At 38.6% G+C, this 72,089-nt stretch overlaps 2 protein-coding genes across 2 annotated transcripts in view; both read right to left on the bottom strand.

The window, feature by feature from the left end:
* Gcg (glucagon) overlaps positions 1-3,043 on the bottom strand; it is an 8,362-nt gene extending 5,319 nt beyond the window's left edge. The window contains exon 1 of the mRNA XM_051166684.1: positions 2,758-3,043. The gene's annotated coding sequence lies outside the window, so the exon portion shown is untranslated. The remainder of the gene's footprint in view (positions 1-2,757) is intronic.
* A 17,501-nt stretch (positions 3,044-20,544) lies between these two features.
* Positions 20,545-70,584, bottom strand: Fap (fibroblast activation protein alpha). The gene is made up of 21 exons (XM_051167100.1): positions 70,534-70,584; positions 66,841-66,918; positions 66,014-66,134; positions 64,707-64,861; positions 61,945-62,048; positions 57,966-58,101; positions 56,133-56,177; positions 51,813-51,917; positions 51,642-51,712; positions 49,358-49,411; positions 47,490-47,614; positions 44,004-44,051; positions 38,795-38,893; positions 38,282-38,351; positions 37,356-37,550; positions 32,353-32,407; positions 24,117-24,216; positions 22,979-23,043; positions 22,409-22,481; positions 22,067-22,140; positions 20,545-20,699 (listed from the first exon to the last, which is right to left on the bottom strand). The coding sequence occupies exons 1-21, from the start codon at positions 70,582-70,584 to the stop codon at positions 20,595-20,597; spliced, it is 1,929 nt and encodes a 642-aa protein (XP_051023057.1). The 3' UTR covers positions 20,545-20,594.
* Between the last annotated feature and the right edge of the window lie 1,505 nt (positions 70,585-72,089).

Below are 72,089 nucleotides of genomic sequence, written 5' to 3'. Positions count from 1 at the left end.
TTAAAATACCCTCTGTAGATGATACACTGCATATGGTTAGCCTGAGTGGCACCTTATCCATAACACCGCCCCCTTCACTACCAGTCTGGCTTTCAATTAATCGTCCTTCACTTCCAAGCATTTACATTATACTGCATTTCAACCATCTTAAAGCCGCCTCGGGCTACAACTTGGCATACCAGCTGTCGGTTCAGATGTATTATTCATTTATATTTTAAATAGTGTAACTTGGTCTAGACTTTGTAATTATAAAGCGGCCAACAGATTTGAGGTATTTTAGGGTGCTTTGACCTGTTCTAAATTAAAGGAAAAAAATCATTTTAAAGACAAGCAATTTGCAATAAGAACTAATGCTCCTGGCAACTTGAACCATCACAACTAAGAAATTAAAGATTAGTATCCTAAGGAAAATTAGTGCTTGCTTTTGAAGTCACAGAAGTCCCTAGGTTGTCTGGTAATTAGACCCAGTCTAGGAAATGACATTTCTTCTTAATGACACTGTAGGTTTATCTGCAGCATACACCTGGTTTCTTGTCTGTTTGTCAAAGATAGATACCTTGTGAAACCATAGAGACCAGGGGAGTGATGCTGAGGATGGAGACCCACATGCATGTAGCCCTTGGCAGAATGAGCTCCTCTGTAGCATGAATTGAAACCTTGAGTCCACCATGTGCCAACGGTTTCTCTCAGCCGCTTCCCAACTCTAATGTTTTATTTTTGAGAATTGGGAATTTCAGCCCAAGTTTCATTATGTTTCTCCACAAATAAATTAAATGGGTATTTTTAGCAAATGACATTTGGTTTGGAATAAGGATTTTTGACAAATATTATCATTTTAAAGCATCAATCTTTTCTTTAACATCTTAGCCATATTTACTATCTGTCTTTGGCAGTAAAACAGGCACTGTCCTACCTGGAGCAGTAATTTTCTGAAATAACAAGTACTCACAGATGAATTGACCAATCAGACAAAGCAGCGTACTAGGAATTATGCATTGATCCCCCTTGAACACCAGCATTAATGACTCATTTGACACATTTCTATGCTTCCGTTTAATCAGTTGGCAAATGACTGCAAATGTCATATTTCCAGGTTATGTCTTTGGTTATATCGCTCACTTGTAATAGCTATCATATTATATTTTCGAAGAGTTAAAGCAAGCGTTTCCTCTTAGGATTATAAAACAGTTGAAAGCCTCTTGTAAAAGTCTGAACAATGCTAACTCAGTCCTAAATAAACCCTTCAACACAAAGTCTCTGAAGGCTTTGTGGTGTCCCCGGTCATGTTTATAAGGGCCAGACTTAGAAGAGGCAACACTGTGAGAGCATATGTCTTCTAGTGCAGCCCAATAACTCCCTTTCCTTTACTCACTTTTTGAAAGTTAACAAAATTGTGAGAAAAAAAATAATTAATCCATTGCTTTAATGCTACTGTTGAGGATTAAATATATTACCTTAGCATCAGATTATTAATCAGTAAGGAATTGGCGGTTACTTCTCTCCTCTTTTTTTGCTAGTGTTAAGAAAAAGAATGATATTTTTTGAAACCAAAGAAAAATACTATAAATTTCCAATGAAAATGAAAAGGTGGCCATAGTCACAGCGCTACTCCTGGTGTAGAAAGTCTGAGAAAAATTCTCTTAGATGTAGGAAAGGAGAGATAATATTATTTTTCTAAAATATATTGGTGTTGGAGGGCACATAAACACTTCCTGCTTCCTTATCTCCTTTTAATGAGCCCCCGCAGACCAGATGCTGCGACCCTTTAGTACAGTTCTTCAAGTTGTGGTGATCGACAACCATAAAATTATTTTTGCTGCAACTTCATAACTGTAATTTTGCTACTATTATGAATCTCAGTGTAAGTAGCTAATATGTAACAGCTGTGAAAGGATAGGCTGACCCCCAAAGAGGTCACGACCCACAGGTTGAGAGCAACTGCCCTAGAATTTATGGGAACACACACACACTGTTGACTCTGCTGTTGCATCTGTGAATTGGAGCCTTTTATTTACTGAAGTTAAATAGGTATTCCAGAAAATTTGATTTTTTTCTTTCCAAAGAGATGTACAAAATTTCACTCCAGATATAGCTACTTTAGATTACAACTATTAGTCCTCAGTATATGATAAATAACTTAAAATATACTGCAAATAGTTTTAACACATATGAAGACATCTCCAGTTATCAATGATGTTTTTGATTCAAGGATGTTAGCTTTTATTTACAGAGAGTTGATGTATAGGCCTTGGTACTTGAAATGTTTATTAGAAATCTGGACATCTGAAAGAGGATTTTAAATATCTTCCTTTAGAAAACAAGAGCTGTTAAAAATAGAGCTTTTAATTAATAAAGAAAAACTGCTGTTAGAGTCTTTGTAATGGACACTTTTCTCGTGAAATTAGAAAGCCCCTTCTGTTCAAAGTAGCATGTACATCTATCAAGTCAAAGGAAAAATATTTATTTTTCAGAATGTTTACTTATTTGAACATGCTGTTCACATTATACCAATGCAAGTCTTTGTTTTCTTTCTATTTCATAACTGCTGTATATTATTTCTCTAAGCAATTTTCAAATTTGTTATGCTAAAGTAGGTCGAAATCTAGTCAATAGCATTTTAATCTAGATTGTAGTCTTCATATTTTTACCAATAAAGTAAAAGATGAAAAAAACCAATATTTTAATTCATAATACTTAACAATACGCAACTGCCCAGCGCTGTCGACACAGTCCCCTGCCACCCAGTGTGCCTCTTACCTTGTGAGACTGAGCTGAGAGCAGGTGCAGATACAGGGAGCCCACGTGGGAACTTTGGGTGTGTTCTGTGCCCAAGCTCTGCCCTTCTGCACCGGGGCGCTCTTCTTTTATATATGCTCCAGGCTGTTCAGCCTCGCAGATATTATGCTGACAATATAAATTTCTCATCTGTAAATAATTGGGTTTTGTTCAAATGATTTCACTCGCCCACTCACTTTGCTCATCTGCATTCTATGCTGATACTGGGTTGAGACCTCAGAGACCCGGAAACTTTTTGTTTACTCTTGTGCCTTTCTGTTTGGGGATGGAAAGGGCAATTTCGAAATCCACCCTCCAGTCTCGGTCAGGCATGAAAAACCACTTCACTTCTCCGAAGTGAATGCTGACGTCAAATGAGCCTAACCTCCTTTGAGGGTCCTGTCCCTTGATTTTCTATTTGGCCACCATGAGTTCCTGAATAGCTGATTGATCATTCATCTAGGCAAACAAATCATTCACTCACCCAAGTGCACACATATCAATAAGCCACTCACCCACATGGTGTGGAACAAATCTGTGTTCTTTGTGTGGGGAGTTTTTAGAACATCAATTAAAATGTAATGTGCGCCATATTAATGAGACATAGGAGAACTCAAAGTGAGAACAGCCATGGTGAGTGATGATGATAGCCAAGGGTCTGGTATTTCTTTTTCATCTCGTGATAAAGTTTTAAATCTAGTTTTAAGTGAGAAGGGCTGGGGCACTAGAATACAAGAGAAAGCCATGTGAAGAAAATTACTGAGATGCATGCTGTTGCGTTTTCTAACTTCCAGCACGTATATCGGTCCTTACTAATTACAGTACATAGCAGATACAATTCCAATCATTTCAACAGAAAGACGTAGAAGACGGGAAACCACCAAGGCATCCTAACAGACAACATGAGCCTCCTGTGGTCCTATGTAGATTTTCTTGCTACTGTCACCAACAGGCTGTGTGACCTTGGTCAAGCCGCACACTCTCCTTGTGACTCTATTGCTGATTTGTGAGAAAAGAGCAGAGGTTAAACATTTGTTTAAAATGAAACTCATATTCTATTTCCCAACTAAATCTCAGTGTCCAAATGTATCCACTCCATGATACAATTGATAACTTATGTGGAACTTGGAGGAACATGAGGAGTACCCTGAATGAATTGAATTATTCAATATGTACATTAAACTAACTGGTGGACATAAAAACACATTAAGAAATAGGTATCAGTGTCCATGCCAGTTGGGAGACCTTACTGAGGGGTTTTAAGCTAGTCGCTATTGATGATATAAAGCCCTTGTACTCAGAGAGAGGTCCAAAAACATGTATTTGAGAGACCCTTTTAAAAACGGACAGTCTCTCATGGGATGAGATAGCAAATGAGATGTAATATGAATTATTTTATTTTCCAATTTAAAAAAAAAGCTGAAAAAAAAAAAAAAAAAAAAAGGACAGTCTCATGCCTCAGATCTGTTTTAAAGAATCAGCATTTTCTCAAGCCCTGAGGAAATCGATGAACAGGTTAAGCTGGAAAGCACAGTGATATAAATTATCCATGTAAACCTTCTCATGGGTGCTGCTGGTGTCTTGACTCAAGGACAGCTCTTGGCAGAACCAGCAGATGGGGTGAAAGAGCAGAGACAGGTGTCCAGCTTCAGGTCTGGCAGAAGTGACCCGAATGCACTGATAAGCTTGAAGGTGTTGGACTGCTCAGGGCAGGATTAAATTGCTCTTTACGGCTACAACCGGCAGGAGTGTAACAGCCACATCTTTATTAAATGTTTTGCCGTCTTCTGATCCTTTTATCCCATTGTCCATTTTCCTCTCTTGTTTCTCATCTCCTACTTTTCTCCCTCCCTCTTTTTCCTTTTTAGATACTACCAGTTTGTGAAGCATCCCTAAGCAGGGGGTTGTGCACGTGATATCTAAGATGTCTAAAAGCCATAAACGTAACTCCAGAGTCACGGTAAAACCTTTTCTCAGCATCTCACCGCACAGCACTTCTCTCCACCTTACCTGCCTTCTGCAACGTTGGAAGTAACCATCCCCATTTTTTTTTCCAGGAAAATTTCTCTAACTCTACATCCAGCCTACCACTCATGGCTCTTGAAGGCAAGGACACCATAAAGATAACTCTTATAATAATCCAGGAGTTTTCTGTATCGCACACTTCTCTTCCCCCCAATGCTAGGAGGAGCAAATCAGCTTCTTAATCAGCATGTGTTATGAGACAATATAGGTGCTGAGATAACATCAGCCTCTACTTGGTCTCTAGCTCCCATCACCGCAGCTGCTCAGTTAGTTAGACATGAGGCAGAAAAAGTGGTAAGAATATGTCTATAGGATTAATATTTAAGCTTGTCTTGAAGCAGAGAAGTCATGTGTTGTTCTGTTGGGGATAGCATGGGATGCCTTTGGTTGACAGTAGTATTCAGCACTGATAGATATCATTTGCCTTCCTGAAATGTTGATTTTACTTATTTGTAATCAAATAAATACTTATATTATGAAATATAATAAAACAAGGTAAAACAAGGTACATAGCCTGCAAAGTTCGTTCTGGGGTTTAGGATAAAGGACAACTTCCATGTGTTGTCAATGGATGCACCTATTCAGGACCACCTGCTTAGAAGGTTCAATGCCTGCCTTAGTCCTTCTGTCTTCCTGTCTTGAGATTCCACATTTGTAATTTGCACTCATTATGTAGCTGGTCCTGCTGAGGACTTCACTTTGGCTGGATGTCATGTAGGGTGTGATGTTGCTGTACATTGATTTTTGTCTGCTCTTGAGGATATTGAGACTAAAAATGTCTGGGAACAGTTCCTAGTGCATTCTTGCAGAAAGTCTACAGGAAGGAGGGTTATAATGTATTGTGTACAGAGTACTTTGTATTATGACCCCTTTTGGAGGACACATCATTAATGTTTGTTTATCAGTATAGAAGAACTCCAAGATAAGTTGTTAATTGGAAAAAAAGACAGAAACATTGACTAGCCATATATCAGACTACTTTTTTTGTGTGTGTGTTAGAATGAGAACAAATACATGTTTACTCACAAATGTATTTAAATTGAAAGAACACACAAACAACTGACAAAAGTTTATATAGCTGTAGGTCATAGTGTGGAGCCCTGAGGTAGAGTACAAAGAAATCTCCTTAACACACATCTGTTAGGATTCTCTGACTATCTGGTTCAAACTGTTCTACAAAACAGCAGCAAAATTCAACCTAAAAGGAATAATAACACATCCACCTTAGGAAGAGGAAGGCTTGTAGTAAGTGTTCAAAAAAGTGTTATATATCATAGTTATAATTATTATATTCATTGACAAGAGAAAGAATTGACAAATTGTGACATAGAATTATATATAATACAATAGAATTTCAAAAACAAGACACCAACAATGTATACTGACATCAATGCAGATAAATTTCCTTGCATAGAAGTTTATGGTAAGAAAAATTTTCTTTTGTTGTTGTCTTTTTTTTTTTTCCAGACAGGACTTCTCTGTGTATCTTTGGCTGTCCTGGACTCACTTTGTAGACCAGGCTGGCCTTGAACTCACAGCGATCTGCCTGCCTCTGCCTCCCGAGTGCTGTCACCATTACCCGACTAGGAAAAAGTTCTTTTTGGGGGGAAGGGGTTCAAGACAGAGTTTCCCTGTGTAGCCTTGGCTGTCCTGGACTCGCTTTGTAGACCAGGCTGGCCTTGAACTCACAGCGATCCACCTGCCTCTGCTTCCCGAGTGCTGGAATTAAAGGCATGCACCACTACACCCAGTGAAAAAAATTCTTTATTGCAATGATTGTCAAAAGATCCAAGCCAAAATGAGTGATTTCAATTTTTGTAAAGTTTACCTAAATATGTAATGTATTACATATACATTTATAGATAATAAAATATATTATATAAAGGTGTATGTACAGGTTAGATGGAAGAATAGATAACATCATAGGCAGCACAGGTATCGATATGTATGTATTACATATACATTTATAGATAATAAAATATATTATATAAAGGTGTATGTACAGGTTAGATGGAAGCATAGATAACATCATAGGCAACACTGCTATCGTTCAGATTGGTGATGAACATATGGTGAGTGTTATGTGAATCTGCTTCCATATCATGACACTTTCCATACCAAACAGTTAAAGTGATGCTTGTTAGATGTGGGGTATTAGCACTAATTCGCCAATTGATTTGGAAATGAAAAGTTTCCCCTTTCAGTTACTGAGTAGAAATGAAGTAAAACAAGTGAAGTTCAGAGGATAGGATGGCAAAGAGCCCCTTATGGCTTAGAATACACTTCTCTATAAGAAGAATTTCATAAAAGTAAGTGTAAACCCTCAACAACAACAATAACAAAAGCAAAATCCCACTTAATGTGTAGTATTTGAGGGAACTGTTTTTGTCAGTTGGTTTTGTTGTTTGTTTGTTTGTTTTTGTTTTTGTTTGGCTTTGAAGATTTAGGAAAAGGTTGAAAGCAGTAAAAAAAAAAAAAAATCAGTTTGTAGAATGTAATGGTCAGATACCCTTCATATCTTCATGAATGACCCGATGGGCTGATGGATGCAGGGACGAAAAGGAAGAGATTAGGAGGTGGGTATTCTAAGTGAGCCAGAGGATGTGAGAATTATCCTTCCTGAGAGAAGTTTAAGAATCAGTTCCTGGCCATCCATCTGGAAAGATTTGAAGGATTCCTGTGCAGGAGGGGAGGCTCCCTGATAAGATGGATGGACAGTTTTCTTGCCCTGCGGCTCTGAGACCCTGTAGGCAACTTACTTATGAGTCTGTTCAGGGGACTGTGTGGCATCGTGGCTTAACAGTCTTTGATTTTATCTTTTGTAAGATCCCTTGTATAATGAGATGTTTAAAATTGTTCTAAGTTTCAGTTGTTATTTTTATTCCTAAAGGGAACAAGAAAGAGAAAGAAAACAAAATCACATTTGTACAAAAGAATCTTATCTCATAATGTATAAGCAGAATATATATTTATGTGTATAAATACATATATATCATTGAATACATGTGCTATGCTACTATTTTTTGCATATTGTAGCTATAAAAAAACAAACCATATGTCATTACATTTATCCAACCTCTTGCTCATCTGGAAAGATTTTCTTCTTCAAGCTTCTAAGAGGCTTTAATGTGAACCAATTAAAACATTGTCATTTTCAAAGTCTCAGAAAGGAAACAACTTCAGCCATTAGGAAACTTAACATTTGAGATATGAATACTAAAAAAAATTCAGGAAATGTAAAATGAAGTCATCAACACTGCCGTCTATTCATTGTGCTTTGTAATCAGCTTTGCCCCAGCCTGGGACTTGTTCGGCAGTGCCAAGTCACGTGTAGTCAGATGGATAGTGAAGATAGACCCAGCTTTCTGGTGCCACTGAAGTGATAAAACGATGCAGGATGTTGTGTAAAGCCATGGAGCCCATTGCTGGGTTTTAAATAGAGCTTTGTTTATTTTAGTTCAATTTATCATTTAGTTGCTTTAATTTTGTTTTCAAAGCTAGAAAATGATTTTGTATGTTTTCATTCTGTAGTAAACAACTGAAGTCATTTGTTCTGTGGTCAAGGTCACATCTGTGGCTGAAGTTCTTCAGTCTGGCCATCCCTTGCTGAAAGGCCCCTTACAAGGGCCCTTCTTTGATGCTGTGCTGCAGGGAACACATAGACCAACCTCTTACTCCCATTTCCATAAGAATCCCTTTCCATTAAAAAAAAAAATCCTTTTCTGTTGATAGATCACTATAGAAAATGACCTGTTGGCTTTTCCGAAAGTCAAAGAGACAGTCTTTTGCTTTTTCATCTATCTGGTCTATAGTCCCCATCATCATCCTTTGCCATAAGTCAGTCAATAAGAAATCAATGACTATGCCTACTACATTTCTGGACCCCTTTGTCATAGCTTCTAGGCATAAAGCATAACAAAATAATGCTGCACTGAATATCTGAATTGTGGCTTGACTTACCAATTTGTATCCAACATTTTATTATCCTCAATAAGTGCATCGTATAGGGCAATTGACATTAATGAAAATGATGAAATAAAAATGATAAATTCAAAAGAAAACTTGAATGAATATCTTGGTACAAAATATAATATTCATTCTAGTCCTAACCTACACCATCAAAACAGCAGAATGAGATAACACTGACCTAGAAAGACACACATGGTATGTACTCACTTATGAGCAGATTTTAGCCATATAGTACAGGAGAAACACACTACAATTCACAGACCCATAGAAGATAACCAACAAGGCGGACTCAAGGGAAGATGATTAAATCTCACAGAAGGGGAAATAGAATAGACAGCAGAAGTGATTGGAGAGAGAGAACAAGGTAGGACAGGGAACACAGAAATACATGAGGGTGGAGATCAGACCTGGGGAAAGTAGGGGATGAGGTAGAGTAGGAGGACAGAGGGCCTACAGAGAGAAAAGAAACCATGAGTGGAGGCATCTCTGTGGGAAGCTGGAGACCTAGGACAATGTAGGCTCCTGGGAGGATATGGGTTTGACTCTAGCTGAGATTCCTAGTAACAGGGGTCATGGAGACTGAAGAGAACACCCTCTATCTAGACAGGACTCCTAGTGTAGGGAGGGGAACAGCAGCAACCCAACTACAAAAGCTTTGATCCAAAATTAAATCTGCCTACAAGATGTGCAAGGATAAAGATAGAGCAGAGATTGAGTGAATGTCCAACCAATGTCTGGCCCAATCTGAGACTTACAACATGGGAGAGAGCCAACCCTTGACACTATTAAGGATACTCTACTATGCTTGCAGACAGGAGCCTAGCATAGCTGTTCTCTGAAAGGTTATACCCAGCAGCATATCCAAACACATGTGGATACTCACAGTCAAACATTGAACCAAGTGCATGGAAGCTTGTGGAAAGGTAAGGGGGGATGGATAGAAGGACCTGGAGGTGACAAGAGCTCCACAAGGAGACCAACAAAGCCAACTAACCAGGGCCCAGAGGGGCTTGAGGAGATTGAAGCACCAACTAAGAACCATGAATAGACTAGAACTAGGCCCTCTGGACAGATGTGGCAGATGGGCAGCTCAGGCTTCCTGTGGGTCCCCTAATAAGGGGAGTGGAAGCTGTCTCTGACAAGGACTTTGTGGCCTGTGTTTTGATCAAGGTCACCTGGTGGGCTGTCTTGCAAGGCCACCAGAGAAGATGAAGCACTCAGTCCTGATGCCATCTAATGAGCAGGAGTGGGTGAGTAGCAGGGTCTCCCCTTTTCTGAGGAATAGAGAGGGGGAATGAGGGATGAGGGAGGATAAGACTGGGGCAAGAGGAGAGAGGGGCTACTATAGAGATACAAAGTAAATTAATTTTAAAAATTGAAAAAAAATTTGTTGACTTTAATTTTTGCTTTCCACCTGAATTAATAAGGACACTCAAATGTAGGCCAGGTCTTTTAAAGGCAATAGGTTGAATAGAATAAAAATTTTTTTTCTGTTGATTAAGGCCAGGATTTTCTTTCAGTTCACGAATGAGAAACAAATCCCTGAGAATAGGAATAGCTGTCATTTATTCTATGCAGCCCTTAAGCCTCTTATAATTCGCTCTAGGTCTGAATCCACTCACAGATGTCAGATAAGCCAAGTTCAAGGCCTCACAATGTTGAACAGTGGTCACTGGGGCATGTGATCAGGCGTTCCTGAGTATACGCAGAGAATTGACCACTGTTGCCATCACAATGCTGTTATCTTTCCAAGAAGTAAACCCAACCTCATCAGCCATCTCTCATCAGCAATTCCCTTTCCCAGCCCTTGAGAACTGCCAATCTATATGATTTACATGTTAGATTATGCTTCACATTTCACACTATTAGAGCCACCCTCATGAAGCCTATGTCTGACACCTTTTGATTTGCACAGTGCCTTTAAAGTTCATCTTTACTGCCGCAGGAGCCACTAACCATTTTTAATGGCTGAATAATACACTAGTGTGTATACAATACAGTGTTTTGGTTGTTCAGTTATCACTTGATGAACATTTTGATTATTTTCACCTTTGGACTATTTTCAATAGTGCCATTTTGAACATTTGTGGACAAGATCTGGCGTGGGTATATCTTTAACTATTTTGTACAAATAACTAGGAACAGATTTTTTTTTTTAGGTCATGTGATTATTCAGTGTTCACCCTTTGAGACACTTCTATTTCCTTTCCCAACTGACAGTGAAGGTTTGTTACATTAATTGATTAATTTTTCTTTCTTCACCAGCTAAAGATTTCTTAGAGGGTATTAGAAATACTTAGGATTGGTATCCCAGTTTCCACCGTATAAACTGAAGACAGCAACAGCTTGGGACAGGGTGAGGTTGGGTAGGTAAACATCTCTTTGGAAGAGTGATCAGGAAACTGAAAGACCAGGATGCAGGGGTTTGAGACCTGCAAGGCTTAAATCATCTGACTGCACACCGGGTATGAAACATGGATGTGGGATAAAAGGAGCCTGGGGTGAAACTTGCTAGTTTCTTCTTTGTTTTACATAGAGGTATAGTTAGAGTAAGTAGAACTTACATCCTAACTTTTTTTTTTTTTTTTTTTTTTTTTTATATATAAAGGTAAGTGTGTTGTTGTCTTTCTGGAAAGAATAATCTATCAAAGAAGTATCTCTAAAGCATTAGAGTACTCAATACCAGGAGCTGTCCAGAACGCACTCTCCCACAACAGACACTCTGCTGTGCTGTTTATAGAGTTAGCATGGAGGTTCTTGTGGATCTCTTATACTGAAGATTGAGATAACACAAAAGCAAGGCTCACCAAAACTTACTGAAGTGAAATTTGCATGCAATTCTACCCCTATAAAGTGACTAGAACTGCGGTGTTTACTACTCTAGCCAACTCCTCTGCTGTCTGCCAACTCACGTCATTCCAAAATAAAAGCTCATCTCCAGTAAGCAGTTTTTCATTTCCTCTTCTCCCAACTCTTTGACATCCTCCAATCTGAATTTTATCCCTTTGTATTTTCCTATTCTGGACATTCTGCATAAGTGGAATATAAAATACCTTTTTATTTGGTTGGTTTCATTTAGTATGTATAACTCCATTCATTCATTCATTCATATTGTGATATGTGAAACTACTTTTATGCATATATATGTATACATACACAGTCTGCTTAGCCCTTCACTACTGGTCTGACAGACTGCTTATGTCTATTGGCTATTATGAAGATCACTGTGGTGTCCATAACCAGTGGTGCCTAATTGGGGTTTTTGATTTGCATTTTTCTAACAGCAAAGTTTGTTGAGGAGAATGGTCATTCAAGACCTTTGCTAATTTTATTTTATTTTATTTTTTTATTAATTTATTCATATTACATCTCGATTGTTAGCCCTTCCCCCGTTTCCTCCCATTCTTCACTCCCTCCTATTTCTCCCCTTCTCCCCTCCACTATGTCTGTGACTGAGGGAGACCTCCTCCCCCTATATATGCTCTCAGAATATCAAGTCTCTTCTTGGGAACTAGCTATCCTTCCTCTGAGTGCCACCAGGTCTCCCCATCCGGGGGACATGGTCAGAAAAGGGGCACCAGAGTTCATGTGAGAGTCAGATCTCATTCTCCACTCAACGGTGGAGAGTATCATGTTCGTCGGCTAGGTCTTGGTAGGGGTTCGAAGCTTACTGCCTATATTCTCCTTGGCTGGTGCCTTAGTTTGAGGAGGACCCCAGGATCCAGATCTGCCTGTCATAAAGTTCTTCTTGTAGGTTTCCAGGACCCTGTGGGTCCTACTATTTCCTCTTTCTTCCATGCTACTCTTGCCTAAATTTTAAAGTTATGTTCATCTTTTGTTATTGAATTATAAGAATTCCTTATGTGTGTGCAAAAATACATATTTAGCTATAAATATATATGAATATATCTATAAAACTTACATAAACACATAAACATGTATACAATAAGTATTCAGATATTTTCCAAAACTGAAGAACATTTTAATATTAAAAATTATATGTTTCTTAGAAGTTACAGTTGTTTATCATATATTCATAGTTTCTATGACTTTACATATTTTCTGGGATATATGACTAAAAGCTAATGTTATCATTGGTTTTTAGAATATTTATTATACATTATAAAATTTTGATAAATTCATAATTATTTTTAAAAATAAACCACACAAAGGTATCTAAACACATCAAGGATCTAATAGAAAAATCTCATACCATGTTTTTCCTAGGACTTGGCTTTTTCATTTTATAAGATATTAAGAAGAGTAATATTTTATGGCTCTTGATACTATATCTTGCAAAAGCAAATAATAAACATTGAAGGTCTTAGGCAACCTGTAGGTACACAGGACTTTTGTTAAAACTAAAACTGATAGCTATTAAGTAACAAGGGAGTCAGACCTGACTTGGAAACCATTTTTCAGGGACTCTTGTGAAGTTTGATTTTTGCCTTGCTAAGAATGTAATCTGAAGAAATGCAGGTTCAGGGTTACATACTTGGTGTTCTTCCTGCTTGGATCCTGTCCTTTGTCAGTCTGAATGTGATTATCATGGTGTACCTGATGTCAGTTTGGGGACTAATCTTAAAGGATATCATGAAAGTGCCCCCACCCTTCCCCTGTGTGTGTGTTTGTGAGACTGCAGTGTGGAAGACATCAGAAAGGACACTATAGGATGGCAGGGAGATTGGAAAGCTGGCATCACTTTGAGTCTAGGCATAATTGGGATTTATATATGGGGTAGCCTGTCCTCTTACACACACAGTTTTGTTGTGCCAGACACAAGTTATACACCTTGCAGTAGTCATTATGTTATAGAGAAGTGTGAAGTTTCATTTGAAGATCAACCCAAGCACGTTTATTGAACAACCACTTAATGGACACTCCACTGACTGTGCTAAATTCTAATAATGGCTGATAAAGAGCACACTGCAATCACTGTACTTATTTAGACACTAGATTCTTATAATGTTATATTTTGTGATAACATCATATGTAACTACTGAATCTGCATAGCTCCTGCTCACCTCTTTCTCAAGCTTCTCCATATATTGAGCATTTGGTTAAAGACAGCAATATGTAACATGAAAGACCTTGCACGTGTAGAGTATCTAACAAGAGCCACAGATAATCACATGACAACATGGGAGTAGTAAGGTGCTTCTGGTCATAGAGTGAGTAGCTGGGTCTGTTATACATACTTTATTTCTCATCACAAATATATATATCTTTATTTCCACATTTACAGTTTCATATCTTACACTGATTCATAGATGTGGAGCTTCAGCTATAGTTCATAGTAGATGATAGAGATACCCACAGGCCATTTAAAACTTACCCTTCTGGTTTCTCTTTTTGCATCTGGGAAGGTCTGGGAAAACCAGGCCCCTGTCTTTGTGCAGCGGGTGTGTAAGACACTAGTTCTCACACTGCTGAATGTCCCCTCATCACACCCCCCACCACTAGTTTGTAGAGACTTCACTGTAGCTGACCATCATTGGTCGCTGGGTAGCTTGCGCATTCTGATTGCCTACACAAGTTCAAAGGTCACCTTTACCTGGGAACTTTATGCCAAGTTGTCTAACAGTTTATCTAATCAAATCTCAGCTGGCATTTGCACAAATTCCGCTAAGGGAGTGTGGATGGTGATGATGGTAGTGATGTGAACACAATCCATTAAAAATATTTTTCTCTCAATGCTGCCTAAGTTGGGGGAACCATTTCCACATGCATTCCTAGGGGATCTATAATTGTCATCTAATGAAGCATTTCCCACTTCATCCCTAAAAATAGAGCATCGGTGAGACCCCCCCCTACTATTCCGTACTGATTTTAAAGCCATTCATCTGCTCCTGTGGCATAGAGAGGGAGTAACTGAGCCTTGGGAAGAGAGAAGATCTACCTAAAACAGAACTAGAGAGCAGTTATTTGGATTCTGACAAGTTGCAGGACAAGCTATCCTCATCTGCCCCCACAGGATCTCAGAAAATTCAGTGATCTTGAGTTGAATCATCGATGACAAAAATATGATCCACAATGTACAATGACTGACAGGCACATTCCGCTGAGCTGCTTCTCATGACTTCACATTATCATCAGAATCTCAAAGAGTGAACCAAAAAAAGTTCTAGCACTTGAACTTGAGATCTATCAAAAGGCAGAGAGAGGAAGGCACGGGCAAAAGTGTTTTATAATGTAAAATAAGCCTTTAGTACTTGAACTGTGTTTATTAAACAAAATATGTATTTAAAATTAGTATTTGTTAAAAGGTAAAGATTTCTACACCCTGATGAGAAATGTGAGAAAATCAGTATTTTTAAATAAAAGCTGTTAGGTTTCTCAATAGTGCTTCAGATAGTTATCTGACGTCTTACAGTCTGAACAGTTTGTGCCAAACGTCCTCAGCCCCTTTGGTGATTCATCAAGAGGCAGCAAGGATCTAAGTTGGGACAACGCAGTAGGCTGTTTCCATTTCTTAATCCAAATTATTTTTGTTTAAAAGGCTGATGTCTTTTCAGTCTCTGATTAAGGATCATATACTCCTTAACCTTGTTATTCTGTGGGCCACATGCTTCTCAGGGAGTTTCTTTATCACTCTTCTTTGAGGGGGCCAGCAAAGGTCTGCTACATGGTGGGTCCCAGGAGGGTGAAACTATGTCTCCTCAGAAGGTTTTATGTAAACACCTAACTTTGTGGGTCCTCTTAGCCACCGCATGTGGGAATCATTCAGAGAGTATCATTGAGCTTTTCCTACTTCATTTCCAGTACAGCTTCAGGTATTTGAAGGGAAAAAAATAACACAGCCATAAGTAAGATAAATTTGATATTTTTGTTATAAATTTGCTATCAAGAAAACAAAGTAGAGGATGTGGCTGAAAGGTCATGTTGGGTAAAAGCAGCATTAAATTTGGTGACCAGAGATATTCTTTGAAAGGTAATGACACCTACGCTGAGACCTAGGTAAGGACAGAACAAGGGTTAAGTTGATAAAATATGTCTTGTGTTCTAAAATAGATATAAGGTTAGTGGACAAAACCATAAAGGAGATCACAATGGGTCTCTATAGTGTGTCGTAGATAACACCAGGAGTGGACTATGCTCACCTGCACAGTTTGTGCCCCTCAAAGGTTGTTATCACGTTAACATCCAACCTCAAAGGTGGCATCAAGCATTAGGCTTTGCAGACAGATAGTTGTTGAGATATAAAAGTGAATTACTCACTCAGGATAAGGGTCAAGGCAGATGAGCCTTCTTGGAGACTTAGAGCCATAATGCTAGCCATTCCTAAAAGGCCATTATTCTAGAAGTAGGTAGAGAGTTTTACACAAATGAGTAAGGATTCTAACTCATATTATAGTGAGATGACAAAGAAAGTATTGAGTTTGGACTTGAGATATTAATTTCTTAGGAGTTCATTTTTTTAAATGATAAAAAGTGTTTTTACATATTAAATAAACATCTAAAAAATCCTTCCTTCTTATAAGCTAGACACAAACAGTAAATATTTTAAGTGTCTAATCAGCTCCATGGAAAGGGAAGTATGATTATGTCTATTTTATTTGTAAAGAAACGGAAACAGGGAATTATGAAAATTAATGAATTAATGGAAAGCACTCCTTTAATTTTCTAATATTAATGTAGGTACAAGATGCTAAGTATCTATTGAAAATTCAGTAATTAGTTTATTTCTTTTAAAATTTTTATTAGTTCTTTAAGAGTTTCATACAATGTATTTTAATAATCACTTCCTTAACATTGGGAAGTAACTTACTGTGAGTGTGATATAAAACATTTATCATCTGTTCAAAGGCAATTTGAAAGGATTGTTCAATAACAACCTAAGTCATGTGTGAGTGGATTTTTAAAAAACACACCGAGCAGCTTAATTCCCTAGTATTTGTTTTATTAAGACATACATTTCCTAAGTTTTCTTTCTAGTGCAGTGAGAAGCATCCCTGTTCTCAGCAATTAATGACTGGCACAGATGACTCTATCTTAGCAGGTCAATGAACAGTAATTATCAAAGTAGGAAGCTGGGCTGTCGGGCCATTGTGCTGAGACCTCAGCTTGACTCTCTCATTCACAGAACACAGGCTTTCCATAACCACAGAGCAAAGGATGCCATGGTGTACCAGCAAATATTTGTCAAAGCACGGGGTGTCAAAGCAGGTTTTTAAAAGAAAGTACTCAGTAATGGAGTATTAATTAGAAGCCAACGAAATGAAATCATACTGCTCCAGCTTGCCAAAGACATTACCTGTGTGTCAAAAGAAGTGTGTGTGACCAGCATGCTGGGATTGCATGCCAATGATCCGAGCAGGTGGTCATTAGAGGATTTTGCTGTAAGCCAGATCATTTTCTCCCTGAATAGCTTGTTGAGGTCCAGCCCTAATTTCTCCCTGAATTAAAAATTATCCCACTCTAAATCGCCAAGGTACCTGTCCATTATGCCGAGGAAGTGTTGCCACAGGTTTTTCCCCCCCTCAGGCTGCAAAAGATTTACTGCACTCACAATCTTTCAGTCTGTCTTATTGGATAAAGTCAGAATATCTGCTTTATTGATTCAGTTTGAAATTCTTGTTAGGTGCCTTCTTTCTTCTTTGTAAACAGCATAATTGAAAGCATTGTTTTGGTAGACTCTTCTAAGAAGATCACATAATCACCATTTAAATTAGCCCTAATTCGTTTTACATTGCTTATTTTACTTTCCCAGAACTATTTTTTTTTTTTAACAATTAGAACATCTGAATTTTAATTACATTACCATCAAGAAGCTCATTAAAGTCACTTAATTGGCAACATTTCCAAAAAAACCTTAGCTGGGTTTAATATATTTTAAAGAGTTACTGTCAAAGTATAATTTCACCATTACAAACAGCTTGGCAACAACATTTGCATAAAGATCTGTCAGCTTCTGAAAAAATGCTTAAATGTTGGGAAAATCAGATTCGTTAAGTCGCCTTTCCTGAAACAGTCTACAAATGGGGAAATTGTCACATATATTCGTCTTTGTAACCCCTGAAGTACACGTACTATGCCAACGTCGGGAGTCAGAAAATGCTCCTTGAAGGAAATAAATAACACACTGTGTCGTCTGAGGTAGATGTATAAAAAAGTAAGATGTCAGTAGAAGTTCCTTTTTCTGTGCTAAGTTTAACCAAAATTTTCATGTGCCCGCTTCTGTTTCCTCACTCTCTCTAAGAAATATTAAATTATCATTTAAAACTTTAAAAACTTTAGAAGTAGTACCAGGGCCAGTGCCACACGGGAGGAAATGAGAATAATTTTAAAAACACTTTAATGTTTTTCTTTCATTGTGTGTGAGGGTTTTGTTTTTCTTTTCGCCACCTATAGTACATAAAATAGTGATTTGCATCTATTGATGAATGAACTGATGAATTTCTCGGTTGTGATCAGTGTATACTTTGGAATATGCACTTTGTAACACTGAGACTTCCTTCTCCAAAATCATCCAAGAATAAAATGCAGGAAAATCGAAATATTAGTATGCTAATTTAAAAAAGAAAATGGGTATAATGCTCTATAAGCATCCATTTAATTTGATATTTCCTACTTTAAATAGCATCCCCTTTGTCCCTTAAAGCCCTTCTAGTCTTCCAAGCCCAAAGGAGACTCTAGTAATGTAGAAAAAAATGTAAACATTAAAGAATTTCCAGTCAAATTGTTGCGTTTCCCTCCTCAGTGTATTGCAATGTCTGGTACACAGCCAGATTCAACAAATGTCTGTTGAATGAACCCCCGCCAGCGAATGAACATATACAGTGAAGGCCTGAGGAGGACCTAGATGTTTATAGCCAGGAAGTCAGGCTCGGTTCCATCAAAAGCAACGCAAAAGAAACCTCGCATGAGTGTGTAGAGGTGTGCATTTAATAAACCATTGGTGAGCTTTCTCTGTTAATATGTTGTGCATCTTAGGCCATGGAGATCGCTCTAGAATATGTCTGTGCCGGAGTGCGTTCTGTTGTCTACTCCTATTCCACACGGCTAGCATGGTTACAGTGCTGTGCTTTAATTTCATTAAATGTTTATTCATTTAAGTTAAGATAGCCACAAATGTTTAGTGGCTTACACTAAACTTTCACAGTGTCTAGAGAGGTGGAGGACTATGGTATATTAGAAGAAATTCAGATCTTATGGAGGCCGATGATTGGAGATAAGGTTGGGAAAATCCGCATGGGAAAGACTGACAAAGGCTCCATGGGCCATGCAGTTGAGTTTAAAGAATCCATGGGGGGATTCAAAGCAGGGAAATGACCTGACTGGGTTTGTCTTTTGGTAGTCAGTTCTGTGAGGACAGGCGCAAAGGTGTGAGGCGCAAAGCCGCTTTCTATTCATGAGTATAAAAACTGCCTTTGCAAAGGCCACGCTAAGGTGAAGTTTATTGACGTAGCAAGATTTCCGATAGTGATCTTGTTTGGAATTCTTAGACGAGTACCACTAGGAAATTCCTAATGACTGTTGTATTCTCCCAAGCAGGGAAACTGTGGGCTCCTCTGGGCTTACGTCAGAGGCTGTGCTGTGGAGAACGGAACTTAAGGGAGACACATTCTTTGCGGTTCAGGACATCCGTCACTTTGTGTGGTGAGACCCAACCTTCTGGATCTGGAAAGGTGCCTTCCCGACTCCCCTGCCTCTGAGGGAGGTGAGACTGCGTGGCCAGAGTAAGAAGTTGGCTTCATAACGGGGTAGTAGAAAGGATTTGGGGTTGAGAAGTGTCTGAAAAAAAAAAAAAAAAGTAAAAACTACTGTGATCTACGGCCTTTAAGCACCCATTCCTTGTTTCAGTGGGTTTTTCCGGCTGTTGAAATGAGAGGAGGGCTTTGAGACCCGTGTAATCAGAAAGGAAGAATTAGGTCTGGGGTGGGGGTGGAGTGCCCAGGAAAAGTCCAGAGCTGGGAAATGCTGAAGTGCTCTCTAGACAGTGGCTTCGTGGATGTTTCCAAGTTTGTTCCCGCGTATCTTCTGAGGTCCTGCTGGGGCTGTTTTTAAATTTTTGTGGTAATCACAGAGTTGGCAAACTGCGCAAAGCTTCTAATTGATGACAGTCATTATAGCTTTCTATTCCTTGAAATGAAGTTTCTAAAGTCAAACTCCGGGGAGACTTAACAGATGCAAAAATTTCTCTTTTGTATATTGTTGTCTTACTTTTGTTAGTTTAATTTAGTAATGGGGGGCAGATTTTTTTTGGCGTTTTGTTTGTTTTGTTCTTCTAATTCTACAGAGATTCAAAGTAACATCACTTCTAGATTAATGTTTGTTTTTTAAAGTCTGACTTTCTTAACACATTTAGAAATGCTGGAGAAAACTTTAGAATGAAAGTTAAACATTTCTGGGAGGGACAGCAGGAAGTGCAGACATTTCGGCCTTGGTTCATCATACGGTCTGAACTGCGCTTTTCTGTACTCTGTGCTGTCTGTCCCAGTATTTGGGGTTCTCATTACAGAAACCCAAAATCTGTCCCCACCTTCTTCTCCTCTGTGGCAACCATGTCTTTCATGTCTTTTTCATGGAGAAGCGTTTCCCACAATAGGACCCTGAGAGTGAAATGAGCACATGCAAAGATCACAGCGTAACCTGAACTTCTGACTTTATTCCCCCTAAAATGAACACATGCTAAAACATTGTGTCCGAAGTGAGAAATGCATCGTTCCCTTTCCTCTTCTTTTACAGAGCACAAGAAAATGTAAACAAGGTTGAGTCCGAACTTCTGAGCCCTCCTAAATTTTTAGCGCCCTTTACAATATTCATGGTCCAAGTCATCCACGTGAAGTTCTCAGTCTGTGCTGTATGCTAATGCCCACATTGATTCAGTCTGGTAAAGAAAAGCATTGCTTCAGGAAGTGGGTCATGTGGGTGTACAAGTGGTTCAGGGAGTGCCGAGAAGATATGCCATGGTTCTGGTCAGAGTACCACTGCAACACAAAGGAAAGAAGTACGCTTTATTTCTGGAGCCACAAGAACACACCTAGCATTGGCTTTCCTCTGCTCTAAAATCATGGTAAGTTTCCTAACCTCCTTAGAAGAGTCTTTTAAGAGCCATTGAATAAATACAATCGTTTGCATGTGAGTATTTGGAACAGAAAAGAGTGGAGTTCTTACTAACACGAGGTGCTGTTTTATGTTCTGTAACTGGAGGCCTTGGGTTCTCCAGGGTGAACTGTTCCAATGGCCAGGAGCCTAGGGATTCCAGTCAAGAGCCTTAGGTCCCAGAACTGATGCATTAGGTCTGTTACTTTGGTTCTCACACACTTGGACTTTGCATTTCAAATGTAGAAGCATTCTATTTAATTTTTTTCTAGGACCATGGTAGCTTAAAAATTCCCTTAAGCTTTGGCTTATAAATTTAAATATCCTTTGTTTGAGAAAAATCCACCATGTAGCATATCACATATAACCATAAGTATCTTTCATAGGGCTTTAAAACATGGTTATAAAAGAAAAGAGAGGGGAGATAACCTAACTTTAAACTTTATTGTTAGAGATTATTGTCTTCATCGCATAAGGGTGTCAGGGGTCATGTTACAATGCTATGTATTTACCGAGCTGAATTTCTTTTAGGCTGTCACAATAAACAAAGGCCATAAAAAAAAATCTCATCTCATTTCTTATAAATTACATTTTTGAAAAAAAAAAACCCAAATTTCTAAAAGCTGAGGACTCCCTTTCTGGAGTCCTGTCCAATACAAGCAATTGAGGGAGAAAATAGATTTGCTGAAGCCAGGGCAAAGTGACTACCAAAGACTGCTTCCATTTTTGGTCTTATTGCCTCCTCTAAGCACATTTCACACATTCTTCTTGCAACCTGGAATGCACATGTGCCAGGCGTGAGTGCACACAGAGAAACTGGTTCTCTAGTTCTGAATGGACCTGCAGGAACCGGGGGAGGTGGGGCACGGAGATTTGGGGAACATTCTGCTGCAACTGCTTCTTGAGGAATCAACAAAACCTTTTAGCTGCTCTGAGAATCCTAGGTTCTGTAGGAACTCTGAACATGCGCTTACATTTATGTACCCAGGACTAGAGAACCATTAAATATTTGGGCTGTTTTATCTTACAAATTACCTTATTTTATATGGGGCCCATAGATGTTTTAACTTACTTTCAGCCCTTCAAGGGCTTCAGAAAAAAGTTCGAGTTCCATTTACTAATACTCTGCTACACACACACACACACACACACACACACACACACACACACACACACACACACACATGCAAGACCCCTTTCTATTAGGTTGGAGGTCAAAGGCCATGAACAAGGGTAAAACAGAATCATGTACCATTGCCTGGAAATCCACTTGTGCGTTAACCAAAGCTTTAGCAATCTGTGCTGAGTTCTGAAAGTGCACATTATCTGCAACAAAGAGAGAGCGAGAGAGTTAAAGTGCTGCTAAATACCAGAAAGCCTAGAGTGACAATGTACTGCCTGGAAATGAACACCGGCAATTATCTAGTCATGCATTTGACATTGTCAGCAGCGAGTGATCACGCTCAAATATGGAAATGTCCCTGACTCTTAGGTAGTGACCCTGAGCACAGGCATAGGAAGATGCTTAATGTTTCTTAAACAAAGTAATGCTGGCTCAGTATTTTTATGTGTAAGAGTCTTGCTTAAACCTCACCATCTGCTGTTCCGTGGATGAGAAGATAGTCTACATTTCTGAAATATTCTGCTCTTGCCATCACAGTTGAATTCTGGAAAAGGAGAAAAATTAACATTTTAGTTGCTGCAAGTTCTAATAGAAAACTAGCTAAATCATTGTGCGATGGACTTCGCACCAATACTGAAATTATGTATTGCTTTGGTTGATAAATATTTAAGAGTCAGAGCAACACATTTTCATCATCATTTGCATTACTTCCATCTGATTCTTAGCTTGAAAAACTGAAAGCTTATGTGTCATATGTTGCACATGAGTGAGACCTTAGGCATAAGTGATGCCCGCTCAAGCTGTGTAGGCGTTGGGGGGTGGGGAGGAGAAATGAGAAAAGGGAGGTTAGGGGAAAGAAGGATTGTGAAAAGATAGACTCCCCCAAAGAGTAAAATTTTCTTTCCAGTAATGCTTTGCAGGTAACAAAAGATCATAAGTCTTGCCTGGGGATCCAGAACGGAACGTGCAAACTTGGAATCACTTAACACATTGGAAAACGAACTAGTGACCTAGATACAATGGGAAACTGGAAATGCTTACTTTATAGTGCTCGAGATTATCATCTTTTGTTGGGAGGCCCATGAATCTCTCTGTGTAGATGGATGCTATAAAAATACACAAGACATAAGAGCGCGTTATTTCCATCTTGTCCATGCCGTTTCACTGTCTTACGTAACTCCTACATCAGTAATTGTGCCCTGCTCGCCCATGTGGAGGCTCTGCAGTGCGCTCTTGTCTCATTTGCTATCCAGGTTGGCCTCAGCGAAGGTGTCCTTTGTGCAGCTCACCTCGGTGAGGCTGGGGAAAGAATGCAGAGACGTTGTGGAAGCATGAATAAGCATGAATGCCTAGGCATTTCCTTTCACTGGCTGCTTTTAAGTGTGTTCACTTACTCTCCTTGGGGAACTGTTGAGATGGGAACGGCTGGCTTCATTATATTTTAAAATAACCTGCAAAACCCACCACCTCTGGTCTCTTCACTAGTGTGTTTCATCTGGGATGAAAATGTGTCTCCCAGACTTACTTGCTACAACACCACACACACATATTCAAATACACAAACACGTACCTTTCTGAATAAAGATACCCTGTAAGGCATGGATGTCTCATTTTTACCCCAGTGTGGAAAAGAGAATATAGAAAAAGCTATTTCTTTTGCAATTATTAGAGTTTCTTTCAAATAAGCATTCTGCATTGAGGTTAATCATCAAAATTGGCATGCACAGGAGTGGATATTTCCAAATTTAAATATAATCACACACACACACACACACACACACACACACACACACACACACAATTTTTCCCCTCTGATTTGTGCCTCCACCCTCCAGCGTAAACGTGAATGCCTCTGCCTTAACTTTGCAAAAGCCATCATTGCTGGAGTTATGTGCCTTCAAATACAGAGTTAGCTCTGATATTAAAGTATTTTTTTTTTCAACAAGGGCTCCAAGTTTCTGAGAGAAAATAAGGTATACAGGGTCTGTGAAGAGTCCTTTCTCTCTTTAATCACGAAAGGTAATAATGACTTATATGAACAACCTCATTTGTAGATTTTATTTTCCCCAGTGATGCTGGGGTGAGCTTTACTGCATAATTTGTTTTCCTAGCAACCTCAAATATAGAGTAATTATGTGCTAAATGTTTTCACAGCAACATTTATGAAATATTTCCATACCGTAATATTCCCAGCTGGAGACTGGAGCAACTGCTATTCCACATTTGAGAAGACCACTTCCAGAGGCAAGGGCCAGGGATGAAACATAACCTCCATAGGACTGTGGAGACATTGTTATTGGTCAGCTCCAGACGCATGCTCAGAAGCGTCTCTGTGGTCTCAGACCACTCATAATAAGACTGAGGGGAGCTGGGGCCAAGTATGAAATTAGTTAAAGGCCCACCATGCACCTTGGTCCCAAGCTCCACTAGTAACTTTATCTCTGATAAATCAGAGAGCAATTAATGACCTGATCATAATAGACTCCCTGAAAACAAGGTAGGTAAAGTTTAAGAGATAAAGATAGCCAGGTGTGGCGGTGCAATCCTTTAATCCCTGCACTTGGGAGGCAGAGGCAGAGGCAGAGGCAGAGGCAGAGGCAGAGGCAGAGGCAGGCAAGTCACTGTGAGTTCAAGGACAGCCTGGTCTACAAAGTGAGTCCAGGACAGCCAGGGCCACACAGAGAAACTGTATCTCAAAAAGACAGACAGACCGGGGGGGGGGGGAGGAAGAAAAGAAGAAGATGAGGAGGAGGAGAGGAGGAGAAGAAGAAGAAGAGAAAGGAAAGAGAGAGAGAGAGGTAGTTAAATGACCAGGTTTCTATAAAAGCACAAAACTCTGTTTTCTTTTAGATCTTTCTTACTAAGTCTTTGTTAGAAAACAAAATAAAACAAACAAACAAACAAACAAGATTCTACTTAAAGAGATGCACAGAGAAAAGGAGTTGTTTCCAAAATGTAAATGTAAGATACTGTCTAACATTCACAAAAGTCTTGCGAGGTAGAATTTGTGCTATGGTTTTCAGCTGTTTTATTAATAGGGCATGGCTGGAGTCATGGAGCCACAGTGACATAGCAGCTAAAAAAAAAATGGAAAAGGCACATTGTTGGTGTTTTTAGGAATGGATGGGGGAAGGTGGGGGGAAGAGGAAAAGAGAAGAGCAGAGAGGGGCAAGGGGGTCCATTCTTAACCCATGAAATATAAGCAGTGGAAAACTAGCTAAGAATCTTGTTGAATTTAGCAAGTAAGTGAAGAATCCTCTAAGTAGCTTGCAGTTTTATGTTTCCATCTCTGGGGAATTTTATTGAGGGCCTTTGGCTGCAAAACACAGAATAAAATAGGCTACTCCAATTATACTGTGGCCTCTTTTTATTATATTTGGAGAAGAACTAAACTAGGTTTTAATAGGGGGAAATATATTTTAAAAGCAGAAGGAACATTTGGGTTTGGAAATCATTTTGGTAAGTGAATTTCTCTATATGATTCAACATTTCACTTATGAAAATAATTTGCTTTAGATAGTGGGACAGCAAGAAAGAACTGTTCTTAGATGGGAAAGGCTTCCTCCCTCTTTAATTTCCACTTCAAACGACAGCAGTCTAAACTTTCATCTTTTGTGAGTTTATTGGAAAGGAGTATTTAGTAAAATAATAACATTTGATATGGCCTCTCCTCACCATATTCCAGAGCAAAGAAGAGCAGGAGGTGGCACTGACATTTCCAAAACACATTAAATTTTCTCAAGCACTTACGTTCAAAACCTTAGACATTATTATTATGTACCAACTCAGGGATTAGGTTATAATACCCCTTTTTAGTATATATTTTTTCCTGTTTTTAGATAGATTACAAATATTGCCTCAGTGATAGCAAAACCATACTGTATCCATAAGACAGCAAGAGAAGCTAAGACTTTAAATCCCCGGGTGGCTTGGAAAAGCTATTCCTATTGTAGAAATGAAGAGGGGGGAGAAAAAGCCCGCATTGACTTTTTCTGCTCTCTCATGAGCAGGGCTCCTAGGCAGAGTGGGAGGGCTGCTGTAAGAAAAGAGCCCACAGAGCAGATTGGCCAAGAGAATTCTAGAATTGTGTCCTTTGCACTTAGATGCCTTGCCATTTTGTTCAAATGAAGGATGCTTTTAAAGTCACTCTTGGAAGGGCACGGAATTTTAAAACAGGGGGTATGGACGCTCTTATTTAAGCTATCGTACACACTGGGACATTTTACCTACCAACAATAACAATAACTAGCTAGCACTTATCTGGCTTAGGAGTTCACTGCGATGCTCAGTATGGTTCCACACCATCTGTCTCTTCCACCCCGCATCCCTCCTCCCTGCCATGCATTCTTCTCTTCGCTCCCACTTTGTTCCTTGGCTCTCTTGTTGTTCTCTGAACTCTGGGAGCATGGTCTGGCCTCAGGACATTTGCAAATGCAGCCATTTTCCACCAGATACCTCTTTCCCCAGGAAGCAGCCCTCCTCAGGCCTCATTTGCTCTTCTTCAGGTCTAAACTCAAATGTCACTTCCAAAGATCCTCTCTAGCTTTCTTCTAGCTTCAAACCGTGCAATTCGACTCGCCTGTTACGTCCCTGCTTTCTGGCTTTATTTTGCATTTTTAATATCCCTTAGCATTTCTCCACATTTTATATTGTCCTTATTTATCTTTCTCTCCCACTGTTCTCCGACTTCATGAACAGAGAGTTTTGTTTATATTGCATATGGATCGATTCCCAGCACTGAAAATATGGCCTGATGTACAAGAGGGATAAAAAATGCATATTTACTGAATACATAATTCCACTGTTATCTCCTGTAATCCCTACAGTGACCAGGGAAAGAAACTGTTGATGCATTTTATAATGGAGAAGATGAAGCTCATACAAAGGCTGTGGCATCAACAAAACACCTGCACTGGGGCTCAAACCCAGAAGGCCTGCTTCCTCAGCTCATGACATTTCCTGCTGTTTCCCCACACCAGGGCAACTTCTTTTGGCAGAAATAATATAGTTCAACATGGTCTCTCATTAGAAGTGTATTCACTCTACAGTTACATCGTTCTCACATAGCAATTCAAATTGCTTATAATTAGTCACTGCAAAAGAAAGGAACTAAGATTAAATAATGAACTGATGCGTATTCAACACCACCTGGCTAGGTCTATACTAACAAAGCAAAGCCTGCAAATGTAGCTTCTTTTTCTAATAGTTTGTGCAAACCTCTCTCCGTTCCTGAACAGTAAGAATAATTGCTTTCATTTTTTTTTAATTGCATCTGAGATTTTTAACACTACTGATGTTATAGGCTTTCTTGAGCAGTGTTGAGCGTTTAATCCTTTCCCTGGCTTTGTTCCGTATACCAATAGCCTCTCTCTGGAGTAAAAACCTAAAATGTCTCTTAAATATTGCCAAATGGCCCAAGGGCAAAATCAGTCCCATCAGGAATCATTATAATGAACAGGCATGTCTTAAACACCATGATGGAGATATAACAGGTATTTAGTAACTGCCTAAAATGGGGGCTACAAGTCTTTGGTTATATGATCCAGTTAATGAAAAGTAGTGTTAAAAATGCCCCTTTCTCCTTTAAAAAAAAAACCCTGGAAGAAAACGTAGGATTTGAAAGTTATTGACAAACTAGCTGTAAACACTATTTGTTGGGTTGGACATGACCTATTTAACAGGGCACAGAAGTACTTGACATTATGAAGGAAACGATGCCTTGCCAGCTGAATAGCATTATGAGCATTCTTAGCGTCTTCCTCCTGCATATCTCCAGCTTCCAGTAGGTTCTGACTAACTGGTCTGTAAGAGACTAGTAAGACTATGGTCTCTTCCCTTTGCCTGCTTCTCTGCTTAACTGCTGGCCTTTGCAAGTTGTCTCTAGTGTTAATAGTCTAGACCCCTCTCTAGCCTCAGACCACTTCTTATTCTATGACATTATCTTGCTAATACACCAACACAGTGGCATTATTAACATCACTAGGTCTTCTCATAGATATATCCATGAGAACTAATGTTGATACGTGTTTGTCAGAAAAGGAGGAATAAATAATTGTGAAATAAAATATGATTTGTGTTAAACAACAACAACAACAACAAAAAAACCTAACACTTTCTTTCTTTCTCTTTCATGGAGCCTAAACACACTATTCTAAATAAACATCACCTTTCCATACTGTTAGACCATAGAAAATTTTCATGAAAAAACCATCTGATACGAGTGGGACAAATTTTGGGAAAACACTAAGGCATGGGCTAAAATATAGTTAATATTAGGGATCCTTGACATGGCTATATATTTTGCTAAACATTTGAGAAAAAAAGCTGTAAAAAAAAAAAAAGATACAGTCCATTCTCTTGTGGAATGGAATGCTTGTGGAAAAACCGTATAGACTAGTAAAGCATCCCAATTCCTACTAAGAAGAGTACAAAGAGTTAAAGCAACACCAAGATTGTGCATTAAGCTGCATCTTCAGCAACAAGTAGTTTTCCATTTTAGAGGAAGAGAAGGGTGAGTAATGGAGGGAGTGCATGGAATTGTTGCTAGGATGTTTATAGAACCACAGGAACAGCAAAGACCAATTCCCTTGGGAGGAACAAGATTGAAAAGGTACCAGGAGCAAGGTTGCTGAGGGCCTTGTGCACAAGGATAGATATTTGTTATTTATATCATGAGCACTGTGGAACCCTAAAGAATATATAAGTAGAGAAATAACACATTAAAAATTGTATTTCATAACAATCACGGAGCCTGCATGGGTCTGTGCTAGGTCCCCTGCATATATGTTATGGTTGCTCGGTTGGTGCTTTCGAGGGACTCCTAACTGTGGGAGTGGGCATGTTTCTGATCTTTCACCTGCTCTTGGGACACTCTCTTTCTACTGGGTTGCCTCGTCCAGTGTTGATATGAGGGTTGTGGCTGGTCTTATTGTACCTTGTTATGACATGTTCTGCTGATATCCCTGGGAGGCCTGCTCTTTTTTGAAGGGAAACAAAGGAGTGTCTCTGGGGGAGAGGGGAAGTGGGGGAGTTGGGAGGAGTGTAGAGAGAGAAAACAGCTATTGGGATGTATTGTATAAGAATTAACTAATTAAGTAATTAATTAAAAATTGTGTTTCAGTATAAAATGACCTGCCAGGTAATATGTGCCCCTGGTACAATAGAGAAATGGTTATCATGGAATTAACTAATAATCTTCTGGTTTGATTTGAAGCCCATTGCACACTCTGGGTCTGCTAAGAAAATGTGGCTGGTAGGTCACAAGCTGAGTCCTACTACTGTTGTCCTGCTAAATGAACATGCTGTCTGACTTCATTTTTAAAAACCAATGTTTATAACCACAAATCAGCACCGCTGTTCATGCTTTGTCATAGAAGCTTACTTTTGCAGTGGGCAGCAGGCGATGTGGAGATTCACAGCAAGTCCTGAGACTAAGATCAAGTAAGTACTTGGCCCTAAATAGAGACATTTAGATCACTTCCTTCAAGTCTCAGGGACCATTGTAAACCGAATGAGAAGACGAAAAGATTTAAGAGACCAAGAATAGGGATATGTTGTGACGTGGATGTTATATTTATGGGCTCACACTGACTGTGTTTGACCTGAACATGACTTGCACAGTATTGGGTCTGTCAACATTCCATCATCCATGGAGAGAAGATCATGGAACTTTACCCTCTAAGGGATGATTGGCAGTTCATAGTTGCTGGGGGAGGGGTGTAGCCACTGACACATTGCCCATTTTATATCCTAGTAAATAATTGCCCTTCCCTCATGCTCTCAAAAGAAATCTTACTAATAAAAATCAGTGGAGGCACGCAAGCATGAAGTGGACTTGTTGGAAAAATGTTTTGGAGGGAGACAGTGGGGGATGAAAGAGGATAACAGAGGGTGAAAAATAACCAAAGCTCATTGTATAGAGTTGTCAAAGAATAAAAAACAAAAACGAAACTTTTCTTCAAGATTCCATAGACTTTCAAAGTTTTACATATTCTTGACCAATGCACACATGCTCCTTTGCTTTGTCAAGACACTCTTTATGCTTTATCTTTATACTCTGGGATGTTCATTTATTGAGCTGTTACTACCTATTGAAGATGACGTCTCTCTTAGCTCTCACAGATACAATCGACCATTCTTCTCCCTGTTGTTCTTCTGCATAACAAGTGTATCTCTGGGTAAACCATTGTTTTTCTATGGTCTACTCCTGTCCTATATGATGGTCAAATCTATTACTTCTTCACCCTTTCATCCATAAAGAACCTATCGTGTGGCCTGCAGATGTGGCTCTTTTGGTACCTTGCTTGCTTTGCCTGCATGAAGACCAAGTTAGAACTCCAATATCATGCAAAATTGGGGAAAGTAGTGTGTGTTTGTCATCCCAGAACTTGGGAGGTAGAGTCAGGAAAGTCAGAAGTTCCAGGTCATTCTCAGATAGATAGGGAGTTGAAAGGGAATCAGAGGCATAGGACTATGTATGAAAAAAAAAAAATAAAATAAATTGCTTAACAAAGGATCAAGTTAGATACAATGATAATTTACAAGGATGAAGGAATGGATTAGTCAGATATCAGAAATATGGGTCAATAAGAATGGAATGTCCCAAACTTGAAGAACTGATAAAAAAAGAAAGGCATGCCATTATGTCTTTTTTCCTTGTTTCCTCCAGCCTAGTGGGGTCTACTTAGGCACAGCATACATTGGTAATCTGCTCATTGCTTTCTTCTTTCAAACTACTCTTACAGTCAACTTCATGATTACTGGCATGTGAGAGAGTCATCAGTGCAGGGAGAATAATATGCTATTTCTTCTGATGGTATTTACACAATCAGATATGGTAAGAGTCTCTTACTGAAGGATTCTGGGCTGATAAGGGTTCACTGTTGGGTGATGAGTGGGTTTTCAGGTAATCCAACTAGAAGATTCTCTACTAGACTAATCCTAACTATGGTCAAGAGATGAAAAGGCAAGTACTAGTTTGTGGTGACTCAGAGCCTCCTGCAAAAGCAAAGCATAGCTCTAAGCAAAATGTTAGTGATTACACATGGCTTGCTTAAAACGAGACTCTGTCAAAGATTTACTTTAGGAATATCACAAAAATGGATAATAGCCTGGTGGCACTCAGAGGAAGGACAGCAGGTTGCCAAGAAGAGACTTGATACCCTATGAGCATATACAGGGGGAGGAAATCCCCCTCAGGAACAGTCATAGGGGAGGGGAATAAGGGGAAAATGGGAAGGAGGGAAGAATGGGAGGATACAAGGGATGGGATAAACATTGAGATGTAACAAGAATAAATTAATAAAAAAATTATTTAAAAATAAATAAATAAATAAATAAATTCAATTGAAAAAAAATGGATAATAGGAAAGGTCTTATCTGAAATATTCCCCTATAAAAATATTTCACTTGTTGCTACCCATTTGAATCCCACTCCGTTTAGATACTTAACATTTGATAGTTTTGAGAAGGACCAAATGGCTTGAAATAGCAACTCCCTCCACATTCCTGTGAGGTCACTGAGCTAGCTGGGCTGGACCCTGTGGATTCCCTTCAGTGCTGGGTTTCAATCCCTCCATCTTGTGCAAGCCTCTTTCTCAGAGAAAACAGCCAAGAAAAACAACCCAAGCACAACCGGCTGCAAATTGATTGCAAATGTACAAATTCAGACCAAAAAGTGAAGCAGGGAAACTTCTTTGAAGGGGAGTTATCATAATTTATAATGGGAAAACTTAAACTCTTTCCAATATTTCTCTAGAGTTGTCCACTAACTTCATTGCCCACAGTTAACTACTTCTGCCACTTTCTTTTTTATTTACAATAAATGCATCCATCTTCACATGCGGAGGAGTGTCTTCTCCATGACCAGTCGCCAGGGAGCCAAATAAGGCTTCTTTTCACATTAACACCAACTTACATTGAGTCTACAGGGGAGAACTTGATTGTCCCCAAAGAGGAAAATGCTTAACAACCCTGATAGGATTGCACTGGGCCAGAGACTAAGCAATTTATATATGAAAATTTTCTACCATTTCAAGTCTTAGCTCAGTTTTCTTTTATGAAAATGAAATATGAAACATAAAATAAATATTAAATCCAAAATGAGAGAGACAATCAAACCTTTGATGGGCATAGTTCAGTTCAGTATGCTATAATTTAGTATTAAAAATTAAGCAAACATGTGTCAATTATGAGCTCATTTGCTGTACAAAGAAGATATTAAATTAGAAAAAAAGAAACAAAAGCTTAAAACCACCACTTCAAAGATGATATTATCCAAATTGACTGTTTCTATTGACAGATTAAATTATGTTGCAACACTGACATTTTATGAAAAAAACCTTCTAAGCGAACACTTTCAAAAACGAGGATTACCAAACCGAATTAACAGGCAGAGAACTCATAAAACAACTCACCCAGCCCCATATGGCTATTCTTTTTTCATCAATGAAACCCATTTCTATGAATTTTCTAAAGTGAAAGAAACAAATTTTTAGAATTTTAATTGTGTACACATGACATTTACTTCATTACACAAGCATATTTAATCCAAAGATTTAATAGAAACGCTTCATTCCTTTGTTTAAACACGTGCATAATAAGGATGCATTTACAAATAGTTAAAATAATATCATGTTATCTGCACTGGATAAAAGGACTGTCTTGGGTTCCCTTCTTCATCCTTGGCTATTCCAGTGTCCTGAGGCCCAGAATTTGAATATTGAGACTTATCAAAGCCTGTCCCCAGAGCGCCTCATTAGAATATAATAGATCCATTGGGTAGTACCAAATTTCTAAAACCTTGGTTCTTAGAAAGGATTTCTGTTTCATTGCTGATTCCATTCTTATTAAATTTGTCTCACCTTACTTGTTTAGTTGTAGATAACCATCATTTTGACTTTAAGTCTTATTAAAAAAAAAATCTATCTTAGCCATTCATAAGCTCCCTAAATTTACTATGGTATGGACAATTACATGTATCCTTTAAAATGGTTTGCTTGATGCCATCACATTTCCTATAAGGGACTATAACAAAAACAGCCTTTAAAAGTCCCAGGAAACCTCCTGGGCAATGCAAAGCTATTGCATTCTCTAGTATTCTAGAGAAAAGGATACTTATTTGGGGAATGGGTTGAGAGCCCCAAGAAAACTTTACAGAACCATGCTAGCAAGATAAGAAAAGAGAGATAATGAAAGTGAGTGAGCTCTAGAGATCCCACCAGGCAGATGGAAGGGAGGGCCCAAGAAGACACAACCGCAGAAAACACAGCGGAGTGGCCTCTGGTTTGTTTATGCCTTTGTCATTGGTTCTCCCGAAGAAGAATACAAGTGGGTGTTTTGTTTGTTTGTTTGTTTTGCTGTTATTAGTGGAATAATGGGGTTTCTTCTTTTCTTTTGTTGTGCTGAGGATTGACCCTGGTCCTTAGGTTATAAACTACGCTTGTGCTCTACCTCTGAGCCCCTTTTGCCAGCTCCGTTAAAGTTACTTAAAGGGATTTTATAGCAACCATTTCTCTCATTGCATCGACTCAGCATGCACGTTTCTGACGCATTGAAGAGTTGGGCAAATGCCCGGGACAAACAGATGGGAAGAGGCCCCGTTAGTCACAGCTTACCCGACACGAATTCTGAAGGACACTGAGTGTACAAGGAAGAAACGTAGTAGCAAATGGGAAAATTGCTACCTGCGTGGAAGCTGATGAAGGACAAGCGAGCAAATGTGCAGAAAATGTCGGGGGGGGGGGGCGGAGGGTTACCCGTCAACCATTCTCCCACAAATTTCAAAACCAAAATGGGAGATGAGAAGGTTCACTTTCCTGTTAAAAGATAGCCTCGCTACTGGTGTTTTGGAAGACAGTTCTGAGCCATAAAATCGGTCATGGTTTTATGATCTCCCAGAAACTAACAATAATACTGCCTTACATCTGGGGCACAAAGCAAATAACAGGTGATGCATAGGAGCAGGAAATTCGTATCCGCTCCCTTGGCTAGGTTTATTCTGAAAGGATGACATTTACAGGAAACGATAGTTTAGTGGTTAACATGGAAATGAAACATTAACACTTAATGTGGCAGGACTAGGTTAAAGGTTAGCTAGATAATACAAGCCTTTTGAGATTAACATGGCTCTATAAATTTCACCCCCCAAAATCTGGAAGGCTTCCTGGAAGGTTATCAGAAACTATTGATAATGGGCTTTAATCAACACAGAGTAACACATGAATGAGATGTTTTTCTAATCTTAGAGGTTGAACTGAATTTCACATCTTTTCCCCATAAAAAAGACTCTCAGCTAAGGTCATCTTGAATCCCAGTGATCAATTATACTATTTGAGAAAATTTCTTTTGATACTATCTGTTAAGTGTGATAATATATGTTTTCTCATGATAATTCTTCACCGTTAACCCTTAGATCACAAGAAATAAAGACCATGAGAAGGTAAACAATGCCGAATATACTCCAAATGAATGGCGCTGACCCTATAATCTCTGAAATTTTATGATTGTCTTATATATGGCACTTTCCAAGAAGCCTAAAGAAATCATGTTTTCTTGTCACCGTACTTGTGAACTCACTACCATCTGTCTTCTTACAAGCATTCTCATGCATAGACAAGCTATGAGGTGATACTGGTCTGTTCATTCTCCATTTTTCACCTTGTATAAATATGTTGGCTTGGCTTGAGTAGAATTTACTGCTGTTTCAGAGACACGTGTCTAGTTTTCTGTTTACATGTAAAAAAAATTCACCTATGTCAAATTTTTTTTGACAGATTCAAAGAAAACAATTCTGTTCTGAGGTGATTTGAGAGTTACAGTCAAGGGGTTACAAACCCAGTTCCTCAGGTCAGGTGTTAGCTGTCTGATTCCTAAAATACTTCTTTGGGAGGTAGGGAGATGAATAATTCTTGGGGTCATCATTTCTCTCTCTCTCTCTCTCTCTCTCTCTCTCTCTCTCTCTCTCTCTCTCTTTCTCTCTTGCTCTCTCATCAGCTTTTCTTTTTGTGAAGGAGGGGGTTCTAAGGTCTCTTTACATGTTCATGTAACAGAGATTTCAAACAAAGCCAAAGCTGGCCCAGAAACTCTCTCCACTGTTGCCTGAATGGGACACACAGCTACTCTATGGCCATCAAGGGCTTGCTAAAAGTCCCATCTAACAGTAGCTGTGTCCCCTTAGAGCACAGGCCACTTATCTATATTTACCAGATTGTAAATGCATTGAAAGCGAGGACTGCCACTTGGACCACTTTGTACAGAATATAGGATGGTGGCATGTATGAAAATGGCATGCATTGTTCAGTGGCTAAGCACATGGGTGGCAGTATGCTTGCCCTACCTATATCAGGAAAACTTTCTCCAAGTTACATCGTAGAAAAAAATGTTAGAGGAAGGTAAAGGCCAGCAGTTACTACCTCTGGCACATCTGCAATTAAGTACCAAAGACAAGTTGATATTATTGCAAATTTGAGAGAAGGTATAATTTAAGGTTCTGTGTCCTATATATTGAATACCAGAAATAAGAATTTTCATTAAGATCCTTGCCTGGGTTTCAGATCTACACTTTTACTTCATTCAAAAGATGGAATTAAGAATTCACTTTTTGTTGAGCACTATATTTGTGATGGTAAATCAATGCCTTAAATATGGTGGCATATTTTGTTGTTAGAAGTCTGTATGATTATGAATGCTTTAAGCCAAGGCCAAAACAAGCCACTCTCTAGTTCTATCAACTATAGAAAGCCCTTAACTAAAGAAGCAACGACTTGTACTTTCTTATCATTGTGACTTTGTGAAATCTTTGGTTTATATTTCCTTGGTGTTTTGTGTAGTTCAAGTATTAACAGACAAGACCCAAGGTGTACCTCTATCAAAACACCCAAAGTATTAAAGCTAGAGGGCTAACAAATGTGTTTATACCCTTGACAGGGCCAGTCAAAGACTGGAAAAACCAAGCTCAAGATTTAGCTCAGCAAGGAAGTGGTTGCTTATTACTTACAAGGTCCTGGACTTGGCTTTCAACACTGCAAAGCAAAAGCACAACAAACAAACAGAAGCAAAAGACAAAATCCTCTGCTGCTCCAGTGAAGTTAACCTTGAGCCATTTTCTTCATTGGATAAAATTCTTCCAAATAAATTAATAGTAAAAATGTTAAGTCTGGATCAATGAAATTATATAGCCTCCAGGAAGTGATGGGCTAATCATAGATTTTGATGTTTAACAATCTAATCATTAATCTACTATATTTTATTAAAATTGGCTGCTCTCATCAAACACATTTTGTCTGTGCATAAATGGCTATTCACTAAACAGAAGGAACATTGGAACGAATGAATCATGACTGCCTTTCTGTTATTAAACTTAGTTACATGTGAATCTAAAAGTTTCTGCTTTGATTAAAGTCAGAAATACAATAAATAAATAAACAAATAAAAAAGTGCTGCCTGGACCTATATCCTAGCTGTTAAATACAACTTCTTTCATATGTTGATCAATATTGCTAATAAAAATGATACTAAAGGGACAGAAACATATTCTACTGAGGTTTTTAATGTTTTACCTTCTTGTTAATCATTGTTCAGTCTTTAACTGTTACATGTGCAAAATCATCTGTATGTATGAGAGCAACCAGCCAGTTGGCCCATGTCTTTCAGAATGATGAGCTCTTATTCACTAGCTTTACCTACTCACCCTACAGTAATAGGAGTCCAGGAGAATCCTGCATAGTGTTCTTAGTGCAGTAGCAGTTTTACTGACAACATTCTTTTAGATTTTAAAAAGCCACTGCGTCTAGAAACTGTGGTTCGAAATATAGCTGGGGAAGAAGAAATTAGATCTGCTTTCCTTCTAAATTACTTCTATTACATGAAAACAGGAGCTTTTTTTGTCAAATGAAAGTTAGCATAGACTGTCATGCTAGCACGGTAGAAATTGACAGCAAGTTTAATCACACATGAATTTCTGACACCTGGAACATGTAGTGCCGATGGAAACCTGAACCATTTCTAAACTAAAGAGTAGGACTGACGACGATTGAGGTATTTGATTTATTGAAGATTATTGCTAACGTTATATTTTTTTTTCTTTTTGCTCTTCCAATTGTGGGCCATGGCAATAAATAGAAGTGTGTTGGAATGTCTTGCACCTATCAAGCATTTTTCTACTCTTTTATAGTCCTTTTCCCTGAATGACTTTCCTCATGATTGGCCAAAAAGACCCCTTTAAAGCTAATAATAATTTTTTTTACCAAGTCAGGAAATGAGACCAAAAAAGAATGAAGTCATTAGGAATTGTAAACACGATTGGGAGTACAGCTCAGTGGTCGGACACAGCTACCATGTTTAGGGGCCTCTATAGGAACTAGGATAGGAATTAGGTTACATTTGTTGTGAGTGGACAGTTTGATGAAAAGGTGCTCACCTCACAGCTGTGAGCTGGTCCTCAACTTCATACACACCCAGCTTTCGATACACAGCATGCAGGAGTTTGTCACCTTGGAAAGCGGTGCCCCGACCATCCACCAAGGCAATGATTATCCCCTCCTTACTTGCAAGATAAGTTATCCAATGAACAGCAAATACAGACTTTACACTCTGGCTGCAGGGACCACCATACCTAAAGGAAAATAAAGAATCATTTCTGAATTCAGTATAAAATCCCACAGAAGCCTAGCAGGGACTTTGGCAGTTCCCTGTCCGATTATGTGATAAAAAATCTCAACGTCAATAGCATTAGAGCTGGCTCTACATCAAGAGGCTTTTCCCAGAGGTTTGCAACAAGGAAGTTGTTTTGGGACACAGCCTCTCCTATTCCCCAAAACGGATACATCTAGGGTTGGCATTTCAAGGAATATGTGTGGGTTTTTCGTCATTTCTGCCACCTGCCACTTGCTAAAAGCAGACATAAGATATACTAAAAAAATGCATGGTGTTTTAAGCAAATTGTGTGTAGGTCAGCACTGATTTTGGGTGTGATTCCACTAAATGTATTCCATTCCTTTATTTCATTTCTAACTCAATTACATAAGATGCTAAGATGATTTACACTATTTTTTTTTTTTTTTTTTTTTTGGCTGCAAACTCTATCTCAAAGACACATTCGGCAATTTGCCATCCCAGGGAAATTCAACACAGCAAATACAGGCAAGTCCATCTCAAATCTCAAAACTTCCTCGATCTATTTTAAATAACCATATTTTATTTACTCTGATTAGTTGGGGGAATATATAAAAACAGCATAAATAGGAACTGTTACCAAGGAGAATGGTTCATTCTATTTCATAAATGTGTATTTTATCCAACATATTTTCAGTAAATAGTTTTTACACTACAGAAAATATTACATACACTTGAATTAGCAAAGGATACTTCTTTGATCTGTCAAACTGAGGAGGAAAAATCATCTTGTACCATAAAGCTTTGAAAACAGAAAAAGGGAGAATAATTATTCCATCACATTTATTGTCTTTAACAGTACACACCATAAAAGAAACCCACAACCAGTAAATCATTAAGGAATAATTACATATTTTCCAATTGACTTTATTACATATTTCAGGTCTAATTTGCAAATGACTATAAATCTAAAAATACTTTTTTGCTTTAGAAGCATATATTCTAAAATTAAAGTTAGATAATCTCTTTTTTAAAAATGTCAGTGTAGAGAGCTATGGAAAAGTAGATGATCAGCTGCATTTATAATCATTTAAAAATGTTTAACAAAACTAAAAGAATGGTTATTTTAAATGAGAGCTTATCTCACATGGCTTGGACTATAACATTTACTCAGTAATTTTTTTTTAAAGCAAGTGAAGTGTTCACCTTTACATTTATAAACGAGAAGTGTTTAAAAGATCTTACGTATTTCACCAACTTCAAGCTTCTTAATTTCCTCTGTAGGCAGCTGGATATTTCTCAAAGAACTTTCTAATTCTTTGTTTTCTTCCAATATTTGTATTTCTTAAAAAAAAGATAATGTTCATCTTCAGTTAATATTATTTACATAAATAATTTCTTTCATAAAATTCCTTTGGCTTGTATGTATGACACTGAAGTGCCTGAGTACAGTTTCTTTAGGGTACCTCATACTGGCAGTCACGGTGCAGTTGCCAATGGAGATGTCAGTGTGTTGGGGCCTCACATTTCTATCAGGGTCCTTTAACGATTCTTATAGCCCCTAACATTTCCAGCATCTTGACTAGGAACATACAAGCCACAATGCTAATTTGACCATATTTTCCCATATCGAACTGTGCTTTTTCATTTTGAAGCCATGAGCTGAATAGATGACGTTTCTTTAAAAGTTGACTAAAAGAAAGAAATATAATATCTAGAGCATTGACCCATCTAAGTGAAATGGTGATGTAACCACAAACCTGATGTCTTCAGTCAGTGTGCAGGGTTAAATCTCATTTCTCAGATTTTTGTATTTGTATCTTGACCTTTCCTGTTATGTTTGATTAATACTAAAATTCTCTTTTTTTGAAAACAAATTTCTGTGTACCTGATTCTTTCAACATGTTTCTCCCAGCATTGTCATATACCTTAGTAAAAGAATAGCACACAGCATTGCTGTGTCTTGTGCCTGAAGAACAATTTGAAAGCTGCTGTTTACCATAGGGAGTGTAGGCTCCTGCCTAGAATTTCAGTGCTTGGAAGGCTGAGAATGAAAGTACTCCATGAGCTCAAGGCCAGCTTGGTCCACATAGTGAATTCAAGATTAGCCTGGTCAGAAGCCTATGGCCTTACCTCAGAGCAAAACAAAAGCTACGGTTCATGCTTGAGCTCAGTCGTGTTTCACACATTAATGTTTCAAACTGAATAAATCAGCTGATCCTCTGAATTTTATAGGTTGATGATGCATGTTAATGGGTTTATATTAAGAAATCTTTTTAAAATAAGTTTTAATTTGATACTAGCATCTTCATGAAAAAATTAATCTTTCATACAATATGTAGAGTTAGATTTTTTTTATGTGAAAGAGAGAAGTGGATGACTTGTGAGATATGGTAATTGCTACAAAATAAATCTTGAAGAATTTTGTTTATATTCATTTTTGAAAAGCGGTCACTTAAGACAGTGAACTGGAGACTTATAACTACTCTGTTTGCCAAACCATTTCCCATATAGCTTTCTGTTTTCATATGCTCATGGCATTTTGCTCCAAAATGTGTTATATTTAATCTTAGCACACGTAGAAATGCTTTGGGTATGATTTATATAAAAGACATAATAAGTTTCACATTAGCTTTGGGTAACTCATCAGAAAAGAAATACTTGTGATATACTAGAAGTTAAAACTTGCAAAAATTAATGCACAACTTTAAGTGAATCCAAGCAGTCCCTCCCTTCATGTGGAGTCTGTATGTGATCTCATCCTGTATGAGGCAAGAATGAAGAGTGGGTAATGGACTCATCCATTACTATTTTTGTTATCTGGCCGCACATACTGGAAATAGAAGGTGTTATCACGTTGTATGATTTTAACTTTATTGCCATTCTGTTCATAATTATTAAACTTTTAAATAGTATGGCTTAATGAGGAACCAGGTTTGGTTGAAAACCTAACCAATGCCTCTGTACTTAGAGCTGTACTCTCATGAATAGTGAGGAAGAAGTTATCTTTCTTCCTAAAGCACACATAGAATTTCCTAGGGCTATGGTAAGAGTGAGAAGTGGCAACTGGATGTTTCTATGGGGCTGTGCATTATAAGCCATCAGTCTGTCAGGGGTGGTACAGTCCAGACCATATACCTCTTTACTTATCTCTGTATACTCACTATTCATTGACCTTACTGAGGGTCTAATGTTGATATGGAGTCCATACTCCATATGTTTGTAGATACTTTATTATGTCAAAACTGAATTGAACTTTAAAAGTGATGGATCTTATATTTTGTTTTTATTTAAGTCATAGTAAAATGCTATATTTCAGATTAATTAATTTTTGTGGAGATTCTGTGGGAAAGCTGATAAGTGAGGTCATCCAGTCACTTAATTTAATGAGAACCTGCAATGCCCAAAGCAACTAAGCTTCAATGGGCCCTCAATGTTTCCATAGTACCTTCTGGGTTTCCATAGTTTCTGATTCAAGTATAATATGCTGTTTTCAAATGGCATTCTTCTTTGAATGGAGATGAAGTCCATTGCATTTTAAAGAGCTTTTTAAACTTTTATAAAACTACCACTTTTTCCTCATCCTGTCTCATCTCAAGAGATGATCTCTTCATGTGTTTCTGAACCCTACCTCTTCCCAATTGTCAGGGACTTTCTTATTCTATTTCTTAGGTCTTATATGGAACAGGCTATATATAGAGCCAAGGCTAGTCTCAAATGTCTGATTCTCCTTTCTTTACCTCTCAAGTGCTGGGGTTACAGACATGTGCCATGTGCTGCCTCTAGCATTCTTCAAACTCTGTTAGCCTCATAATTTCTTCAATCAACATTCAACAAATATTTATCATCTCACAAAACATCAACTGTTCCCAGCCTTTCTTCTCTCTCCATAGACATATACACTAGAAGCACTGGTGCTTTGTCAAAACAAACACCCACTAATTTCCTATGCAGGTCCTTCCTTGCTTTACTCTTGTCACCTCCTCCACTGGTCTTTAGAAACTGTCCTAAAAGGTAGTTGGCTCTCTTTTTACTAATTTACCATCTTATGCACTTCCAAGGCCATAGAAACCAAGCTGTTCATAAACACCTTCTTGGTGATCATCTTCAGTACAACTTCTACTCTGACATTCAGACATCAAAATCAAGTCACTGTAGGTCAATGAGCTCCATTTGCATATCCTATCAGTACTTTAAACAGATTTCATCATCTCCTCAAACTCCTCTTCTCCACAGTGAGTGCTTTGGGGGTAGAAAGCACACATTTGAAACCACCAGCCAAGGCAATCTTCCAAACAACATCAGTTTCTTTTATATTCAAGAATTCTTAATGGTTTGATGAATACCATTAGCAAGCAGTCCCTCTCTGAAATAACCCAGAGGGGGGCTCCCCTGCTATGTGATTATGTTTCCTTTCTCTTAGCACTGCCTTTTGTTTTCTCACTTTTGCCTGCTCCCACATTTGCACTGCCCACTAATCTCTAATCTCTTTGAGGGTGAGAGGTAGGAATGATGTCCAATCTGGTCTCCACCATTTTAGAGAAACAGTACCACAATATGTGGCCTAATTTAGTAAGTGCTCAAAAATATTTGCTGAATGAAGATTGATGGTACTGAATGAAAGGGATAGTGGGTTTTTGAGAAACGTAAGGTGCAAAATCTGCTATAAAATAGTAGCTAGGTGTTTATCAAAAGTACAGATTCCAAAGCACAGTTCAAGTTCTACCTGACCAGACTCCCTGATTATATTTGTGATAAGCATATGATGTGGGTTGAATATGAGATGTTTCCCTGTAGGCTCATGTTTTAACACTTGCTTTCCAGTTAGTTGCTCTGTTTTAAAAGGTTGTTTAGGAGGTAGAGGCTTTCTAGAAGAAGTGAGTCACTGAGACGTTGGTCTAGCCCTGCTGCATTCCTGTCTTTTCTCTGCTCCCTGACTGCAGGTATAATGTGACCACCTGCCTCAGGGTCCTGCCACCATGCCTTCTAACCACAGCTACCTGTGTACTCTCAAGCTACTTCTTATCAGGGATTTGGCTGTAACAGCAAGAAAAATAACAAATACAGTGTAAGAGAACGCTGTTTCATTAGACAAGTTGGTGGATCTGTTCTTTAAAAGAATTTGAGTCATTTCTTGAATTAGAAGATATAAAAATATATATGATATATATGGAGAGTGGTGTAATAAAACTTGAAGAACATTAAAAAGATTAGTATCTGCCTGGGATATAACAAGTACATCAAGAAAAATTGCTAGCATATAGAAATTTATGTTATAGAGGAAAGGAAGTTGAGTTATATTTTACAGTGATGATAAAATGAACTTTAAATATCTATACAGATTTCCATTAAAACAAAACCTTCAGGACTTGAAAATAGTATCGGTTTTAAATGTTGTTCTCTGAATATTGAATGTGCCTTGTTAAAAAATTTAACCTATTTTTCATCAAAGCATTTCATTACTAGATACAAGGTAAAAGTAACTTTAAAATGAAACTAAATGTCCTGTCCTACCTTTTAATCCCTGCCCTGCTCAGAGCTCCTGGCCTTTTCCTCATGACTTCATTTTCACCTATTCTTGAGCAATTAAACTGGCACAAAACTATTCCCCAAGTAGTGTCCTGATTGTCAACAAGACTGTCCAGGGACAGCTGCAGGCAGGAGTGCTGAAGGAAGAACCATCCCCTTGTCCCACACCGCCCTGCTCTCCAGGAACTCCAGTCCTTTCCTGTTGTCTAACAGCCAATCAGAGGATAGTATAGAATCAGCAGGAAGAATATCAGACAATTACATACGACGATAACTCAGTTGAGAGCAAAAATGGATGTCTTTGAGCTGTGAACCGTTTTAATCACTTTCACAAATTCAAGGTAGAGGAGAATTATGATGACAGCAGTCAAAAAGCGGGAAGTGTCCCCAAATTCCAGGGCTTTCACACATGGCAACAATGTGATAGAGCTGTTAACGCAGAGCAAAACAAACAACAGTCCTGGCGCGATAACAATCACCCTGTGCTCTGAGCTGAATTGGAGCAGTGATGTCTAGAATTTTTTTGGCCATACCAAAAAAAAAAAAAAAAAAAAAAAAAAAGCCAGCTATCCAACTAGAAGGGAAAGACAATTCTCCTTGAAAAGCAGATTTTTTTAAAGGAGAAAAAAAGATATAAGAATATACTTTCTTTCTCATTCTAACCTCCTATGGTTTTAGAAGGCCAGGTAGAAGAAAGAATTAATCTCTATGGTGTCGTTTCTATTATGTCACATCCCCACAGCCAAAAAGCACTCAGCTTCATGTGATGAGATTTAAATGAAGCAAGATCTGACTCTAGGGAATCCTAAGCTTTATGATAATGGCACGCCATTACAGTTTGTCTTGTCAGGGTGGGCCAACTACCCTAGCCTATGAAAGGGCTCATGATAGAGAAGTCAGGATGTCTTTAGATGCAAGATCGTACCTTGGTCTGTGCTGCCATCATGGAGGGTGGAGATGGGGAGGCCAGGGCCTGTGTACAGAATGGAAACAAAAGTGTGACTGTTGTCAAAAATGACATTCCGCTTCCAGCCAGGACTGCTCGTATATTAAAGACTAGTGTCAAGCACAAGCACACCTTGACCCCTTCAGTGACTTCTGTATTTTCACCATAAAGAAGCAAGCATCTTAAGTAACACTGAAACCACACACATCAGGTCAACGCCCAATGAGAGAAGCCTTACCTATGCTGTGGCTTTTGCTGGAGCGAGCCTCAGTAGTTAAAAACCTGATTAATTACACAGAGAGACCTTAGAAGCTGCAATTGGCCTTCTGCGAAGCTGTTACACTGCACTGGGCAAGTTTTAGCTATATATATATTGTTATGTAACCTTAGTCAGTACCTAGATTGCATCTCATTTGTTGACTGTTCAGTTTGTTTTGGTGGGTAAAAGCTAACATCTTTTATCCTTGTGATAATGACATGAACAAATACATTTTTATACAATGATTCTTTTTCTAATATGCTATTTTAGGTCACGTTTTGGAGGGTAGGTTATTTATGGCAGGACGAAGGGTGGTATTGAGATATTACTTGAGGGTTTAAAAAAGGAAGGATGGAATCATGAGGAAGTGTAGGCCTCAGGGAGCCCCTCGAGGTAGAAAATGTCTTTGGCTCAAAAAAGCAAAAGAGAGGCCTCTCTGACTTCCAAAGAGAGCTGTTTATGAATGAGGCCCCCTAGCCTGCCCCTGGCATCCTTCTCCCTATGGAAAACACCTTTCTGTTTGTTCCTTAAAGCCATAAGTGCCAAGGTCCATGGGTGAATCTTGTCACTAACCAAGGGTATGCATGTTTGTAAAACTGTGATTGTGGGGTACAACGTTGGAAGGCACACACCTTCCCTCCATCACATTTCCCAACTAGTCTTTATAAATAATAAAGCTAATAATTTTATTTCCTGCCTTACTAATTAGTATGACTTGAGAATAGAAAAAAAAGAGATTTTTTATTTGGCTTTCTCGAAACCCAGCAGCCTGTCTGTGACACTCGAGGGGGGGGGGGTCCTGAGACTCAGTGATTCTTCAAAGTTTTCAAAAGTGACAGGCACGTATATTACATTTTGGGCCAGGATCTAAGGAAACAAGGCAAGTTAAATCTCTAAGCTTTAATCTATTAGCACCCATCATATGGAATTTTCACGGGCATCTGTTTCTAGTAGTGCAAACCTGCATTTCTTTTTAATCTCAAACGGAGACACGAACCAACGACAGGCTGCTCATGACACAGCAGGATGAGGACATGGCCCCAGAGACATGGCATCAATGCCTGAAATTCCTATTTTGTCCTGTCCTGTTCTGTCCACATTACTGATATGACTTCATCTGCATTAATCTTGTCTTCCAGGGCTCAGCAGCCCTTTGGAGAGTTTGAAAGTTACATAATGAAGCGTTACTCTTAGCCCTAAAGAGAAAGATTTCAAGGTTTTTCCTATGATGGCGCAGTGACTCATTTTACTGGAGCTTCAAAAACACCAGACGATGTGATGCTTCCCACACAGTATATTTTTTGCTAAATGGGAAATTACCATACTGCCGAGGAAGAGTGAGTGGTAGAAAAGTCAGGCGACTCAAGTTCTAGAAAGGACTCTTCCACCAACTTTTGACAAGGGCTTAGTCTTTGGTTCCTTATCTATACTGCAGTGAACATTTAGGCTCGAGGAGGTACGAGAGAGACGCGATATAAAATGTGCTAGCATGCTTTCCAGTGAGCTGAGATGTTATTCAAACATAGAGTGTATAGCAATACAGTACATACATGTTAATGTGACACTGGTGCCTTTATCAACAGCAAAAGGAAACAGCAAGAAGCAACTATGTTAATCAAGGTTTCAGAAGTCAGTAATTCTTTTGATGCTCCACTATGCCTGTGTGTATTGCATCACACACCCCTCTTATTGTTAAATAGAATGACTAAAGAGATCAGCCCCACCCAGCCTTCCAGGAGAGAGAGAGAGAGAGAGAGAGAGAGAGAGAGAGAGAGAGAGAGAGAGAGAGAGAGAGAGAGAGAGAGAGAGAGAGAGAGAGAGAGAGAGAGAAACAGATGTCCCAGCATCCTTAGATCAAGGATGCTGTGTGCTTGACATGTAAGCTTTGATACATGTTACATAAATATAGAGTTTGGGATGGAAAATGTTGCATATAACTTGAGAGGGACATTTACTGTTTACCTTTAAATGCCATAATCACAATCAGCACATATGGCCATGAACAACAATCTCTTGACATTTCAAAGATGCCACTGACCAAACATTTTATGGAAGTGTTATTTCAAACTGACATCTTATGCCATCTTGAAGGGTGCATTCAGGTTAAAATGCTTATTTGTCTACATAGTTAAATGAGCGAGGGGCATGGGTTCTAAAGCCAGGTAATTGGGTTAAGGGAAATGGCATGTGATGGCCTTAGTTCTTGTTCATTTTACAGGAAACCCACAGGAGGCCTCTGCCTCTGAGTAGAGATATCAGGTGATAAAAGTTCCCATTGTTCCCTGTCACCTACCCACACAGGAGTCATTGATATCACAAACAGGAGGATGGTGTGGCCTTTGTTAAATTTCCTGTCAAATGTCCTATCCATACCCTTAAACTGGGCTTAGTTAGGGTGAGAAGGCAGCAATTATAGAAGTAATGCTTCTATTAAGCCCCCAGTAGTCATTTATTTCATTGGTTTGTAATATTTCTTAGCCCATGTTTCTTGCTCCTTATTCACGAAAACATGCTGTGCATGTAGTCAGTCAGCTAATCTAGATAACAGATTACTTGTGAATTGTAACCATGGTCTAAGCAACCAGAAAATGTTTTTGTGTTGTGCTACAATGGTTCATTTGCTAATATTTAAATGAATTACTCAGAATGTCTTCCCATTTTTTAAGAAAGATCAGGTGACAAAGATTTATTTTCTGCCTTCATTGAAACTATAACTGGAATAATAATTTGGCTTCATTGCACGGACCTTGGGTTTTTGGGCCATTGCTCTTTGATACTTTTCCAATGAATGAAGCCAAAACAGAACAACTGCTTTATCAGAGAGAACACTTCTGTTTTGACATTTCTCCTTCTGGGCCTATCTGATAGATGGTGTCTGCATGCAACATCGTAGTGATGGGGATTAGAGGCCGCTCACTCTTACTTTAGTCCTGACTATTGCTATTACCTAACAGAGGTCCGCACCTTAGCTGGTTACTCAGTTTCCTCAAATGCAAAAAAAAAAAAAAAAAAAAAAAAAAAAAAAAAAAAAAATCCCAAAAAACAAAGAATGATAACACCTTCCTATTATTTTCATTCCACAAATCTTGGATACTCGATAAGATTCTTATATATAACAGGTTCACAAAAAGGAAGTCATCAGATGGAGTGACAAGGATGATTACAGCTACAGGGATGGCGATGCTTCTGTTAGGTCCGTCACCTACCATAGCAGATGAGTGCATAGTACTTGGCATTGTAGCTGAAACTTGCTGTGTAATATTGGCACCTTTCTCTCCTTAGATGGCAAGTAACACACTTCTTGCTCAGAGGAGAGTTTCCAATGCTAATTCTAGAGGGAAATGAAAATAAAGCTAAGCTGAAATTTTGAGATTGTATTTATCAAAATGTACTACTCCATGTAAAGTGACTAATTTACATATTGACATCAAACCCACTCTATTTTTCTGTTGCCAATATCATTTAAAGTAGAGGGGAATCACAGTGTTTTGATGTAGCTTGGTTTTTGATCCATTTTTGCCTGAATAGGCACAAGCTTTGAGGGAGAAGCCCTCTGTGGTTTTCCCAAAATGGAAGAGCTATCGAGCATTCACTATGGGAGTGAGGTAGTCACTTTTCATAGCCACTAAATGCTTCTGAAGTAGTTGGAAGTACTCTGTGTAGTCTGTGTCTTTGTCTCTGTGTCTCTATTCTGTTTCTGTCTCTCTCTGTCTCCGTCTCTGTCTCTCTCTGTGTGTGTCTCTCTCTTCTACTGTACATCAAAACATACAAGGAAACCTGGCAGCATTACCAAGAAAGGGTCTCTCTTCTTTTCTATATCAGGAAGAGGACTTTAGTAACGAGCCACCTAGAAATAAGAAGCTACATTCTGTTTATCTCTTGTACCTTTTATCCTCCCAACAGGACATGTGGGCTTTTAGGAGCTCCATGTGGGCACATTGCCTTCTCCATCCCACATAGGCCAAGCTGCACCTTTCCATCCTCCATGCCCCTACACTCACATGAGCAGAGCCCTTGTGTGGTCCTGGAATGGAGTAAGTAGTTTTAATAAACCACAGGCTTCTGGGCCTCTCGCCAAACACTGCATCTGATTCCCCTTCAGGGAATACTGGGTGTTGTGCTGCCAAGGGTCAGGCAGTGTCCAAGTCTATTCTGGCTACCAGGGTGAGCTTTGCCACCTCCTAAGTCTTTCTCTTCCTGCTCCCTGAGATAGCCCTGAAAATTAACAGGGGGTCTAGAGACATGGTTGTCTCCAGAGAAGGAGGATCCCCAACTGAAAGTAAGTGTGTATCCAGGTGTGAACAGGGGAGTATGGTGAGTAAGAGGGTGTGCTGTTGTTCTCCTGTTATTCCCTCTTACAGGTTTCATGCTTAAATTTTTGTGTAAGCTTGGAAATGTACAGAAGAGAATTAACAGTGAGGGCTCAGAGGACAGCATACCCATGTTCACAATTCAAACCAAATAATATTATATACCACATAGGATTGTTAAAATTAAATTAAATTACAGGTAGAAATCGGTTAAGTTATTTGATTTATAGCAGAGCACCAGCAATGTTAGCAGCTATTTCTATTTCTATACACAGAAAGGAGTCTTTTGGTTATTACTCCACCCATCAACAGGACAACTGGATTGAACTTTAATAACCAATGGAGGGATGGAAATGGCTGTAGCGAAGTGATCCATAGTGAAGATCACACTGCAAGAGCCAAATAGTGTGACACATAGCTAGTGCTCAATGAATAAAATGTGCATTAGTAAATAAAAGTCCTGAATTAATTCCAAACTTTTGAAGTATCTATAATTAATGTAAAAATGTTATTTAGATCATCATTAGAATTTTCTACTTTATTCTTTTCAAAAGAAAATATTTTAAGTTGGCTCATATTTTGGGAGCATATGATTTCATACTTATGTTGTGTATGTCATTTTCTGAATTATTTATCCCAACTTATAGGTGGATTTTATGACATTCCACACTGAGAAAAAGAATTCTACATATAGCTAGGGCTATGATTCAATTTTACTCAAGTGTCTCTGTCAATCAACACTATGTTGAATTGGTCTAAGTTACCTGTAGATGTTTCTTCTTCCAGGGTAACCTTCAAATTCATTGCTAGAGTAAAACCTAAAATGAATTTATAAAATATTAAGTATTAATGATTAAATTGCAAAAGCACTGTCACAGATATTAATAAGTAACATGAGCAAACCCACATCCATTCAATGAAACAATTGATACTTGTGTATAGGAATCAGTGCTATGCATAATTGTATTGGGACATTTACTGTAACGTACAGATCATCAGAGAAAGGTAAAACTGACGTGAATCCTATTTTTATGATCAACATATCCTGTTCTGACTCATTAAATATTAGCCATGAAGAATGACCTATTTAAACTAATATTATACCTTTCATTTTCCATTATGTTTACTTGTCTCCCAGAACTACATTATTTACTTTGTCTGTGACTATGAACACATTTTTATTTTATTCTAAACTCTCAGTAGTAGATAAACTTGGCATGCCAGGAAACTCATCTGAACTGGCTGATCTGAACATACCATAGGCCATGTTAATTCACCAAGCTGCAAAACAAAAATGACAGGAGAGCAAACCTGCTCCCTGACTGCCAAGGTGCAGGCTCCTTTCTGCCTTAATATACTATAAAGTGGAAAATCCAGTTTGGTGACATAGCTTCCATTCCTCTGTGAATTTATCTGAATATCTCAAAGCAGCTGTCTTTTTTCCCTCCCTCAAGAAGAGCATAATAGAGTGTGAAAAATTCAGAGTAAACAAGGTTTGTTTTAATTCTCAGGAGAGCCTAGTGGTCCAGGAATCCTCAGTCACATAAACAACTTCCTTAAAGAAGGAGACAGCACGAGACATTTCCAGTATGAAACTCACATCCCCAACCTGCGTGTGTCTGCTTTATTTATATCTGTACTAGTGTCATAGGACTCCAGTCATCACTTTCACTTGCCTTCTCCACATCCTTTCAAACAGTGTGTGAATTAACTGCTCAGTCTCTTCCCAATGGCCCCTTGCAGCTTGCCCGGGCTGTCAGTTTCCAGCGCTGCCTTCTCCTCTACCGTTTGCAGCCTGGTCCACTTTCCCATTTGCCTCTCTCCTCTCCCTCACAGATAATAATAATTATCCCACCCCCGTCTTTCCCAAACATCTACCTTTTCCTTTCTTTCACTTAAGTAATAGGAACGGAACCCCTCCTATGTCGGGCTTTGTGCCGAGGACACACAAGTCCACAGCTCGCCGTCATCACCCCACCCTGGCCATCATTACAACCACAGCAGGATGTACAAGCCTTTAGATTTTTCCCCCTCCTAAGCCTATTATGACTGAAATTTATCTCCTATTCATTTTAATCTCATCACTTCCCCGACTCAAGTCAATTCTATGGCTGCTCCATGTAAGGACCAAACTCCTTTGGCTCCCATTCAAATAATTTTATAGGCAATATGTTTCTAAGACTGTCTATATGGTAACATTAGACTAATGATTCTGCTCCTTTGCTCCCCAAAATGGCACTCAGATTATGAGTATTGAGGGAATATCCCTAATTTACACAGCAGTAGAAGTGACAGACAACAAACAAACAAACAAACAAAAAACCCCTAAAAAACAGGGGCCTCTAATTAGTTAAATACATCATGAATGACTATTCCAAGACAGCTTTATGAGACACTGTGTAGGATGGACCAAAAGGAAGGAACTTTAAGAATTCATGGGGGCGTGGAGTAAAGGAAAAATGGGAGGGAGGGAAGAATGGGAGGATACAAGGGATGGGATAACAGTTGAGATGTAATATGAATAAATTAATAAAACTTTAGTTCTGGTCTCATCTTCCACTAAATAAACAGACTTTAAGCACATCAATTACATGCACAGAGCATCTGTCTTCTCATCTACAGACTTGGAGCCATAATTCCTACCTTACGGTATCTGGTAGGCAGTAGATCCTCAATAACTGATGGCTTGTACAAATACCATGAAACCCAGATAGCACTGTACCACTACGGAGGAGTCTCCATGTGTGTGGGCTACCTTCTATGGCTCTTTGAAGCACGTTCATTGCTTTAAGTATTGAAGAATAAAATCAACCTTTAGAACCAATTGTTATCTGTCTAATAGAAATTCTTTCCAAAAGGAAATCTTGTGGACTATCTATTAAAGAATGGGCACTCCTAATGAAATCATAGCTGTTTGAAGGTAACTGAAGAGAGCAATAGAATGCTCCTTCGGTTATCTGAGTAGACAGTGCAGTCCATCATTTGTACATCCTTTGGTTGGTGTCAATTAAAACCTGAATGGTGCATCATGTTGCATGCGATACTTACAGTGAATCCTGTGTTACTCTGAATATATATATGGCCTCCCACTTGCCACTTGTAATTTGAATAGCATTTTCCTATAAAAAGACAAACATTATGTTGTGTGAAGCTGAACGCTACTTGAGCAAAACCTCAAGTGAATGATCTCTGAGGAGAGAAATCTTGGAAGGAACGTACCACAGTGTCTTTGATATAGTGAATATGTTTGTAACCACCCTTGTCGCTAAATATTTTGTAGTATGAAATGGCATCCTGGCTGAAAGCTGGCGTTGAAATAAAGAACTGAAAGAAATGAGTAGAGGTTATATTCAAAAGACAAACTGAACTAAAGACTTAGACTGTTTTTTAAACCATGCATGGCTCAGAATCCTAGTGCCTCACCTCTCCTATCACCGGCCACTCACATCTGAAATCCCAGGTTTTCACATGGCAGCTTTTCAGTGATTCTCGTGGGCTCTGTGTGTGCCAACTGCTGCTCTTTTGCTACTGTACACGCCACCCGCTCCCGCAATCCCCAGCTGTGCATCTACTTTAACAAATCCCTGTTCTGAGATGATGTGGTTTGGAGTTGAGTTCAATGAAAACAAGCAAATGCTGGTATTTAATCAAGCCAGGCTTCAAAACGAGGCATTTAATAAAAGCATAAATATTTTAAATTTTATTATTTATTTATTGGATTTTTCTAGACAGGGTATCTCTGTGTATCCTTGGCTGCCCCTAGACAGGCTTTGTACACCAGGCTGGCCTGGAACTCACAGAAATATGCTTGCTTCTGCCTACCAGACTCCTGGGATTGCACCTGGCAATTTTTTTAACAGTTTATTTATTACTTTATTTTTTATGTGCATTGGTGGGTTTTTTTTCTTTGCATGTATATATGTGTGAGGGTGTCAAGGTACCTGAAACTGGAGTTACAGTCAATACTGAGCCACCATATGTGTGTTGGGAATTGAACCCAGATCCCCTGGAAGAGCAGTCAGTGCTCTTAACCGTTGAGCCATCTGTCCAGCCCCAAGAGTATAATTCTCACTAAAGTTTACAGTACTTTTAATTTTTTAGTTTTCTAACGCTAAGTTCCTAATATCAATAATTTAACAAAGACATTTGAAAGATCCAAATAGTCCGGTCTAGAAGCCATAGATTTTGGTAATGGGACAGGGCTATTATACTTGAGAGGAACCATGAAGCCTGCTTAAGTAGGGTGATCCAGGTGATGAAGATGGTGTTTCTTTATGAAGAAAGAAAAGTGAGTTTAAGATAAAGTGTTCGATGCTGTTTTCTGTGTGCTGTGTATTCAAATTCTGATTTTTGTACCCAGAGATATGGTTGCAGTCTGGACTTTGGCATTGTCATTATTATAAAGCATCTCCTGTGTTGGTAAAACAAAACAAAACAAAACAAAAACAAACAAACAAACAAAAAAGCAGCGTGATCTTAGCTCCGAGCTCAGAAAACAGAATGGCTTTGTATACTGCTTGGAGCTACCTAATTGCATTGGAGCTGGAGCTATCAATGGCAACTCAATACCATGAATAGTGCAGACAACTGAAATTCTAAAAGTGCCTCATACCAACTTTTCACTAATAGTGTCCTGTGTCTCCTATTGTGCACATTTGACTTGCTCTATTAATAGTGTCATGGGTCTCCCATTGTTTAAAAAATTGATTTGCTGTACCATTTTCTTTGGTTTGTTTTTTGAGACAGGATCTCTCTGTGTTAGCCGTGGCTGTCCTGGACTCTCTGTGTAGACCTGGCTGGCCTCCAACTCACAGCGATCTGCCTGCCTCTGCCTCCGGAGTGCTGGGATTAAAGGTGTGCGCCAGCATGCCCGGCTTGTTCTACCTTTATGCCTATTTTTACAGGTTGTCCTCTAGTGAAATGATGATACCTTCTTGAAAAAAATCTCATGAAAGCAGAGACATAGGAATAACTTAAAACCTGGCCTCTCTATCTGGTTTAAGTCCATGGAACAGTAGGCCAAGGTGTTCAATAAACATCAACCCATGTACCAGTATCTTCTAGATACAAACATTTGTCCTTTCTCAGTATTTTTTTTTTAAATCAATTTCTGAGCAAAGAGGTAGTAGGGAGAATTGCTATAGACTTAATTAATGATCACACTTGTGTGTGATCTGATGCTGGATTATTTTTTTGATAAAGCTATATCTCTTATATTGTGATGCTGTGTTGTTAAAAATACAATGTATTCCTTATATCTTTACTGGGTAACTAATATTTCTCAACATTCATTTCTGTCTGAATGTAAGCTTTACAGATGTAACTATGATTAAAAAAAAATCAAAGATGTGCTCCTATTAGAGCAGTGTTAGCTCTAGAGCTAAGGACCAGAGTCCCAATAAGAAAGAAGACACAAAGAAACATGGAGAGACACAGGAAAGGATTCCATGTCCTGGAGACTGCCTCATCCACAGATAAATCCCTGCTCAAGTAAGTTCTGCTAAATGTCGTGTCTGGTTTGTCTTTTGATAAATTTGTAACAACCGAAAATTGAGCATTCTGAGACTGCTTTCTGCTTATATCTTCATAAGCATTATCCATCAAAAGATCCACTTTGTAGGATTTTGCATCTCGAGACCAATTACTTTAATTGGATCAAAGGCTTAGGAAACAGAAAAATAATTTGCATTGCACTAATATAGGCCTTTGACAGAGTTTTTCTTTCATTTCAGAAAGTTGTGCTCTCTCTCAATCAAGTCATGGCAGAATTACTTACAAGTACCTTCTTTCCTCCCTCAAACTTTGTAATGTGAGAGGCGATTGGTTCTGCCTTGTCTTAGTTACTAAAATGGAATCCAAGTCACAGAATATTTTTATGTAACTTAGTAAAAAGTTATTCTGCACATACCTAGTGAGCTACTCAAGTGACTTTTCAAAAGATTGTATTCTGAGTAAAGCTTACAATTTCATTTGGACTGAAAGCAAAAAAATTAACAGGGCAGACTTCTGTTTTAAGATATTAGGACCAGGCAACCAGGAAGACTCTTTCTGCTGGGCAAAGGCTATTATCTCCTCCCTTCCTCTGCGCACATGGAAGACAGTTGCTTCCGATGAGCAGGTAACTTAGGTCAGGTAAAGAGGGTGTGAAATATTTCCGCTTTCATGCTGTCAGAGCTAGGGTCATAACGCATTCTGAGTTCAGTGCTTCTTGCAGCAAGTCACACCTGGACACTAGATAAGACACTAAGCTGCAGTGACCTCTGTTTTAACATGGCCTTGTGCTGGCTTCTTTATCATGCTTAGAGCTTTCTGATAAATTGCTTATCTCTGTGTGAAGTGCAAAGCCATTAAAAAAATCTTATGTAGAAAGTAAGGTTACTTATCACAGTGTTGTAGTTTGCTATCCTCACTAAAGGGGAAAGACGGTGAATAAATTGAACTAACAGTTAGACAAAAGTACAGGCTTTCAGGTTCCAAGGACAAAATTTATGCTTTCTTTTTACTCAAGAGTTTTTAGTGACAGGCAAAAGAGATGTGGAGCATTGCTTAATTAGCTGGTCACAGCTTTCTTGTAATTGTATCTAAGCATTATGATTTCAGAGCTTATTTCTAAATGTAAAGAACTAAAATGTATGCTCTTTTATTTTCTATATTCTCACAGGACAAATATTTCTAGTTAACTTCTTGTGTCTTTTACAGTTCATGTCTCTTGGATAAATTCTAAAGAAAACACTTTTAAAATTTACCATTTAATATTTACTAGTATGAGTAGCCTTTTAATTTCTCTAAAGACACAATAAATATTCACTGAACAAAGACTGGGGATACAGCTTATGGTATGGCACTTGCCTAACATATGGGACATTTGTTGATCCCAAGAAACACACACACTCACACACACACTCACTCACACACACACACACTCACACACACGTTGCCTGAATGAATGTAAGAATCATGCACACATATCTAGGTTTTTCCAGGTTAATTTAATTTCTACTAGCTAGGAAAGCTAGCCCACTAAGCAGGTACCTTCAGAAGATGAGAACTTATCCCCAAAAGTTTTCACTATGAAGAGTTGTTGATAGTTCCTCTTCTGGAATTTAGAAGTTTCACTACTAAATACATTTCCAAAGATTAAAACTAAGACACATGCTTCCCTTTTCACGTCCTTGTCTAAGTCTCGGCACAGTAGTCACCCTGATGCATTGCTTGCTGGATGCGACCGCTGTGATATGGGACAGCGTCCATATACCGTTCACTTAGTTTTGCTTGTTTTGCATTAGTTAATATAGAATAAAATATGTAATTGATTTCCTTTAAAGATGATTGTGTTTTTTACACTAAACAAGCCTTGTATATCATTAAATAACTCTGTCAAAAGCCTCCAGACACAGAGTCAGAAATCATAATGAAACACATTTCCCTGTTTGATACTTAGGCATAACCTACAAGGTGGAATGCATACACGGTGTAAAATTCAGTTCACTGAATATATTGGGTGCCATTAAGATAAAGGAAAAGATAGGAAAATCATACTCCACCAGCCCATCCTGTTGTACTTTCTTCTATATGCTCCTGGGTCTAAAATACAAAGAAAGGACATATTAAAGCATAAAATGAGCAGCTTTTCAGAAGTATCAATTGGACATTTTGAGCGGTTAATCTGCCTGACCAGGGTGTCCTGCAGCTCAGCCTCCATTTCAGGAGAGAGAGTTATTAAAGTTATTTCAGATCAGTGCCAATGAGTCTATATGGACAAATCAGAGCTGAACCTAATTTCAGAATTTTTTTTCTTAACTCTTCCATGTAGCAGGTCTTGGAATTGTCACACATCTGTGGAAGTATGGCACAAACGAAGCACATGATGTGCAGTGCAGAGGTTGTGCCTTTTTTTTCTTCTTTTTTTTCTTATGGAGTAGTTCAAAACTTAATCATTTATATTTGAAAGTTTTTAGCAAGATGCAAAGACATCACATCTTAAATAAATATTTAGAAATCATAAAATGTAAATGGTCCCTTTTTTTTTTCTAGACTATGTCTTGTGTTGAATTAATAGGTGGACGGACTATTGTAATATCTGGAGTAGATGTGTAGGAAAGTGGCCATGGGGAATTTGGAAGAGCAGGAAGCATAGATAAAGCAAGAGCTTGGAGAAACATCTATGCCATCCAGGAATTTGGCACATCTGTGGGCAAATTTGTTGAAGAACTTCACTTTCCAAATGCAAAGAACGTAATTATAAACATGAGAGACAATGTGAATTCGGTAGTGGGTAAGATGGAATGCGATGACAGTACAGCCTAGAATGCTAATGTTTAGGAAACACTGATAAAGACTCAGAGCAAGGCTATAGTAGTGGAGATAGAATAAAGGATATATTAGAAGCTCAGATAATCAGAAATAATTTTAAGAATTATGGACAAATAGTTCTGGAAACCTCTGCTATGAATAAAGAATGCCTGGAGGATAGGAGTGGAGTTAAGTAGACAGTTGTGAAAGAACCAGAAGCTACACTTGGTGTGGGGCTGTCTTCCTGTACCTGAGCTACATTTCCCGGCTTCCCTTGCAGTGGGACGTAGTCATGTGATAAGGTTTAGAAACTGTGTGAGGAGAAAGAAACAAGCTGTTTGTAGCCCTTCCCATAAAAACACCTCACACAGACAAGCCCCCCCCAATCCTTTTCTTCTTGCTCTAGTTGAATGTTTGTGACTTAGAACCACACATTAAGACAACAGAAATGCCATCAGCTGGGTTTCTGAACAACATTATGGAGCAGAGGGCTCACTCCACACATTGCTTCATTTTTCTCGGGCTTGCTATGAACCATAAATTCCTAGTATAGTAAGCCACCTGAACACTGGAATTTCCTCCTACAACAGTGTTGTTGACTTACCTTGGAGATGCACCAACTAGAGCATAAGGTTTCTATGGGGGTGGTCAACATGACTGCTCAAACAAGCTCAACAAGCACACCAATGGACATGCCAAGGTGGATGGGGAAAAGCCCATGAGGCCACACCCCTACACAAAGGACTATAGGCAACTCAGGAAAGCTGGGAGCTGGAAAGGTAGTCTTTCCCAGGAAAAAAGCATACTGGTTGTCCAGTGATAGATACCCTTGAAAACATACAGACAAGTAACATATATGAGCTGACCGGAATTATAATATAGAATATATATGTATATGCATATGTGTATACAATAACAATTAAGAAAGGAAGAGGTCATGAATTTGAAGGAAAGTGGGGGGTAGTATATGGAAGTGTTTGGTAGGAAGAAATACAATACAAAAAATGTGACCTATAAGTCAGAAGCTCCTGCTGTGTTTTCATTTTCAGAAATCCTTCCAGTGGTTTTAATACACTTTACCTTTGGACAATTCCATGCATACCAGTCTTCCCTGAAATCACATATAGATAGAACTGAGACGTTCTGCACTCTTTTTAGCCACTGCAAGCATATCCGTTCACTGGTCACCCATGTGAGCCAGCTGAAATAATAGTCACTGTAAACAAACCAAAACAGACAACAGTCTCAATCATCAGCTCATTATCACATTTAATAATATCCTCATTTATATTTTCCAAAAGGCAGTTGTTAGTATAGGATACATATTCAGTAGATAAGGAAAACAAACGTTCTCTAGGGGAGAGTACTTAAATAGACCTGCTGGCTAAAATAAATAAAAGCTTACTCATCCAAGGAAATTATTTTGTACTTGAGTTTTCTGCCTATTTTGTAAAAAATAATATGTAAGGGCAAAATGATTTATCTATTTAAGAGCGATAAAAGTGTTAAAATTTTTATGATGTGCCCATAATCTAATTTTTTCCATTTTTTTCCTTCGTGCAGAGGGAGCCAAGTATGAGGAAAAGATCATTTTTGTCTCCAGATGGGTTCATGGTGGAAGCTAAGTTTTAGCTGTCATCTTGGTCAAGGGTTGAAATAATATTAATAATAATCAGATGACGTAAATAGCTTCAATGTTGTTTATAACCTACTTAAGTGTCTGTGAATAGCTGTGATCATTATACATGTCTGTGAATGAAAATTTATAGCCAAAACTGTAGAACTTTAAAATTTTCCATAGAGCTAGAAAGAACTTAGGGCTCAAATTCTGACCTCACAATATCCAACATCAGTGAAATTATTTAGACATGTAGTCCCTTGTTTCTGTATAAATTTGAAATACTAATGTACTGATTTGAATATGTAAAGATGAGCTGAGAGTGATAAAGATGGATCTTGACTCATGCGCTGTTCCCACCATTACTTTTGACACATAAGAAAATTTCTATTGGGACTCTAGGTGAGAGAGGTAAGGCAGAATGGGGAAATAGAAGGATCCAGAGGGTCCTAGAAACCTACAAGAAGACCATTAAGACTGGTGGATCTGGACCCAGGCGAGTCAGCTCAAACTATTGTACCAACCAAGGACAATGCATGCAGTAAACCTAGAACCTCTATCCAGACCTAGCCAATGGATAGCACATTCTCCATGATTATGTGGAGAGTGGGGACTGCCTCTGACATGAACTCGGGCATCCCCTATTTGACCACTTCCCCTTGGTGGGGAGACCTGGTGATACTCAGAGGTAGAATAAGCAGGCTACCAGGAAGAGACTTGATAGGCTGTGATCTCATAGTGGGGGATGAGGTCCCCTTCTGTCACAGATCTAGGGGGAGGGGAATATCACGAAAGAGGGAGGGAGGGGGAATGGGAAGACACAAGTGAGGGGATAACAATTGAGATATAATCTGAATAAATTACTTAAATAAAAACTAAAGAAGAAGAAGAAGAGAAGGAGGAGGGGCAGGAGGGAGAGGGAGAAACAGCTGCAAAGTACATACAATGAAACAGGAAACAAATTAAACAATTAAACAAGGAAGTCAAGCTATCAAAGAAATGAGAGACAGGAAAGGAGCAGTTATGTCACCTGATTCATTGTCTATTTGTGTGAAAAAATTTTCCCCATTATGTGTCCGTTCAAACTGCAAGTGTCTCAGAACATGATGCTCTGAAAAGGTTCGGACCAAGGTGCTCTCCTCTCCCTCCATCCGACTTCCTCTACGGCCATTTCAGGTTAGCCCCAGTGCTTCCTCTAGATTACAAAAAACGACCACTTCTTCAAACAAAAGCTAGTCCAGTCTTTCTCGTCCCATTCATCAGGACCAAGTCACATGCTTACCACTTTCCTTGTCATTTGTTTGCTACACTAGATTCAGTATGACACCCCAAAACATTCAGAAACGTGACACAAAACATTAACAGAGATATGTTCAGAGAGAAGCCTGCTCTCTCACTTGGGCGTCATGCCTAGATTATCTTTATGCCTTAATCCAGAGGTAGATGAAGGCTGACGGTGTCATAATAAGAACAAAACACTGAATCAATCAACCATGCATTCAAGAAATAGACACATTGTCGTGTACATAAAGTTCATTAAAGAAATTGGCTTAACAAATGAAACTTTAAGGGAAAGCCTGAAGGAGAAACTCAGTCTACTGGAGAAAAATGGCAGCAGCCCTACTGTATGAGAAAGCCATCGCCACTGCGCAGACTACTAAAAACAGTTAAGACACTATAAAGGAAAGTGTGGTGAAGCTGGGTGTGGTGGCGCACGCCTGTAATCCCAGCACTCGGGAGGCAAAGGCAGGTGGATTGCTGTGAGTTCGAGGCCAGCCTGGTCTACAAAGTGAGTCCAGGACAGCCAAGGCTAACACAGAGAGACCTTGTCTCAGAAAAAAAAAGTGAAGTATTTGATTTGAATGTTTTACTTTTTCAAAACAGCTTGAGATGCTATCAGAAACACAGAAGTTGTAAAACAGAATAGATTAAACAATTTGACAGTGGTCAGGCAGAAGTTTAAAAAATTCACTGCCTCTTGTTTGTTTGTTTGTTTTTCACACTTAAGATTTTTTCTTTTATAATGTGTTTGTTCATTTGTTTTTCTCCTTTTGGGGAATTATCAAACCTTGTCTTTTAAATGAATATAAAAAGGTAGGGTTAAACCGAAGAAAAGTGTGTGTGTGTGTGTGTGTGTGTGTGTGTGTGTGTGTGTGTGTGTGTGTGTGTGTGTTTAATCATCTATTTGAGTTTCCATTAACCAGGTTGTTGTGAGCAGTCATTTGACTCTGTCTGACTCTCCTTGGTGTCGCTGGAGAAGATGCAAGCCCTCTGTGCTAGGCAGGTAAAGTTCTTAGAACCCTTTATTTTTTTTAACCAAATTCAAAAAGAAAGACACAGAGAACTGACTTAGTCCTAGACGGTTGCTATAATCAAGGTCAGACAGGTGTATCTGAGACACGCTAGAGAAGTGAGAACAGTTCATTTCTGGTGGCACTCAGAGGAAGGATAGCAGGTTACCAAGAAGAGACTTGATACCCTATGAGCATATGCAGGGGGAGGAAATCCCCCTCAGGAACAGTCATAGGGGAGGGGAATAAGGAGAAAATGGGAGGGAGGGAAGAATGGGAGGATACAAGGCATGAGATAACCATTGAGATGTAACAATAATAAATTAATAAAAAAAATTTTTAAAAATGAATTTATTTTTGCTGGGAGTGGTGTCCTGCACCTTCAATTCCATTACTCAGGAGGCAGAGGCAAGTGGAACTCTGTGAATTTGAGGTCACCCTGGTATACAGAGTGAATTCCAGGACAGTCAGGCCTCTGATTCACAGAGAAATCCTGCCTTGAAAAATCAAAGCACTCCCTCACAAATTATTTTTGATTATGTATATTCATTGGTCTGAATGTAGGTTTGGGCACATGGGTCCAGTGCCAGCAGAGGCAAGAAGAGTGCATCAGACCTATGGGGGTACTGGGAAGTAGACTTCAGTCTCCTGTAAGAGCTCTGAGCCTTCTCTGTAGCCCAAAGGCTTCACTTTCCTGTCAGGGAATAGTTTCTTCACGTATGATTCTGCAGCTAGATAACCAAAACAATCTACTTCAGAGGCAGCACTAGGTGCTCTAGAAGGATTGCCTTGTCTGGCTTAGGATGCCCTAGGATGCACATAGATCCAGGAACCGTGGCTTGAGGGAAAGCAGACCCGACTGTAAAGGGGTCATGCTGAAGGCTTGGTGAACTTTCCAACGTGGACATTGGTACCAAGTTTACATTTCTACCTCCGAGGAAAACCCCAGGAAGCTTTGGATTCGTCACCATGGTCACCTTTAAATGAGTCACAGGGTTATTTCAGAAACTAGTTCAAGAAACTTATTTGTGACTTTTAATTTGCATGCATCTTGCTTGTTAATTTCGGGCTTCTGGCCCGTGTATCTTCAGCCCGCCCTGGCAAAGAAGCCTAAACTAAGTTCAATATGTTAGCATCTGAGATCACTGACCTCGAAGCTATCATTTCAGGAACTGGTATTTCCATAGGGCCCACATGCTGTGGGTAGGTGGTATCAACAATAAAGACACGAACAACAGGATTCTTCGCTCCAGCCTGCCAAGAAAATGGACATTTTCAATCTGTTACAATTTTACTTACTGTCAATATTTTAAAGACACTTTAGGACTTCAGGCATGTTTTAATAAGCAAGTAAAGCTAGGTATATTACAGTTGAAGATGTTCTGCATTAGCGGCCAAGAACTTGGCTTCTATTTTACTTGCAAAGTGATTACCATTGTTCTATCACAGAGTTAAATGTATTCCAGCTGTTTCGTAAGAGACGTGATTCATAGGAAAAATAACTATGGAGATGAAGTACACGTTTGCCGCCCATGCTCTGTGCTGATTTTCCAGGCAGGTGTGTTTCGTTATTGTTAAGCTGATAATACACAAAGAACCTATGTGCCCCGAAGAGTAGGGAGAAGATCTGTTTGAAAGAGACTAGAAAGGAGAACTAAACGAAACTTACTTTTTTGCCTTTGCCAAACAACTGGGATTGAATGACCGGATGGCTCACCCTCCCAGTGGCCTCACTACCCACTAGCATTGCTTCCTTCCCAGAGGATAATGGAAATCTCACTATCAAAGAAGGGGTCCATGGGATTTTATACTGTTTTTATGTTTTGGTTTGGTTTGGTTTGGTTTTTTGTGCTACTCTATGCCTAAAATTTGATTTGCACTACAGTATATACCTGATGCCTAGGCACTATCTTTGAATTGATGTTATTTTACTTTAGGAAGAATCTTGCAGCTGAAATAAAATTTGAACCTACGAAGTTCAGGAGTACAGTGTTCAATGACTCAAGGCTGTATGCGTTCATCTAAATCAGCTGCTCTCATCTTTCCTAATGTTTCAGCCCTTTTATATAGGTCTTTATGATGTGGTGATCCCCAACCATGAAATTATTTTCATTGGTCCTTCATAGCTGTAATGTTTTTTTTAATGAATTGTAATGTTAATGTCTGTGCTTTCGGATGGTCTTAGGCAACCCTTGTGGAATGATGAGTGCATTGTCCCCAAAGTGGTCATGACCTACAGGTTGAGAACTGCTGATCTGAAATCTTTCTTGAGACTTATTAGGTTCTCTGGAATTTTCTCATCCCTCTGTCATGTGCTATAGGTTTTACTGTCCCTAGTCTATAAAGAAACATGAAGACTTAGGTACACATTTCCAGATCAGTGGCAGTCACACCTCAGTTCTGAGCACCGTCACCTCTTCTTGCTCACCTTGATTCTTCAGAACATTCCAGATCTTTACACTTTGGATCCCAAGTATCAGGCTTTTCACTTCCAAGCATCTCCAACTTTGCATTTTTTTTTTTCCCTACACAGTCCTTGAGGGGACTTATATCTCAACACTTATTTCCTATCTTCTCCCTTTTTTTAAGTGACTTTTAAGATAAACATTATAATTCTACTTCCCTTTCTCTGGAGTGTCTTTGGCTTGTTTCAAAAGCCACTTTTGCAAATGCCACATCCATCCTGTCTTATCTAGGGGCCCACTGGAGTCATTCCTGAATAGGGTTTGGCAAGTAAAAGCACTAGGAGCTACGTATATAAAAAGCACACATTCTAGAAAATATCCATTTTTTTTTAACATGAGATAAATTCTTTTCCTGATTTTCCTCTTTCACATCTTTATCTGAATTCACAATAGGTTACAATGCTTCCTCCCTGTTGATCAGCCATTTGGATGCACACTCAGGTCCTTCTCCTCTAGTCTTGGAATGGAATAAAAAGCATGCATACTTCTTCATCCCTTCATCACTGGAATGCCTTGCCTGGCCACAGGGGAAGAGGATAAACTCAGCCCTGATTGGACCTTATGAGCTGGGGTGGGGGGGTGGGGACCGTCCCTTTTTGAGGAATAAGCGAAGAGGTATAAGGAGGCATGGTGAAACTGGGAGGAGAGGAGAGAGAGGAGAGAAGAGACCAGGATGTAAAGTGAACAAATAAATACATGAATTTAAAAAAAGGTGAAAATAAGTATACATGATGTTTATTTTCATTAATTGCCTTAGGGAAGAACTGAAGACTCATAACCTTCATTTACCTGCCTATAAAAGATCTTAGCATGTGCCTGTCGCTACCTGACAAAGACATCAGATTCAATATTTGAATTTCCCTTTCTGGCTTGCATTTACATGAGAATTTAAGAGGAATTGTGAAACAGAACTTTACCCTGAATTTGGAACATTATATATATATATATATATATATATATATAATTAAAACTAAGTTAAGCTTGTTTTTCCTCCATGATCTAGACCATATGTTTTTTTCAAAGATTCTGCAATAGACTTTGCAAAGACTACTTCTTCCAGCATAGCCAGATGTCCAAAGCAACACATGTCCACATAAACAATAGAGCACAGTACAGTGTTTGCTTGATATCGCACTAGGACAAGGAGCTTTCCAAATGTGTTGTTCCCGCCTCTATTCATGGTAATGATTGCTCACTTTGACATCAAGGGGATGAAGGCCTTTATTAAAAGCATCTAGGGCTGGAAAAATGGTTCAGTGGTTAAGAGCAAGTACTGTTCTTCCAGAGGACCTGGGTTCAAGTCCAGCACCCACATCCAGCAGTTCACAGCCACAGAGGGGTCCAACACTTTTATCCCCTTTGGGCACCTTATCATGTTCACATACCTACACACAGATGCACATAATTAAAAATAATAAAAATAAAATATTAAAAGCATCTCACATACCTTTGGGTACGGAATATTTATTGTTCTGGGATACTGTCCATCACCATAATAGGAATAGGCAATAATTGGTATGTCCGAATCATTAAATTCTACATATGCCAAAAATTTTCCATTTGGAGACCACCAAAGAGCATATTTTGTACCAAGCATTTCTTCTGAAAAAATAAGTATTTGCATATTGTTTACAATTATAGTTTATTCTTAAAATCATTGTTAATACTTCGAAACAAATATTTTGTACTCAAATGATGTTTTTAATGTGTATTAACATATCCCATACTTTGGTTATTAAAAAAAATACTGCGAATTAAGAGGAACAGTTTAAGCCTCATTCTACATCAAATGTCAATTAGTCTTGTTAGTAATTGCTGCTAACCAGAAATGTAACATTTAAAATTAATAATAAACACATAAGTATTAATTAATTTTCTCCTAAGGGCAATCAAAAAATTAACCTAAAGTAGCCCAAATTAACTATACTACAGACTTAGGTAGAAAAGACAGGCTAGTAAGTAGTCAATACCTAAAGTGGACAAAGTAGGCTGTGATTTTACTGACAGGTGACATTACCAGTGAAGGCTGAGTTTCATTCCTAAGAAGCTTTTCAAGCCAGGGTTAATTTGTGCATGTGTGTAAAAATATGCACATACATATTTCTTTTTAAGAAAGGGACTAGCAGAAGAGAGACTAGAAAACCTCTTAAAGTCCAATTAAGTCCTGTGTCCTACATGACCTAGAATAAGGATAAAATCCAAGAATGAGTCAGCACCAAAAACTAAGAATATTTCTTACAAAATAATGTAGTTGTTTAGCTCTGGGGGGGATTTCTTTAATTTTTTTTCTTTTTTCCTTTGATTGCTTTTTACCTTACTTTTTTATTTAAATAATTTATTCCAATTACATCTCGATTGTTAGCCCCTTGTTTATTCCTGCTTTCCCCTCCATCCCTAGGCCTCTGACAGAAAAGGACCTCCTCCCTCACCATATGATCACAGCCTATCAGTTGGAATTTCTTTCTTAAGCAAAACAAACTAGGGATAATACATTAACTTCATAAATAAGGACCATACACTTCTTGGAATATAAATTGTCTGCACTTTATATAATATATAGATTTCACCAGTCTCTGACAATAATACTTTATTCTTTAAGAGGAGTCACGTTCTATTCATAACCTATTAACAGTTTTCAGAAGGACAGTCACCCATTTAAAAAAAGATTTCATTCAATTCATTCTTACTGAATACATGAAATCATTTTTAATTATAAGCTTAATACATCAGCAGTAAAAAAGAAATATAGCTTACCTTCATAAACCCAGTCTGGGATTCCATTAAATATTTTATTTTCTCTTCCAGTGTAAGTTATTTGAAAAGGTGGGTCTTCTGGTCTTTGTTTCAAATAAATATTATTTTGATAGACATATGCCTAGAAATGGTAAAAAATTAATTAATAAGGGAAAATTCCTCAACAATTACAGAACAATAAACATTTAATTATTTACCTACTGTCTTTTAAAGGGCTGGAAATTCATGTGCAAAATAATTCACAACTAAAATAACTTAACAGGTTAAAAATATAATCAATATACATTAACATTAATTATGATTTTAAAAATCTGCATCAAATAAATAATTTCTACTGCAATATAGTTATTTTATTATCTAATAAGTAATTGTGCATATTGATAGGCAGTCAAATAAATCCCTGAATATTAATAGCTAGCCAGATCTAATCTTTATTTAGAGTCCTTAAATAAGAGCTTGGACAAAATTTCATGTTGTCTGAAGCTAGTCTGGGAAACTTGTGAAAACCATATTTTTCCTGAGTTTTCTGGCACAACGCATTCTGGCTGAGTATAAGGATAAAGTTTTTGACTGCGATATTTAAAGAAGTCTATCCATGAGCTTGAGATTTTGTGGAATTCTCAAACGGGTTTCAATTTATCCAAACTCTTCCCGTTTTTAGCCGCTGAAATAGTCATGATGTATCTTTTCTTCTCTTTTTTTCTTTTTCTTTTCTTTTTTCTTTTTTTCTTTTTTTCCTTTTAGGCAGGGAAATTTAACAAAGGCCAAAATCAAATGGCTCCTCTTTTATTTAAATGATTAAACACTTCTATAATCTAAACACTTACTAATTTACTCCCAACAGGCGACCAGCATAGATACTGAATTGGACGAGGGAGCTCATATCCTCTTACAAATTCCCTAGAAAGAAAGGAAGGAAGAAAGAAAAGTAAATGTATTAAAAAAACACACAACAACTCTTGGTGTTCAACATAAAAAATTTTCATAGGCATAATAATTAAACAAACCATTAAAATTAGGGACATCTATATGGAATAGTCCCACTTCTAAAAGCTCAGAATAGACGTACGTGGGACGAAGGCTTTAAAGCCATGCACAGTGAGTGGCTAATATCCTCCCGTTGGTTGTTTAAAAGTCACCTAACTTCTGTGTTTAGACTTTCACGGTGAAGTAAATGGATAACACACCTACAGACTGGGTTGTCTAGAAATCATCTAATAGTGTCTCTCTGTTTTATAGAAGAATATCGTAAGACACAGATATGATAATGACTCAAATATTGCATTGCTAGTTCTTGGGCAAACCCCAAATAAAGCTCAAGTCATTTAACCCCTGAGACTGTAAAATTTGCACACACCAGACTAAGATGGTCCCTGACGTGCCTTCCAGCTCTGAGTTTCTATAATTGTGCTCAAGTGTAATATGTGCTCTTCCACATTCCCATTCAGAACCCCCATCGCTGTGAATGCATATGAATTTCAAATTCTTGAAAATAAGATGCCATTTGACAATCTACCCAGGGATCTGACTTGAAATCAGAAAAGGAAAGGAACATCTGATCTCAAGCAAAACTGAAAAACAGATCGTATATTGGGCAGTGTGCCTTAAGCTTGCAAAGTTCTCCACCCATGGGCAAAATTGCAGATATTTTATTGGCCAAAAAAAAAAATCTCACATCGATGCTTAGAGGCCCTCTGCAAGCTTCGGCTAAGTGAATTGCCGCTGTGGAGCTCGTGCAGCTTTTCAGTGAGAACACATCAAGTGTTTCTGTCCTAGAGAATCCTAAGCTGCCATGCGGAAAGGTGGACTGCTGAAAGTCACCTTAGAGGTCTCATCAAGACTGTTTCTGTGGGACAGCAAGGCAATGCCTACTCCTAAGGCCAGTTTGAAGATATTTAAAGATGTTTTTCTTTTCTGCAAACAGCCTGTCCACCTTGAGCCTCATATTTGTCTGTAAGTTCTACCCTCCCCACTCCCTCACACTTAAACACTTGGGAAGACCTGTACTACACTTTATCTTAATTGAATTTATTACATCGCACAGAACAACACCTAACAATGAGGGAAAATATGATCTTATTCTTCTCAGAAGAAGAACATTTTGAATGTTGCATTGCAGTGGGAATTCTGGCAGCCAGAGGGACAATACATGAACACCAGACACACGAGAGGTGAAAGATCCAGTGGAGATGTAAGGATGTAGTACAGGTACTGAGGCAGAAGTCTTTTTTTTTTTTTAATCTGGTTTATAATTCTGTATCAAGTTCACATTACTTTTGACTGACATTGTGACACTGCCTAAGTTTTCTCTACGGAGTACAATGAAGCTATGCAATGACACAAACAGTGACAAGCTGCAAATCCAATCGCATGCCTCTTTGTGACTAGAAAGCCACCTGACTTGCCATTTTGTGTTTTTATGTGTCGTTAATGTCAAGAAAGACGGAGAAAGAGGATGCGTTGTAATAGCTGTTACCTGTGAATTCATACCTTGCTTAAACCAGAGTACTCTGTTTCTAGACATAGTTTTTTTCATACGGTTGAATTTTGATCATGCTTTCCCCCAAAACCTATCCTACCTCTCTGCCATGCAACTTGATGTTCTCTTTGTTCAAAAAGCATAAAAATGAACAAATAAGACAAAAAAATGCCAACGTAACACGCAAAGTCCACAACAACAACAACAAAAGCTATGAAATTTGTTGTGTGATGATCAGCTACTTCTGGGCACGAAGCCTACTCTAGAGTGTGGTTGATATATACTAGCGACACTCCGCTGGGGAAAAGTGGGTATCAACTGCAAGTAGCTTTCCGGTTAGAGGTTTTCATAGTCTTCAGAGGTAGAGACATGGTATTAATGGTATTCAATCAAAACTTGGCTTTCAACCAATTCACCATCTCCAACTAAAATGATATTGTCTTACCTGGCCAAAAAATATCTGGCAAATTAAATAGTTTTTAAGAAATAGGAGACACACACATAAATCCACACATTAAAAAAAAACTGGTTTGACTACACTTACTGCAGACGGGCTAAATAAGTAATATAGTTGCAGGACATAAATCGTATCTAAGCTATTCTTAAGAAATTAATAATCATCGTTTTACTTGGGAATGTTTTCATTTGGATACTTTTCAAGTGAACTTCAACATCAAGAATTTTTAAACGATTTAAAAAACAAAACAAAACAAGGACACGATTAAAGCCCGAATAAAACTTATCTGCATGGCTACAGTTCCCATCTTGGCAGACTGAAGGGTTCTGAGGAGTGAGCTTGGTTCTTGCAGCTCATTTGCATTTTTTCTTTATATGCTTTTCAGGCTATAGAGCTCTGTAAATACGTCTTGCCTAATGGTGGTATTGAGACAGAAAAGAAGCTCCAAATTCACTAGATCAACTGGGACTATGTTTTAAAAACCAGGTCTTGTGTCTTCCCTGAACATTTAAATAAAGAGATGACCAAACAAACAAAACAAAAAAGGTCTTTGCTTGACAAAAGAGGAAATAGACCAGAAGAGGCTTTTCAATACCTCGTCAAGACATATAATTATTTTTACTTTTTATATAACAGCAAAGAAGGTATCATATTAAGATGAGTAACTAAACTAATCCATTTCCTCAATTAGCGAGAGTGAGTTTTCTAAAGCGCAAATCTGATCATGTCATTTCCTATAAAATCCTTCAGTGGTTTTTCCTTTTGTCATCAAAAATAGATCCGAACTCCTTTTAATGGTTACCTAGTCATTGGAACCTATTTCCAGTTCCCAACACCTTTTCAACCCCATCCACCATCCCCAAGGAGGGAGCTCTCCTCTCATCAGTTGAAGTGAGATATTTAAGGCTTTTTTTTTTTTTTTTTTTTTTTTTTTTTTTTTAAACACTATGTTCTCTCTGCCTGGAAGCCATTATACACTCTTCTGTCTAGAATGCTGCCCTTCAATCTTCCTGTACATTCGTTTTTTTTTTTTTTCTTTTAACTGTTAACTGTTTCGTGTAGTTAGAATGTACATAAAAATAAAGAAAATAACATATAAATGGCAATCTCTATTCTTTCTATAATTAAGAGATACTTAACACTTTAAGCATTAAAGTAAGTATTTTGCCATGTTAAGAAAATCAGTTTTAAATCAATGAGTGTCCGTACATTTGTGTGTATCCAGACAGTGGCTGTTGCTGTACCTCCCTTCTCCTGCCTCTTTCTAATGCAGTGAGCACCATCCTTAAAACAGTCTCATTCCCATACGCTATAACAAATATTTTTATTACATGTGTTTATTTCCATAAATAGCACATCTATAATTTCCCTTTTGAAATTAGGAAAACTGAAGATCTTTTGTACGTAAAATGCATAATAGTTGTCAAATAAACAGATGACTGTGTGGTAGGAGAGCTGTCCTATTTTGTGGATGGACACTTATTGCAAACTACACAGGTGCTGTCAGTAGCAAGAGAACATAGTCTTAAAATCAGAGCTTAAGCCTTAGAAGGAAGCCACGTTCACGTGGTGGCGATGCTTTACCCGTTCTGAAGGTTGTAGATGTAGTATGTCGCTGTGTATGAGTACCGCCATATCTGTCAGGAGGAGGGGCAAAGAAGAAGACAAAGCTTTAAAAGCTCATTCACATCATACTATGCCAGGACAGATGCTCACTGGGCTCTAGAGAAGACGTGTGTCAGTGCAAAGCAGGCTTTCATTCGCTTTTGCAGTCTACTTTTGCGCTGTGTCTCCAGGTCCCAGAGGGCGCCTCCGTGTGACCTAACTTTCACTTCATCGTTTTGGGATTCTGTTTCTTACAGGGCTTTCAATCTCTCTCTCTCTTTTTTTCCCTGTTTTTTGTTTGTTTGTTTGTTTAGTTTTTTTTTTCATTTTTATTATTTTATTCATATTACATCTCGATTGTTAGCCCTTCCCCTGTTTCCTCCCATTCTTCCCTCCCTCCCACTTCCCCCCTTCTCCCCTCCCCTATGTCTGTGATTGAGGGAGACCTTCTCCCCCTATATATGCTCTTAGAATATCGAGTCTCTTCTTGGTAACTTGCTATCCTTCCTCTGAGTGCCACCAGGCCTCCCCATCCAGGGAACGTGGTCAGAAAAGGTGTGACAGTCAGATCTCACTCTCCACTCAACGGTGGAGAATATCATGATCGTCGGCTAGGTCTTGGTAGGGGTTCGAAGCTTACTGCCTATATTCTCCTTGGCTGGTGCCTTAGTTTGAGGAGGACCCCAGGACCCAGATCTGCCTGTCATAAAGTTCTTCTTGTAGGTTTCCAGGACCCTGTGGGTCCTACTATTTCCTTATTCTTCCATGTTACTCTTGCCTAAAGTCTCAATAGGATGTCCTCTCCTCTGACCCACTTTCTTGGTAAGTAAAGTTTTTCATGGTACATATCCCTTGGACTAGTGTTTTGATATAAGTGAGTATATACCATTTGTCTCTTTTTGCTTCTGGGTTAGGGTTAGGGTCAAAAACTCAAATGACACCACGTGTTGGCGAGGATGTGGAGAGAGAAGAACACTCCTTCATTGCTGGTGGGAATGCAAACTAGTACAACCACTTTGGAAAGCTATCTGGTGCTTTCTCAGAAAAATGGGAATAGGGCCTCCTCAAGACTCAGCTATCCCACTCTTTGGAATATACCCAGAAAATGCCCTATCACACAACAGAGACATATGCTCAACCATGTTCATAGCTGCTTTATACATAATAGCCAGAACATGGAAACAGCCTAAGTGTCCCTCAGTAGAAGAATGGACTAAGAAACTGTGGTACATTTACACGATGGAATACTACTCAGCTATTAAAAACAAGGAATTCCCGAAATTTGTGGACAAATGGATTGATCTAGAAATTATTATAATGAGTGAGTTCACCCAGGGGCTTTCAATCTCTTAAGGAGCTCCATTAAGCTGAAATACATATTTTTGAGGATTTGGGTCCTCAGGGCCTGGGCTGCCAGAGAATAAGCCCCTGGACATCCTGGTAGTGGGCAGAATGGCTTAGTAGGCAACTTTATCTGGGGAAGATCTGATAAGTGCAGTCAAAACAATAGATTTGTGATCTCGAAAGAACTACTA

Source organism: Acomys russatus, chromosome 24, assembly GCF_903995435.1.
Source record: "Acomys russatus chromosome 24, mAcoRus1.1, whole genome shotgun sequence".
Classification (NCBI taxonomy): Eukaryota; Metazoa; Chordata; class Mammalia; order Rodentia; family Muridae; genus Acomys; species Acomys russatus.
Note: the sequence above shows the minus strand (reverse complement) of the source record. Positions and strands in the feature narration are given on the sequence as shown.

Bases quoted from the DNA above. Each gene is read 5' to 3' on its own strand.
- Fap (XM_051167100.1), bottom strand. From the start codon at position 70,584: ATGGCGGTACTCATACACAGCGACATACTACATCTACAACCTTCAGAA. The intron at 56,178-57,965 runs GTAAAGTGTATT...TTTGTATTTTAG, and splicing joins ATGCATGGAATTGTCCAAAG to ACCCAGGAGCATATAGAAGA. The intron at 47,615-49,357 runs GTAACTTAGACC...ATTTCCCTCTAG, and splicing joins GGAAGAAGAAACATCTACAG to AATTAGCATTGGAAACTCTC.